The sequence below is a fragment of the Chelmon rostratus genome, chromosome 8 (assembly GCF_017976325.1).
Source record: "Chelmon rostratus isolate fCheRos1 chromosome 8, fCheRos1.pri, whole genome shotgun sequence".
In the NCBI taxonomy this organism is placed as follows: Eukaryota; Metazoa; Chordata; class Actinopteri; order Chaetodontiformes; family Chaetodontidae; genus Chelmon; species Chelmon rostratus.
Genome location: NC_055665.1, coordinates 2,922,835 through 2,994,923, shown reverse-complemented (window position 1 = coordinate 2,994,923; position 72,089 = coordinate 2,922,835). Strand labels below are relative to the sequence as shown.

Here is a 72,089-nt window from a genome sequence, read left to right as displayed (position 1 = left end):
AACTGTTTGTCCTGCGAGCAGTTCATGAGAGCACCAGACAACACAAAGCTTTTTAAATTATTCTATTCATCCAAACAGATTAGATCAAAGTCAAACCATTTGATTCCAAATGGAGACTGTGTCCCAAAAAGGTACTTTTTAATACTGTAGGACTTCATTTTTGTTCGTGAGCACAGTGCATCAAGAGAAAACTGGGACCTGAATTTGTAATAACATTCAGACAAAGTGAGGTCAGCGCTGCCAACAGGTGAATCAAGGTGCAACCAAAAAAGAAAGTGGAAAATGAAGAGGCCTCACTGTCGTTCACTGTAAACTGTATTTATATAATCTGGGTTAACTATCCAAAATGAGTTCAGTAGGTTCATTACAGGCACACAAACTAGCCTAGAGGAGATCCATGAGTCCTCCTGACTACTGTGGACCACGAAGTAGAACAAACAGAACCCAGACGGGAACAAGAACAAGGACATACAACAGAGAACGCACAAATACACACACACACACACATCTCTGAATCATGGAGGTTTGGTTTTAGGCACTTATTTGGATTGAGGTTAGGAGGTTAGACGAATTTATTCAAATGAACCGTCGGGAAAGTTACTGTGGTTGAGGTAAAAACCTTCATTTGCTTTGTCAGTAGCACTGAATTAAATTACTCAAAATGATAGAAAATTACCACCAAACTCTGCAGCTCCACGGAGCATTTTCACCTCTTTGAGCTCATTGTTTGGCACCTTTGCTGTCACTGTCCTGATTACCTGAACACATTTTCCAGCAGCAGCAGCTGCTTTCAGCAAACAGCTCTGAATAATCCACAGAAGTTAAAGGAAAGTGAATACAGGACTCAGAATCAGATGAATGCTGAATGAATGATGAAGGCATGTACACTACTGTCTGTGAACAGTTCAATGTGTTGCATTTCATACACGCAAAAATGACTGCTGTGCAATTTTAAATAATGATGCAAAATAATGTGATTGGTAAGTGTCAAAAATGTAAATGTACTGCTCACTATTGAAGATCCATTAATTTATGGAGCTTTAAGGTTAAAGCAAAGTTCAGACACGACACTCAAGTCAAGGCTCCAGTCATTCATTGCAGCGAAATGCTCTGCTCATGTGATCGGGAACAAACCTGAGCAAGCTCGACACAGACTGTCCCTGAGCTCACACCCCCGCCTGGCAGGCCCTGAGATGCACTTTTACATTCACTGTGCATGAACACAATAATAACATTCAAATACATGTGTGACTAAATGCTGATACAGGAGGAGACGGGGGAGGTGGAGGGAGCTCTGATTCTCTGTCAGGCAGCAGCGCAGGAGCAAAGATGCAGAGCTTGTTGTGGAAGGAGCTCCACAACAACAGGTCGAGGACATCCGTCGTCAGAGGATGCATTAAAGGACGAATAGAACATGTGACTAGAATCACTTATTCAGTCCATTTGGATGCTCCATTAGCTTTCCTCGAGAACTGCATGCTAACTCATTGTATCATATAATTAGCATGACGCTTGTGTCCTGCAGCGTTCCTGAGCCCATTATCCAATCATGTTTTCACAAAGTGTTGAACCTCGCTCCATCCTCGCTGTGAACCACTGAGCCTTTCCAGGATGATTCATACCCAATCATGATAATATCACCTGTTACCAACCTCTCATCTACCTGTTTAAACCCACACTAAAAACACACCTGTTTAGAATCGCTTATCCTACTTGAGGTCAACTGGTCAGTCTGATTTTACACTAATTTATTTGATCACTTCTTCATTTCATTGTGTTTATCGTACTGTTGTTTGATATTCTTTGTGTTGTAAAGTGTCCTTGAGTGTCCTGAAAGGCGCTTTTAACAAATAAAATGCATTATTATTATTATTATTTACCTGTGGAATGATCCAAACAGGTGTTTTTGGAGCGTTCCACATCTTTCCCAGGCTTTAGTTGCTCCTGTCCCAACTTGTTTGAAACGTGTTGCTGCATCAGATTCAGAATCAGCAGATATTTACAAAAATCAATGAAGCTGATGAGGTCAAACATTAAATATATTGACTTTGTGCTGTTTTCAGTTGATCATGTTATCACAGTCGGTTTTATTCATGTTTTAAACAGCGTGGCAACTCTTTTGGAATCAGGGTTGTATTTCTCCATGTCCAGGAACAGGACAAACGCTTGAGAAAAAGAAAAGATTGTTGATCACAGTGTTGGACTGATTGATTGACAGACCGGCTGATTTCTAGTGCAAGATGGTGCAGTGTGGCAGAAAAGGAAATAAAGCTCCAGAAAACATGAAAAAAACGATGCAGGTGTTTCAGGGTTTGCACATCCATCAGAATACTGTAGTCCTCTTTAGAATTCATGCTTCAGGGGGTCAGTGTATCCAAGCTGTACATCCAATATGTTTCCCTTCATCCACGCCATTAATCAGTGTCTCCTTCCTTTCTGTGTTCGCCTTGTGCCAAAATGAAAAACACTGGTGAGTGATTTATCTTCTTGAAAAGATTGGCGACTATCAGCGCGACGGTTGTGGCGTTATTTACAACTTTCACACCCGTAAAATAAACTGCACAAGCAGCCGATCGCTTCAACGACCGGGCAGTAATTCATAGCTCTCTGCGAGTCAATAACCCGGTCAGATCAAGCATGAAAAAGTGTTTCAGGCACAGAAACGGAAAACTGATATTTAGTTTATCGTTTCCAGATAAATGGGTGGAATCTTTTTTTTCCTCCCAATCCGTCAGCATGGGTGCTGTTTTAGTGTCAAGCCTGCTGGTGGATCTGTGCCGAATTATTTTTCGAGTAACGCCTCTGGACTCCTGTTCCATTAAAATGCATTTGTTATTGCACTAATATTCCTCAGTGTACCGCTGGTTTATAAGCAGTTTACATAAGCTAGCTTGTTGAAGATGTCATTTTATTTACTTCTTTATTTTAACATTAACATATTTTCTATTAATGCAGGAGGGTAAGTGAAATGCATGCATGGGGAAATCAGTTTGTATCTGAGGTCTGCGTATGTCCAGACCTTTTCCATCGAATAATATCATCCACAAATTACATTTCAAGATGTTCTTCACACCTCTTTAAAATGCGTCTCATTTCTGCGTTTTTCAAACCCTGTCAATGAAAAACAAACAAAAAAGATATATTTCTGCTGCAGGATTTTCCCACGTTTCTGCCTGTGCTGAACGCCCAGCGCCCCACAGGCACTTGTGCAGTTCTTGCCACTAATGAAGCAGAAACAGCTTTACTTCCACTCAACAGCAGCACATCCTGTTTATCTCGCCTGCACTCTTGTGGCTGAAGAAGTGCACAGCCAACACTCAAAAGTTTATACTAAGACGTTTAGAAGTTCGGAGCAGAAACTTATGATTTGTTCATTTTTGACAGGTGGATGGTCCATGGGAGCATCTCCCTGCCCCCCACACCATCAAACGACGCTCATAAACTAACCCAACTCACGATTCATAGAAATATTGTAGGAATACTGCAGGCAGCAACGTGCCTCTATGATCCTCTCAGTCTTCCATGACTACATGTTGCCACTTGTCATGTTAATCATGCATTTTGGTCATCTTGCTGACGAGGATGACCCCCCCCTCGAGTCCCCTTAAATCGCCTGCTGGGAATACTCAGGCAGGTGTGATACACATGTAGGCAACCAATCACTACAGATATTGTATTCAATGACAGGAAACAAACAAAACAAAAACATAATCATGTGCGCTCAGAAATGAAGTGTGACTGTGAGGACTGTCATCTGTACAGTGTGTGTGTGTGTGTGTGTGTGGTATCTTTGTCACGTGCCGATGTGAAAATTATCAACGAATGTGGTCAGGAACTGGCGGCAGAACAAAGTCATTCATGGTTCCTGGCATCTAATCTGCTTCTATGGCCGGCCGCTGTGCATCTGTGGCTTCCGTCGATGCACACATGTGCTGCGATGTTGAAGGGATTAGTGTTTATTCTAAGCGGAGAGAGAAAACCCCTCATATCACGCACACTCAAACCAAAGCCCGATTCACAAACACAAGCTGTCGGCACACATTCATAATTTTTCCGATGGCCGACCTGTCACGTGCTGATCCGTCTCCAAGTTCGCGCTTGAGGGATTAGCAGTCGGCAGCAGGTTCGTGCCGCACTGCCTCAGCGCAAATCTGAGCGCCTGTCCTTTAATTCATATTTTTAGATGAGAGTTACGCAGAAAACGCTGACACTCGAAAATGAAATGAGCTCAAGGCTCGTAGCTTAAGTGACACTCTCTTTATAGCGGTGCCAACATTTTAACCCTAAAGAATAGTTGAGCGCTCAGCATTAACTGGACTCTCATTAGAGGACGCAACAGCTGAGACCTCAACGTGGATTTAAAATCTGAAAGGTCTATTTGTGCTTGTATGCTTTGGCCTGTGGAATCGCATTAGTGTGACCTTTCAAACCAGTTGATAGTCCATTACGGCTTCCATTCACAAAGACAGAGATTTACATCAGCGGGTTTATGGAGGTTTAATTTGTCAGAAGCTTCGAGGCTTCAGAGACGAGCCACGCTGGAAAATGCTCGACAGAAAAACAATAAGAGGGGATTAAAATATTACTGCCGACCTTTACAATGAAACCTCCGAAAGAGCAACGTGGTCTCGCTCAGGACGTGTTCGTGGTTGTTGATTATTTGAGTATATGATAAGTTAGTGCTCAACAGCAAGTAGAATTCTGTATTTTGCCTAGTTTGATTTCCCAAAATAGCCCAGTTAGCAACAACAACGCCCCCATTATGCAATCTCTGCATCGTACATTTCTTCCTAATCATCAACTTGGTTTGAGGGAGGGGGCTGGCGGTTGTGTGTTTTTGCTCTCTCGTTACAAAAGACGTTACAGGATGAACCGGACCCGCTGAAGAAAAAAGCCCTACATGATATGCATGGTCAGAAGAAGAGGGCCAGCCTGCGGATGGCAGCAGGATGACCAGATGTCACTGGCAGCCATTACAAAAAGGACGAGCACTTGAGAAGCCTGCTTTCCTCCCCACCTCCCCCCTCGAAGCACTTCCTGTCGGCTCCCTGTGCTGAGGTGCATGCTGGGCAGAAGCCAGTGTTGCTTTGCTGATTCAGACATTAAAGCAAATATCATATCAGCCAGTCAGCACTGCAGTTTTCCTGCACTCTAATTGACACAGTGGGCTGAACTTCCTTCAGGAAGTTTCCTGACACGAGGAAGACCTGGAGCACTTGTACTTTTTTGACATTGCAATGCATCTAAACTTACACTGTGAAGCCACAATCCTTAATTCAAATGCAAATTAAAAAAAAAAATCCTCCCTCCACAACATTCTGTCACTCCCAACTTGTCAAAAACAGCAGCTTGGTCAGTGGCCTCATGCTTCAAACTATGACGCTCTAGTACCCCTCTCGCCGCAGTTCGCACATGCACATTTTTGCACACTCAGGTTAACAATGATATGTAACATCCGATTAGCAGTGTCCAGATAGGCTTTCAAAATAAAGCTTTCTGGGAACAATAATAAAGGTATTGTTAATGCTGTGAAACGGTGGCAATTTGTTTAGGTTTTTGCACCAAAACTGTTTGGTTAGGTTTAGGACAAATCTCCTAAATTAAATATGTTAGTTATGTATTTTAAGTTACGTAACTTTGCTCAGGTACTACGTAAGTTAAAAAGAAGTCAGCGTCCACTCTTGGTTTCAGATGGACTGTCTCACTCTTCATACTACATCACCTGATCTCAGCCTCCAGAAACGATGCACCGAGGTACCTACAGCATCACAGTTTGACGTGAAGGGCCACTGACTAAGCTGCTGGACTCGACTCACTGGAAGTGGAAACAAGCTCGGCTCCTCCCCCAGAATTCAAAACCAAGACTGGAGCCTGCTATTTTTCTAAAATAGATTGCATTCATTAATTTATGTCAATACACCTGTGGGTTCTTAAGAATATTTTAAGAACCCACAGGATTTTTTGGGCCACTTGGAACAGCAGAACAAAGCTGAAAAATGAAGCACAAGTTGAGGCAGAGGGCTTTAGTTGTCCTCAGACCACCTGATTATCATCCACTCTTCTCTGTATGCTTCACATTCATTGGTTCACTCATCCAATCATATTCACGCAGGTGTGCAGTGCAGAGATTGTAACCTGGCACTACCACCATTAGTCTTCAGCACTGTTTGCTGCCACTGCTGCGCCCGCCTGCACAGTCTCCTCTCTATGTGGTATTTTTCTTCTTTTTATTTTACAGCTCCTGCAAACAGCAGAACCCTTTCCACCAAATACAGCTGTGTAACCACAACCAGTATTAACTAATGCAGCTTTAAATACCAACAAATTACAGGCTAAAGATTGTATTGTCTGCAGGTTAAAAATACAGCATTGGTTTATTTTTAATATAACGCTATTGCAGAGTCATGGGTTTGAATCCCATCCCCCCTCATAAGTCTTTCTTTCGAACTGACTCATCATTCCCTGCTTTGTACCATCAGATCAAGCAGAAATGAAACTGAAACTCTTTGGCTTTCTGCACTCATACACACAAAAACTCACAAGCAGAGGGGAAAACAGAGGAGAGCACTCGGAGGTAGCCAACCCGCAAATTATTTTCCTCACATGCATATGGACGCGATGGATGTCAGCTGTTTATTTTTGGCTGGGTGCTGTTGAGAATCCGGTCACGTTTCCGCCTAATCGTGCAGAAACTGCTCTCATCAAATTACACAAGTTTAAAGCATCGAGGATTGAAGCAAATTAGGTACACAGGTACGCTTTAATGCCATGGAACTGACATACAATTTGAAGACTAATATTCATAATATGCTTCTCCTAATCATAGGGCTGCAGTGTGAATATATAAACACTTCTCTATTGGTCAATCACTTGTCTTTCTTTGTCAGTGCTGCTGTCAGTTTTAGGATTTCAGCAGGAGCTCCTCCTGGGGGCCAAAGGTCAGGCTTCGTGATTCCTCCTTCCTAATTGGCTCCAGTTTCTCATTGTTCATTTCAGGCGGTGCTGACCCCTCCTGAGGGACCCAATCTAATGAAACCCCTGCAGAGAGTATCAGTGTACTCCCAAAGTACTGACTGATGCAGCCTCATATGTAGATTGCAGTTGGTAGATTGCCAGTTTACCTCCAGGCTACGCGATCCTTTCCACGTACAGTTATTGATGAGCTGTCTGCACCTTTTTTCTGCAGGTCTTCCTGCATCTGAAAAACTTTTTAAATGCAGGGCGCAGATCTAAAACTACATCAGATTTATCAAATTGTGGAATCCTGCTTATGTTGTTTTATTGTTTAATTTCTCGGCAGTTGCTTGTATGTGGAGGCTACCTCAAATATATTCCAACAAGGTCTCATTTAACATCGCTGTGTGCTGATTCACGTAAAACTTAACAACCTTTTACACCTTCCCGTGCATCAACCGTGGCCTCCATCCTCTCGGCCGCTCTCTGCCTGGCAGATGCTCCACGTTCTGCTTCAGGGAAGAAAGGAAGCGCAAGGCTGCACCGCTCTAATAAGAGAACCACAGGCGAATGGATGAGGATTAATTAAAAACCGAATGTGAGGTTGAGCCCCAATCCAGTATCGCCTACTGGGAGCCCAAATGCAGAACTCAAAGCATCCTGCAAATCTGCTTACGGTCTGAGAAAACAATCTTAGCGTTGCGAGGAAAATCCTTAATTGCAAATACCTTTTCAACAACTACTGAGTGGATTTTTAATCAAAACCTTTGCTGCAGTTGTTGTTAAGGTAAGAATCTGTTGCAGTTTCAGTTCCCTGTGTGGGAGTTGCAGTGGTGACAAATCTACAGCAAACACCCAGGGAGGCTGCATCTGAGGTCGCTGAAAACAGGAAAAGCCACACAGGGCGTCTCTTTGTTTAAACTTTCACAATGGTTGCAGCTATATAGCACGTGTAGCCCGTTGGTGTTTTCTCCTTCTTTTCTTGTTCTTGGCGGTGTGTTTCAGACGGAGGCGGAAGAGGAAGTGATCGGAGCCACCAAGGAGCCAATCATCAATGAGGAGCCAGTCAGCATCTTTCAGGTCTGTAAGTTAGCCTCAGCTACGTACTTGTGGAGGTGTGCGAGTTTGGTGTAACAATATCATGTTAATTCCACCTTTACTGCTGAGAGAGGAGAGTCACTTTTCGCTTGTTCACAAGAGGAAACAGAAATGTACTGCAGGTCGTTTTCAGTGTTTGAGCAACTGACTGATGCTGAAATGTTTCCGATGAAGAGGAGATATGTGAAGATAAAGACAACTTTTTGGAGCATCAAGAGTTTTGAACACAACCTGTCTTTCATGAAATTAATTTAGTTTAAATTCCATCAAGCTGCACAGACGGCCTCGGTTTTTGGATGTCTGCTCTCACCTCGGTCTCTCTTTGGCTTTTTTAGGTGCACTCGTCTGTTCCTGCTGCTCACGACTGAAGCTCTGACAGGCACACATGCTTTAATCCAGAGGGAAGGTCTCTTTGGATGGGTGACTTTGCATTTTATGCTGGGATGCATTCACTGTGAAAATGTTCCTGCACCCGTTTGCAACAGTTGAATGCTTGCATAGCTCAGCATAGTTTGGCGAAGGCCTCGGAGGTGTGTTTGCTCCCATTAGGTTGGTGTACTGGGGCTAAAAAAATGGTCCACTGATGTTTAAAAACACCACAATGTACCAAGAGGCCTTTTAATGAAAATGAAGCATTTTAAATGCTTTTTAAAACCCTTCAGTTTGTTCCCTGAGATTTATTTGGAGAGCATTCATTCAGCCTGTTAGTGGAGACCAGTCCGACAGTTTATGCTTAAAAAATGATTGTTGATAATTTATAGTGTGTCTGCTCTTGCTTCTGTTCTTATATACCTTGAGTGTAGAGACATTTTTGAACAATGAGGCCATTGAGGACAGTTTGAGGTATCAGACTTGGCTTTAGGATGAAGGTTGGAGTTTTAGCACTAAAAGCAGACAAAGTTCTTGTTGGATCATCAAACAGTATCTGAAATCCCTCCCAGCCGATGGGCAGGTGCGTGGAGGTGACAAAGTGCAGCACTCTTTACTCCTGACTGTAACTGAATCCAGAGTCAACTCAGAGTCAGCACTTCAGGCGTCGCTGCCTTTCTTCATCATCTGTGGTGTGAAAACTTTCACTCTTCCACGCAGCCGCCAAGGAAATAAAAAAAATGTGTGTCCTGGTCAGACTCCAGGTGTAAAATCCCGGCGCACCACGGTCGCCTCTCCTGCAGCCTGACAGTCGAAGAGTTAATCACACTAAACAGAAGTCGAGGTTGCAGGAGTTCAGTTGACTTCGCTAACGCTCGGCGCCGGAGCTGAGAGCATCGACGCAGCGAACCGAAGCGAGCAGCTCTCTGCTGCGAAGCCCTCTCTTTCCATCACACCTGTCTCTTTCCATCGCAGGTAGTTCTGTCGACTGTTGATTCGAAACGTCAACATTTAAGTGGCAGGCTTGCTCCACACAACTGCTTCTGTCACATCTCGTATGTGCAATCAAGTGCAACACAATGGACACCTTTAAAGGGAGGCTGAAAGCGTTTTACCTTGTTCCTATTTGTACAAACTGTGGTGTCTAACCTGTCTCTACGGAGGCAGGCTTCCAGTGTAGCCATTCAGAGCAGCTATAAACAACTTTCCTGTTGGGCTTGCTCAGAGAACACTGTGTAAGCACTAGTCCTCACAAGTCCAGTATGTACAAATACATGTTTGTGTGCATGAAACGTGAGGTCCATGTTAAGCAGGTGAGTTTTCAGCCTGCAGCAGCAGTTGTTCTGAGGAAAAGTCAGAGAATCATCCTCTGGGGATGAAGAACATCTGTACAAAATGTCAAAGCAGTCCCTCCAACGACTGTTGAGATATTTCAGTGTGGACCGAGGTGGCGGACCAACCGACAGAGAGACCAGCGCTGCATCCAGAGCCACATCGCTAAAGATACCAGGCAGAGAGCTTTAGTGTTCACCGCTTTACAGCAAAGGATTGTCGGCTACTGATGTTATACAATCTAGGAACCACTAAACTGGACTGCAACATCTCTGAAAGTTGCCAGAAGAACTTAACATTTCCTCTCTTGTGGAGTCTAACCCACCTCTTCAATAGCAGCTGAACATGTTTGCCTTTAGACCTGGTCAGAGAACACTGTGTACCAACTGGTCCTCACAAGTGTACAAATGTGTGTGTGTGTGCATGAAACATGAGGTCCATGTTAAGCAGGTGAGTTTTCAGCCTGCGGTCGGGGGCGTCTGTGTTGTTCTGACAGGAGAGAAAAGGTCAGTCCACGTGGGGGGAGCTCAACCACACAGCGAGTCACTTTGTTCTGATTGTTTTACTGCATTCAGACCTGCACTGATAAACGACAGCTGCACGCTGTCAGTCCGGTCTCTCTTCAGTCTGAGGAACTGAGAGCTGTCCGTGTGACCGCAATGATCCGGGTTTCAAAGGATAATTCCCTCACAAGATGACTGACCTGAACTGAGGTGAACTGAACTGAGACGTATGATGGATTGTCACCCGGTCCATGAAGGTTTTAAAACCAACAATCTGAGCTCTTTCAAGCCTGGTTGATCAGCACAGGGTGTGTGTATGTGTGAGTGTGCATGAGTGTGTTTGTACGTGAGTGTATGTGTGTGCATCTGCATGTATGTGTGAGGGGAGGAGGAGGGGGGGGGGGGGTATTCCTCACTACTACTACAGAGCTGGAGCCTACTCATCTTTGTCGTATCCAGCTGTTGTTCAATCCGGAGATTTGGCTGACCCATGCATATCTGCCCATCTCTCCCTCCAAGCTGTGATAGTAATGTACTGTCCTGGAAACATGCCAGCACTCACTCAGTGTGGCGGATAAAAAAAAAAAAAAATCACAAATCCCCTCAGAGCTGACAGCTTGGGGATTTTGCCACCCATATTATTATTATTTGCACATCTCCGGCACCCTGGATGTGTTCTAGCAGTTACTTTGTTGACAAAAAGCTGCTTTTATGTGCATCAGCCTGTTGGGTTGCAAGTAGGTTCATAATAAAGCATTTATCTATTATTTCCTGTACTAACTAACAGCAGTGAAAGACGAGCTCTATCTTCCAGCTTATCTGCTGTGCATTTTAGGCAAGTAAAAGCCTAAAAGTGGAAGAAAAAGAGTCTTATTTTCATAGCTTTTGTGCATCATTCCTGTTGACCTTGATAACTTTGTGCTCGGTAAATTAATTCCTGAGATCTGGAGAGGCTGAAGCTGTATTAAAAAGAATGACGGGGTGTCAAAAAGGCTACAAATGCTGCTAGATTTTAGCAGCTGAGCTGGTGAGTCATTGGGGAAACACTGTATTAGCATTTCACGCTGCTGACCTAAACTCAAGACAGATAAACTAACGTACTGCACAAACTGAAAATGTGGTGATGCTGATGAAGTTCATCATCCTCTGGGGATCATGAATATCTGTGTAAAATGTCAAGGCAGTCCCTCCAGCAGCTGGTGGCGGACCAACCTACAGACAGACCAGCCATTCAGAGCCTCATCGCAAGCATCCACACTGCTAATGACACCACGCAGGGAGCTTTTGGGAATTGCAGTCTACCGATGTTGAAGTGAACTGCAACATCTCTGAAAGTTGCCAGAAGATTACAAACATGTCTATGCATTCAGTTTTATGAAGCCACAATTTATATGCAAGCCCTCATTTTTGCAAAGTGAAGTAACTCATCAGTGGATGGTGCAGTTTGTAACCTGAAAGGAAACATGCAAACTAAAGAAGTGCAGCATTTGATTGAATCTAGCTTCTCGTGCAGCTCATGGTTGTCTGAACTTCAGGCCAGATCTCATTCTTTGCCTCGTGTTAGAAGAAGCACCGACGTCCTCTTACTGCCAAGCGATTTGAAGACAAAAGTGTGGGGACATTTAAAGCGAACAGGAGGCTGCGAGCGGATTCGTGCGCTTTAATCTTCTTTATGAACACATGTAGTGAAAAGGGAGCCCTGGTAACGAAAGTAACGACGGGATCCGTGCTGCACTACTCGTTACATGGGGATTTAGGGCATTACGGGCCGACACATGGTCCGCATCCAGCTTTAAATCTGTGTGACTTTTGTTCCAGCTGAGCGGAGGGATGGAGATGCGGAGGGCGCAGCATCAGCAGATCAGAGCGCAGCTTCTCCACAGCAAGACACACGCACGCACGCACACACACACACTTACACACACACACACGCTGCCGACCTAAATTATTTTAGTAGCGCAATTATCCTAAAACTCCCCGAGGTGTTCGGCAGTCGGAAAGGGAAATTAATGAAGAAGGAGGGCGAGGTGAATTACGCGACTCTGGTGTGACAGATGTTGGAGAAGTCTGGTTGAATTGAGACAGAAGAGGAAGAAGAGGAAGAGGGGAACGTGTCCTGGACGGAGATGAGCACGTTTTTCCGCTGGAGACGGACGTTAAATGAGTGGAAGCTTTGATTGTCGCGATGTTTCCTTCACCGAAAGCTTCAGCTGGTGAGTTCAAGTTTCTCTGCAGATGCATTCACGATACTTTTTCAAAGGGTTGTGATCAGTTTTGTTAAACCTGACAACAGCTGTAGTATTCCTGCATCACCTCTATAACACTCTGTGGTTATTAATAGCACGGACTCTTATGTGGTGTTTATAGGTGCCATGTTGATTTCTATAATATTCCACAATGGTTTGTAGTGTGTCTATGATAGCAAACCTATTAAGGAGCCTACACTGACTTTATGCCATTCATTAGACCTCATTTAGTCCCTAACACCAGCCTATAATAATCCTCAAACGTCCCTGTTGGTTTAAGAGTGCCAGTGCGCAGCTCTTCAACTCATGCCTTTTTATTTAATTATTATTATTATTATTATTAGGTATTTTATCTATTTCTTTTTTCAATCACCCAACATGGATCAGCGGATAACTCAAGAATTTCCCTCAATGTGTCATCTCTGAAGCACAGATATTGGTTGTTGGCTGATTTTTGCTGTTTTTTGGTGTTTTTTCTTCTTCCAGCTAAGGTCGACAGTTAAGATTACGACCTATTTTGGTGTTCTTGTTTCGGTGTTTTCTGTCAGTGCCAGCTAAGTCCCTGCAGTGATGAATCAAATGATAAAAATTCCCAGGACAGCAGCGTAAAATTAGAAACTTGTGTTGAGTCTGGTACAGTGGTGAGTTTAATACTGACCTATATTCATATTTGTATTCTCTGGGTGTTTTGTTAAATCTCCAGAAACAATCTTCTCCTAGAACGAAGGCTCGCTGTTGTGCTGTTTGTGTGAATGTGTCTCTGTTGATGTTGGAGTTACACTCTGTCCATGTGAACATTAATCCTCAGAAGAGTTTGTTCCATAAACCTAAAAAGGGCCACAGCAGACTGTGTTTTAACTGCGTTTCAGCAGGATTACAGCCATCAGTAACTGCAGCCTCATTTCCCCTCTGGGACAGTCTGAGGCCGGGTTTCAGTTTTTCTTTTAAATCAAGACGCTTCGCCCTCACAGCGACTCCGATCAGACCGGTTTGTTCAGGTTAGATGTGTTTGTCACCTCACCTGCAGACGAGCCAGGATCAGCATCTGAGTGAGGGCGCAGAGGTGAACTCAGACCGGCAGCAGCCTCTCTGTCCTCTCCTCATGTCGTAATGGGGACACACATCACATCGGTTGCGATGTGGCTCCGGAGGAGCAGATCACCATCAAGGGAGAACCAAGGATTTGACGCTTGGGATTCTGCCAAATGGGCAATTTAATCAGAGGGCATTTTATGCACAGGAAGTATGTCAGTCTCCTTGTTAGGGAATGATTTATCTGGACTGTTATATTGGGCAGCTGCTCCAGACCTCAATTGATTGCCTCAGGCAAAGAAGTACATGACAAGTCTTTAACTAGTTTCTTTGCTTTGCCTCCATGGACTCTCTGGTGGAAATATGCAGTCAGGCTTTGACATTCTTTGTGTCTCATGCAGTGAATTTAATCTTACACTGACGCAGCAGTTTGCTGGCAGAATGATCTGCATTGTTCTGTTCTCGTTTTTATGGTTTCACGTTGTAACATTCACTTAAAAGACTTCTGGTTGAGTCCAGAGGATCTACATGTTTTGTGACTGTCCCACAGCTGGAGAACAGTTTCTCAGTTTATAGTTGCAGTTTTAGTTTATTCATTTTGTCTCATCTTTGTCTTTGTGATGACTTTGTGATAACCTTCTTCAGTGGATGGTTTAGTTGTCAGGAGTCCTCAGTTCTAGAGGAGTGCCACTAAAAATGTGAACGAAAGTATTTTTCAAGCCTGAGCCCTCAAGCTTAATATTTACTTCCTACAACTGCCAATTAATGTGTCACTCAAACAGCTAACTGCTGTCTCACCATGAGGCAGTATCATGAACACATTTACTCTCTTAATTAGACAAATCTTTAAAAACAAACAGCCTTAACAACTAGTAACAATTATTAATCTTCATCCAAAGTACTAAAGATTTCAAGCAAGACTCTCATTAAATAGTCCAGCCTGCCTCGAAGAGCAAACTTCCTGAACAATTCTTCATTTATTCCAGATTTGCCACCGATGACTGCAGCTTGATAATGTTTTATAAATATCTGCCTCCAAAAATCTGTATGCTGCTCGTACACCGTGCCACTGCAGCTTTGATTTCTTTCCAACTGCAGCACCTTAATACCAAGCTTAGCCAAAGATGTTGGCAAGCTGTCTGAGAGGAAGAAGCATCCGAGCCTGGAACAATGCGTCCGCACATCTACCCACCACATTTCAGTCCTAACGGCCGTAAGATTACAGCCATGTTCAATACCTCTCGCTTTTCTAAAGGATAAATGTCTTAGTTGTCACATCGAGTCTTTCTTGAGTTGTCTTTTCATTTGAGGCTCAACCAGACCTGCATGTGGAGGGTCTGCACATGAGGCATCCATCCAGGCCAGAATCTGTGGTGCACAGCACTTTTGAAGCCATCTTGCACACAAGCTATTCAGGCCACACACTCATTCAGAGTCTTTTTGTAGATGAATGGAAAGATCAGATGTTTACTGCTGCTGGAGAGATGTGGTCAGGGCATGAATGAAGGGTTGAATGGCACTGGCTCGGGGCATGTGTCAGCAGCAGCTTTGTGCTGTCTTTACATTAGAGGCTTTTTCTGATGCTGCATGTTTTCTTTCATGCCACATTTCCCATTCAGAGATGCTTGTGTCCTTTCCAGTTCGATTATATTCATCAGCTTTCATCGAGTGAGCTTCCTGTCTCACATGTATTTTACAGACTGTTCATTTTTTTCAGTTGCTTCAATTATCAAATGTGTTTAAAGCTGCTGAACTATGCACCCGGAGAGAAGTCAAAGAACAATATGTTTGAACACAAAAAATCTGATCAACAAATTAAGTTGAAATTTGTTACAGCTGTTTTTAATATTCATGTCACGTTAAGTGTCGTCGTTTTAGTCCAGAGGCAACAAGGAAGGGGAACCAAATGCAGACACATTAAGACAGAGCAGAGCAGGTTGAGTTCAAAGAACTTAACTAGAATCAAAGTAATGAAGAAGCTTACAGGCTGGCAACTTTACGACAGGAAATATGTCATGGTCAGACCACAGTCAGAGGACGCAACAGGCAAGTTTACAGAACAGGGACACAAAACTGAGGCGATTACAGGGGGAGGTGGTCACTATGTAAACTTAATGAGGGAACAAGGAACAGGTGTTGCAGGAAGGAACTGGAGACTGTGACTGGTAGGGAGCAGGAAACTCTGGGAGCATCTGGTGGACAGGTTGGGAATGACAACCTCTGGAAAGATGGAGGGCTGGAGGAACTGTGGCCCGATTTGGGACCAGTGTGGTGTCACCCTGCGAGATCATGAGCTCACACAAGATCACACATGCCGAGAATCCATCTTTCCAGACTTCAAGCGATGCGTTTGTGGCCAAACCACATCGGTGCAGACCAATCATCATCCGATGAGGAAATGCTGGTGTTTCCGTTTGAAAAGGTTGGCATAGATGCTGCAAAAGCGTCCGTTCACGTCATTGAAAGAAGATAAAAGTACGGCACCGAAGGCGGTTTGTTGATCTGATTGGTTGAAGTGAGCCCGGGGTAGATAGACAGATGCTTCATCCAATCACCTGGCCAGTATTTCTGAACGCTCTGCCCTTTTCCAAACAGTTTCCAAGGATGACTTCCCAGATGGCTGTGTGTTACAAACCATCTGCCGCCTCAGGTTAAGTCCTGTATGCCTCCCATAGAAAAGCTTAGGGAAGCTTAAGGATGTTTTCGTCTACTTCTCCCATAGATTGCCTGTCTTATTTCTGCAAGTGATGTTGTTTTCCTTTATCCTTGGCTTTAGAGCCGATGAGGATTGATTTCCTTTAGTTGGCGCTCTTCTTGGGGCCCACATGTCAAACCATGGTCCATTGAGTCATGGAGGCACAAGTCACAAGTCTATTTTTACCTTTTAAACACAGATGTAATTACTTCACAAAGCGCTTCACACTAGGTGTAGAAATGCATTAAAACACAGACTTGTGTGAAAGATTAATTTCGTCATGGCTACATTGATAAACGCTGAAGATGCAGCATCTTTGAAGGGGGGGTGATGCATCCAGGAGAGGCTATGACAACAGGCTTTTTGCCTCTTTGCCTTTAGATCTGGTTGGACCACATAAAGCATGAACTAGTTCTTCTCAAGCACACTGATCTCCATAACAACCAACCCATTTCTACCTCTATTCACTCGAGACAAACTGCTCTTGTTGCTATTAGAAGCATCACTTCCTGTTCAGCAGAGAAAAACATCACATGTACAGTAAACTTCCTGTGTGTTCAATAATATTTCCATATCCATGCGCCCATTTTCTGTACCCATTTAGCCAAGGTTGCAGGGCTGCTGGCCAAATTATGCATTGTAAATTATGTATTTATTAACATAATGAGAAAATGTTGTTAATTAACGTACTTGGAAAGTGGCAAAAATGTTGAAACTGAATCTTTACTGACAACAAACAGGCAATCATGCAATAAACTATCCACCTGCAGAGACGACGGCATTATTCAACTGTTTTATGGTCATGTTTAGTCACTGACAGCATTTTTTCAATGTTGGGGAAAATTCCTTGCTTGTGAACAACTGAGCCTTTCAAATGCAACTAGCTGGAGTGTTGGAGGACATCAAAATGGGTTAAAAATACCCGAGACTCCTGCCTTTGAAGTCGTCCTTTTAGATACTTGTTAAGTTACTTTGTAGTCACATAAATCTCATTATTACCAGCCTTTACATAAAAATGTAACTGTTGCTGTTAGAATAGATCTATACCTCTATTCAAAGTGTTTTCTATGGGACCTTATGGGACCATAATTTTCCTAAAAGCAGAAATGGGTCCGTGTTCTTATGGGTTAAACAGCGACATATAAAAAAGCCTCTGAAAGCAGCGGTTGTTCAAAAACACTTGAAGAGCAGCGGACATGCCTCGCCTCCAGTCCCCTCCCACACATGTACGGCACTGGCACCCTCTTCTCCCTTCGCACCCCTCCGGCTGGCTCAGGCTCAGCTGGAAACCAGGTTTGATTGTGGCTCGGCCCCGTCAGATTAGCATGCGGGCCGGTAAGTGTGCCAGAGAGGAAAAGCTCCACCTGCACAGTAGTGAGGGCAGATTATGGAGTTGATCGCTTTTCTTTGAAATATTACAATAGTGATTTCTTTCGGCGTTTGATGTCAAGCTTGCCCCATTTCCTCTCCACCTGCAGAAGTGAAACCTCGCAGAGCTATGAACGCTCCTGCAGCTTCCGCCTTTTGGGACACAACATGTCATTAACTCTAGTATTGTACTTGATTACAGGTTTACTTGAGTAGCTGTTTGCTCCCTTTACTCCTTCTTGCTTTTAACCTTTGCCCCTCATTCTATTTCTTATTATGCTTTTCTTTCCCCTCTCTTTCCACCTTCTTGCCATTGTTGCTACTTTTTCCCTCGTCTGTCTTTCCCCCCTTTTTCACCTTCTCGCTCTCCACTAATGCCTCTCCCGTTGTCTCATAATTGTGCTTCTACCTCCTCCTTCGACTCCATCTTCATCTCACTGCTTTCTCTTCTGTTTCTGTCAGCGATCTGAAAAATGAACACTGTATTTTCTCTTTTGACACTTTTACCACTATTATTGTGAAATTGTGAAACTGGGGTTAGCCTGCTGCTTTTAAAACGAGGATGTGAGCACTTCTTTTCCCACCGTGCTGCAGGACTTTCACTTTTCTTTTACGACGGAAACACAAGGCCACATGTTTGATATCTCTCAACAGCCAGTGAAACACTAACACTCCCCTGTCCCACATTTTGTGAGGAGTTGATTGCAGTTGAAGCCTACAGTCAGTGTGAATGCTGCTCTGATGTAGTTTGATCAGCGTTTGACCCGCTCCAGGTTCGTAGCCCTCTGTCTCCCATCAGTCAGCTCCTCTTTAATGCGTGACCTCCCCTTATCCCTCTGATGTACGTCGATGGATCCGACGCATCATCGCTGTTAGCTGAGACGACCTAATTTGTCACATCGCATAGGCGCTGCACTGAGACTAATTCCCTTCCCTCATTTATTTGTGCTATTATTAATATTGCAGACGGCGCACTTTGCGTGACGTCGCACAGAGTCTTAACTCTCTCCTCGTCAGAATGAGGAATTACAGCAGAGTGCTTTACCCGACACGCAGTCTGGAACAAGACCGGCGCGAGTGAGCCTGTCACTGTGACCCACTTCCACCACACATTGCACGGGTGTAAATACTCAAACACATCCATACTTGTGTCTGTCCAGCTCTCTCTCTTTCTGTTGCTTAGTTTTCACATGCAAACAATCACTTTTCTCATTATAACCGGGCGTTACATTGTCCTTTCATGTAAATACTTCTGGGTTTCTACATTGCATGGACAGACAGTTAAATAAAACAGGAAGAGAAACAATGATCAACAGCAAGGCAAGACTTTCATTTCATTAGAGGTAAAATCAATGCAAAAACATAAAAATGCACACAGCAACAGGTAATATCAGCAAAAGAAAAGAGAAAAAACACCCACACGCCAGGGAAAACTGACAAACTTCACATCAGCCTCCCACAAACTCACACTTGTGTTGTGACAGACCTCATGTCATCAGGCAGTTTGTTCAAAACAGGCTTCATAAGAACCAGCACGATCCATAACATTCAGATGAAACAAATCTGTTTCAATGTGTAGGCACGCAGGCAAACAATTAATATAATCCCATTTGTCACAGACACAAGCTCGCACACACTTTTCTTTATCTCTTCCCCCACATGTCAATTTCAGCTGTGCAGCCAGGCACACACACCCTTCCTCTGTGATATTAGTATTCATGCATTTCTGTATTTCTCTCACCGCCTTTTGAAAAAACAAATAAAAATGCAAAACGCCTGCTTGACCTCCGCACAGTCTGTGGAATATTCTGCAATGAGCACAAATATTACGTAACAACAGCAGCTCAGTTTTTACCTGTTCACCAAATTTAATAATCAAACAAAAAGTGAAACAATTTCAAAATGCAACTATATGATCATCTTGATCTATATGATCTTAGAATAACTTATAGTACCATTAATAAGAAATATATGAAAATGTTTGTTTCAACTTTCTAATTGAAGTTTGGTTCAAAAACTTGTGTTCATTGTTGATGTATGTTGATTGTGTACGTTGTAATTTTCAGATTTTCCCATCAACACGTTCAGTGGATCATCATTTGATCTGTAGCTGAAATATTTAAGACAAGTGAAAAGAATTATGATTCAGCATATCTTAAATATTTTTCATTTTGTACATATTTTGCAGACGTTGTCTGTTTCCACCGGCAGAGGTTGACTGACAGCTGAGCCGCTGTCATATTCGGTGGTGTGCTGCTAACTGATGAATGTCACACAGTATTTCCTACAATCATACCTTTCAGCGTGGGATTTGAAAATAAGGGCAATTTTTGGGCGCTCCACCCTGGGCTGTCCCACCGTCCACATACCCCTTACATTTAGACAAGGGTGCACACAGTGAACCCTGGAACCACCACGAGGCAACAACTGGCTTTAAAACACCAGAGCAACAAGGACTGGGTTAACTAGTTCCTACATGAAGTGACGACAGTCAGGTGGTCAGAATCAGACACCTGGCTGAAGGTGAAATGCGGTGAACATCCCTGCGTTATAGAAATGAAAAAACACAGAGAGCCATATGAACTCAGGTCTTAGTTTATTAATTTATTACTTGAAGGATATGTGCACATCACTTACACATTATAGACAGTTTTTAGAAGCGGGTGAGTGGGAAAATGGACAGCAGAGACTTGGCAGATACACTATAATCCATGTTGCACATGTTATAAAATTCGTCATTAAATCCGGGTAAACCTCCTCCCCTCCGCTGAGATACTTGCACAAACTTTTAGCTTTTTAGCGAGTTACACTCACCTGCTAACATTAGCTCTGATTCCCACCAGACGGTGACGTTGATTCTGTTCATGATATTTCAGCAGCTGCTGGCTCACTGGCAGCTCTGCACACTCACTTCTATGTTCGTCCTGCGTTGCAGAAAAGAGTCTAGTGTTCGCTGTCTCTCTTGTGTGGATCTAGATGTGGTGATATCGTGATTTTTGAGCCTGGACTGTTACTGTTCACCGTGTTTTAATACCGAAGTTCTTGTGTATCTGTAGCAGACTCATCCTGTGCAGAGGGACGGGTTTGCTATGTCCTCTCCCTTGCATTCTAAACATTTCGCTGAACATAGATGCAGCTCCTTGTTTACAAGCCCTTTCCCCAACAAACCCAAAGGGGGAAGACCGGGGGACTTTTGTTTCCAGCTATGCACCCGACAGCTGCTCTGCCAGCAAACCTTTTAATATTTGCTGCTCGCATGCAGGAGGTCTCAGGGGCCGTCACACTGCAGCAGGTGCCAGAAGCTCATAAAAAAAAAAGAGAGACACACACACCAGCTCCACCACACATTAAAACTCACTCAGACACACACACACTCACGCAGAAAACACACAAAAGTGCAAAGACACAAGCTCACGGTCCGTGATCCTGTTGTTCTGTTCCCGTCGCTTTAATTGGGGATTTGAGCCAGGCTCTTGCCTTTCTCACTGTGACGAGATAAAAATAGCTCTTTGACAAGTGTTAGAAAACCCAGCCGGGATCAGAGTGTGCATTCTCTGTCAGATGGGCTGGTTGGCACGGGGATTCATGCTCGGGACCTCCAGGAAACAAAGACTGTCACCCTGAGGCTCATGTTAGGTCATGTTCCCGTTTCATGCACCTGTTGCAAAGGAAGTTTTCGCTTAAAATATTCTCCTCCATAATTGCGCTCTGTCTGTCACAGTTCTTCACATTTTGCTGCAGGTCCCCAAGTAACAGGCAGAGATTGAGTGTCGAGGAACGGCAGATAAGGTAACACTTAAAAGAGCCGAGTTCAGAGAGAGCGTTTTCAAAGCTAATGAAGCCATAATGCAGGCGAGAAGAAGAGTTCAAGTCAACAGAGAATCGTTGCCTCTTCTTTGCTTCTGGCCTTGTTACAGCACGATAATGATATGTGTCTCTGTTCACTGTCGCACTGTGTTGAGCATGATCCTGAGCAGAAATGTTAGCAGTTTGGCGAATGAGATGAACACTTAAAATCAGAGCTGCTTGTATTGTTTCCCGTGGGGGGGGGGTTTTCTTGGGCATCGAGAGAACAAAAGTGACATAGCACACATTTACAGTCAGACTACAGTATCTCACCCAGATCTACACACTGCGCACACCCAGAATACTGCAGATGTCCGACACCAAAGTCCTCCGTCAGAGCTGAGCTGCTGAACTGAGCACTAAATCAGAAAACATGTTGCTAAAAACACTTTAGTGACCATCCGCCAGAACAAAAAGATCGCTTTTTTTTAATTCCACAAGTAGTTTGAACAACGTAATCATCATAATCAGACCCATCAGGGGAACATACAGCAAGTGTGGGGAGCTAAGTAATGACAAAATCCGCAGCTGTGTGCAGTCCGTGAAGAAGTCCTAATTTTAACACTGGTGGCAACTGTCCCCAGATTGATGTAAGGCGATAAGAGCTGAGAGACTCGATGAGTTTTGCACGATGACAGAGGGGAGAGGGAAAGCACAGCGAGGAAGCTGAGAATTAAGCGATAGCGGGAGTTCACCCAAAAGACTCTGGACTCTGCCAAAGGATTGTCTGGAGAGAGGCTGCAGACGATTGGCTTTGATATTGTTTGCACTTTGGCATCGTGCTGGTTTATTCGGTAAGAGTCGGCTCCTGCGTGGCTTGCTAAAGGAGTCATGCTAAAAAGGTTTTTTCAGGAACGTCAAATGGCGGCTTTGTGGTGGTCGGTCAGGCTTTTATCCGGCCAGGCTGTGTTTGCAAATCCAAGAGACAACCAGATGACTCCCCACAGTCACCAAACATTATTATTAAACAGAAATCATTAATGAACTTCTCCCAAATGACTGCAAGGAAGCTGAGCTTGTTAAGCAAAAGCTAAGACGTGACAGCGATTGTGTCGTTTTGTAATTCTTAACTGAAAATCACAAAAATGAATCACAGCGTCAAAACCGGATGTGCAGATTAACACACGGCTATCATTTAATGAATCACGTAAAGTACAAACATGTTGTTTAAAAGTCCACAAAGAACATTTTACAATTATCAGGCATCATGAAACCATTCAGTACATCTATCAGCTGATTGCTACTCGTTCATTCTGAGGCATTCTGGTCTTATTTCTCTCTAATTCAACCATAATTTCCAGGGTTATTCAGAATTTATGAGCGTGACTCACATTTGGGAACTACAGATGGCGGGGTCTCATTCCTAAAAATATTAAGGCCATAAAAAGAGATGAAGGTATCACAGTTTTGAGGTGGCTTGAGTTTGCGAGCGCTGCAGCGGCTCTTCAAGTCGCCGCCCTCTGCTCTAATTCGAAGCTGCATCGTGAATAGAAACAGCCAGTGGCCGCGTGTAATAGAAAATATTTAGCGTAATTAACACTGTAACGTGACACTCATGTGACTACGCTCCACGCAGGGTGAGAAATACGTGTCCAAATTACAAATGCATTTATTCTCTGACTTTCTAATTTGACGGACGGGGTCAGCCCCGGCCGTGACTCCGGGGTCGCGACCTTTGGCTGGACTGTAGCTTTTTGATGTGTGCAGAGACACACAGGGGGAGCTATCCTGATTCCTGATTGGCTGGAAGGGCTCAGCAACTGGCAGCCCACCCCCCTGAGATATCACACACCTGCCAGTCTATGTCTCTCACAAGGTGGCTCCACAGGGGGGGGCGGGTTAGCGCATTTAAATTGTGAGCCCCATGTATTACACAGTGGGTATGGGTTCTTGATGACTAAAAGCCAATATTTATTGCTGATAATCAGTTTGTTTATATTAAGGAAGAGAGAGGCTGGAAAACTGTCTGACAGAGCAGTGAGACCATCCTGGGACAGCGACACTCATCCACGATCCCAAATGAATAATTCATCGAAATAAATCGTACAGTTCTTTTCAGCACTGCCATCATGTTAGGAAAAACTTACAGGCCAGATGTACTACATCAGGAAATACAGCTAAACCAATAAAAATGAGCAGATGAAGTTAGAATTTAATGCAGAGTTTTCACAGATTGTTTTACGAGAGATGTAATCAAGAAAACCTCCCCCCGATCGATGGTAGCTGGCTGAAGTCCAATATTTAATAAAACACCAGTATTGGTGTCTGCGCTCTGATTTATCGGTCTAACGGGAGTCCTGGGAGTCTAAGAGCACGAGCGCTGGGTTGGGAGTCAGCGTCCCAGCCAGCCAGTATAAGAGCTGTTTGCATGAAGAGCAGGGATGAGACAGAGACTGTGCAGCTCCGGGACTGTCGACACCTCTGCCACTCAGAGGAGATAGAGGCTGCGGAGAGGGCGAGTCCACGCTGTCTGATGAAGACAGCGAGAAGCTGCTGCAGGTTAGACTCAGCCTAGCATTTGGATTGTCTTTGCTCTGTTTTTCAAGTGTTATATATAATATATCCGCCTTTTATGAGACTTTGCCCTGTTTGACTTTGGCTTTGAGTTTTCTGTGCAGTTGTGCAGTTAAGAATTGGACTTGATTTTTAAGGTTCGTTACCTTTGTTGCACGTACTGTAGCTGGTCTCAGCAGTGGCTGTTGGAGGGGGAAATACATAATTTACATCACATAGTGCCAGACAGTGGCAGAATAATTTAATTATGTAATATTTGGCCATGCAGCATGTCACATCACTGGGCCTCTTTTTGGACCACTTTCCTCAGAAGTGTGCAGGATGCCTCCACTCTTTACTCAGTATTATCATCAGTGACATTGTTGTTTTCATTTTAAAATGTCTGCTTTGATCTGTTTCTTGATGTTTGTGAGTTTGCATTTAATCTGGTTTCGAGCACATTTTTGTAACTCTGTGCTCTGTGTAACTCGTTTCATGTTTTTTCCTGCATTATTCAAACCTATTGTTTAAGCTGTTTCAATATTCAATATATTAACACTGTACAGTATATCTGGAAAATCTCTAATGTAGATGAAATTCATTTAGTTCTTTAAGAGTGACTTCATAACTCGAGCTGATTCACGTTAGTACTTAGACCAGGTTAGCCAATGATTTTGGGACATTTTTGACATTCATTTCTCAGAAAGCTATTCAGGAAAGGCATTAATGTCATTAAATAAAATCTATGGATTCTTAGAATTGTCTGACACTATCCCGTGAAAACAAAATCTTATGTAGGTTTAATTCAACTTAAGTAATTGTTTCTGTATCCAACATTGTAATTCTAAAACATGTGCACTAAAAAACTGAAAAGTGAAGTCAGGTAATCACGATGATTTAAATAGCAGGACACTTAGCAAGCAACAGGACAAACATGCTATAGGGCTTGTACATAAAAAGTAGAGTGAGTCACCTACCGGCTTTATGCTGATTTGTCTACCTTTTGAGGTGCTCGTTTTTATTTTTAATGTTCTACTTCATTATTGCGGATATAAACCTAAATCTACATCGCCCTCAGCCTGTTGCTGGCTCTGGCTACAGTTGGCGTGTCTGGATCCAGATGCCTGGCCCAGGGGGCAAAGCTTTCATCCCACTGAAGCCTCATCTGCTCCGTGAGAGATGTTGCGCATCAGCAGGGCACACTAATACTTTAAAAACAAAAAATAAAAATCAGGGCAGATCATATGTGGACACTTCCACAGGCGTTAAGCACTGTTAATGGTACTTTTCCCAGTCTTAGAGGATAAAATGTCCTGAGTAAAAAGTGAGATGTATTCTTTGATAATCAGTTAAGTAGGGATTTTGTTGTCTGTAGTTCAGAGATGTAGGCCAGTCTTATCAGCTGGGACATCTGCTTCACACTGGGCACACTCTGCTATCCACTATGTGTACTTTTTGTTGTTGTCGCCAGCATATCAAATGACAAGTGCAAAGACAAATACCACGGGATCACCAGAAATTCACTGTAGGACGTTGTCAGCAGTGGAAGTCGTGTCACCATGTTTTTGTCCTGGTCTTCTGAGGTGGACTTTGATATGCTAGAAACCGCACTGAACTCAAACAGCAAGCTCAAAACTCAAGAAACAATCAGAAACTTCACATCGGTACCCTGGTCACTCTTCTCCGTGAGACCATCTGGTCTAAAATGAATAAGTTAAAACCAGGGCAAGGCCGCCTGCTCGCAAAGCTGTAGTTGTAGCTGGTTTTTAATTCACCTGATTTGTCCTGGTTTTCCATTAGCAGGAACAAGTTGGAGCACCGAGCTGATGACTCATTGTTTCCTACATTTTGAAAGACTTGTTTTTCATTCTCTCTTGTCTATCCAGGATACTCCAAAGGGCAAGTTAATGACAGGACCACATCTCTACAGAGGACTTAACTCAAGTCGGATTCCAACTTGACTGCCACTGGTTATGAAAATCTGCACTCCAAGGCTGAAACGGTAGGTCTTGGAGGAAAATGAATCCAACTCAAACATAATCTATCTTGCTTGGAATCTAAGACTTTATTTCATTTTAAACACACGTTTTTAAACTGTTGTATACACATGAACATTTCTGCATTAATTGTCAAAGCCATCGGCGATAATGTCCTCTTTTCTGCGTCTCTTCTTAGGCTGGGGGTAAGATGTTTGTGGAGTCAGTCGTCCGATGGGGGGCGTGGAGCATCCTGCTTCAGTTTGGACTGTGTGTATCAGCAGGAAGCTGTCCTCCACGCTGTGTGTGTCGACCTGAGGCCAAAGAAGTGATCTGCTCTGGCAAACATTTGAACTCAGTACCAGAGGGCTTTTCCAGCGATGCCAGGCGTTTGGATTTATCCCACAATAAGATTAAGACTGTGGGGCGCCGCCAGTTCTCCGGCCTCCTGCAACTTCAAGAATTGGATCTCAGTGATAATATAATCTCCATGATTGAGGTGGAGGCTTTCCAGGGCCTACAGAATCTCAGGACGCTTCGGATTAAGAATAACCGTCTCAAGATCATCCCAGTCGGTGTGTTTTCTGGTTTGTCAAGTCTGCGCTTTCTGGATTTGAGCCAGAATGAGATTCTGGTCTTTCTGGACTATACCTTCAAAGAAATGGTGAACCTGCAAACGCTGGAAGCCGAGGAGAACGACTTGGTCTTCATCTCGCAGCGGGCTTTCTTTGGTCTGCAGAATCTGCAGGAGCTCAACATAGACCGCAGCAACCTGACTTCCGTTCCCTCCGAGGCATTGTCCCAGCTCCAGAGCCTAACGCGTCTTCGCATGCTCCGCCTCAGCATTTCTACACTGCCCAATAACGCTTTCCGACGACTCCACCGTCTGCGTAGCCTCCTGATTGCAAATTGGCCAGCACTGGACACTTTGGCTAGCAACAGCCTGATCGGTCTTAATTTGACCTCGCTTGTCATCAGCAGCTGCAACCTAAGTGCTATTCCTTACTCAGCACTTCGTCATCTGGTGTATTTGCGCTTCCTGGACCTGTCCTATAACCCCATCACTGTTATCCAAGGTAATATGCTGGGGGACCTCCTGAGACTCCAGGAGTTACACCTAGCAGGGGGGAGCCTGCTACGAATAGAGCCGGGGGCCTTCAGGGGGCTGGCCTACTTTCGCATGCTGAATGTGACATCCAATCAGCTCACTACTTTGGAGGAGAGCGTCTTCCACTCTGTGGGGAACCTTCAGGTGTTGCGGTTGGATGGGAATCCCCTAGCATGTGACTGCCGGCTCATCTGGGTGGTCCGTCGCCGATTGCGCCTGAACTTTGATGGACACCAGCCTGCTTGCTCATCTCCTGACGCTGTGAGACAGCGCGAATTCAGAGACTTCTCAGAGAAGGAGCTCCCGAGGCTGTTTACCTGCCGCCCTGCGCGCATCATGGACCGCAGGCCGCAGGAGGCGAGAGTAGAGGAAGGCACAACAGTTCTCTTCTCCTGCAAGGCCGATGGGGATCCATTCCCATCTATCACCTGGATCTCATCCCATAAGAATGTGGTTTCTCCAACAGGACGAATCAGAGTTTTGCTCAATGGTACGCTAGAAGTGCGTTTTGCCCAAGTCCAGGACAGTGGCACTTATCAGTGCCTGGCAGGCAATGCAGCTGGCAATGACAGCCTGACTGTCGGTCTGTACGTGAAGGGGCTCCCTCGTAACCGAACCATCCCCTTATTCTCAGAGGAGGGCTGGGCTGAACCTTCAAGTCCCCAAGCTGCAAACTCCTCAGCTCAAATGGCCAAGCCGTACCCGTTTGATGCAAAGACCCTGATCATCGCCACCACCATGGGCTTCCTGTCTTTCCTCAGCTCGGTGGCCATCTGCTTTGTCTTCATGTTCTTCTGGAGCCAGAGCAAAGGCCAGATCAAGCACACGGCAACTATCGACTTTGTTCCTCGGTCTTCCATGGGTGGTGGAGGCGGTGACGGAGGTGACGGTGGCAGGTTCACCATGAAACTTATATAAAAAGCCAAGGAAAAGGTGAAAGGGGTCTTCTTACTGACTGTGAGTTCCTTTGCACTGTGGACCCCCACACCCAAGGACAGAGACTTCTTGTCAAAGACCCCTTTAGAAGACAAATCAGAGCCAGTTCGCGGGGTTTTTGCTAGCCCTCTTCTAATTTTAGAGTGGAAAGTTACATCTCGGCACCCACTTTGCTGTGTTATCTAACTGATGAATATATAATGACCCTGAAATAGAAAGATGCTAACAGATTGTAGGCAGAGCTGTCTCATGACTGATGTGCATTTTTTTTAACAGCTTTTAGCTTTGAATAAGCAAACGACCACTTACCTAGCACAGGACTCATTTTTTATGTAGCATGTAATTATGAAATTGTTGTGATTTTCACAGATTTTGGGATTAACACATGAAGACAGATTGAGTTTCACACATTTATCAAAGCTTTCTGCATTGTCAAAACATATCAGGTGCTTGTTTAATCATCCACATTGTACAAGTGTGCTCAGCTTTATGTCTTCACTTGCCAATACAAGTCAAGTAAACATTTGCCCTGTTGACCCTCCAGTCGCTATTTCTGCTTTCCCACAGAGGATCGTGTCAAAGACTGCCAATTCAGCACTGGCTGTAAGACTTTAACATGTGAATATGTGACGACAGAGCTTTTGATACTTGCAATAAATATATGGAATAGACTAGCCAAATAATTTTGATTCTCAACTTTATGGTTACATTTTGGATCTTTGCGGTATGGTGCATGCTGCACTGGAGACGTGCTCTGTCATGAACACTGCTTCCTTTAAGTGATCATGCAGCAGTGCACAGAGACTGGTGGCAGACCATAATGTACATAGGAATGTATGCTTTCCCATTTCATACTCAAAAAATGTTTTCAGATCCAAATTGGATCAGTCTTTCTTTTGTAGCATATAATTTTATCATGTTATGACATTAGATGAGTCTTCGTTCCATCACAGGATGGTATGATTTCTCCTTTTTATATTCGAGAAACCGCTTTTTTTTTATTTTCTACCCACACAAAACCCTGAAAAACATGTGCCTCAGTAACATTCTCACCATCGACACAGAGAATGCACACCATTGTTATCTTGTAAATATTAAGGTCAAGGGCGTTTGTGAGTGCTGGGTTTATTCTATCATTTTATCTAGTTCTGGGGATTAATGTCAATCAAATATGCCACTCTTGTAGTGTATAAACATTAACTGTGTAGATGCACTACGCACAAAGCAATGCTTTACAATGCCAGGGAAAGAGGATGTACACGTACAGCACTGACAGGTTTGTTTATCTGCTATCTTGTTCATAAATGATTTTCTTTTTCATTTCACTTTATTAAATGCCTGTATTTAAACCTGCCTTCTGTGTATGGATTGCCTTGCATTGTGTGATGGATAAATATTTTTGGAATGGCATCAAGTGGGAAAAAAAAACTGATCCAATCATCTTAAAACCAATCTCTCAGCGGATCTTCATCTGAAATGAGTCCATTGTTGGGAAATTGGCAAGCGAAGGACACATTTTCTTGCATAACCAAAGCACTTAATCTCTGTGCAGCGAGTCCATTGTGAGGACTCTGTGTTCAATTTGAGACAAAAAGTGGCCTTGTTGCCCCTTTGTAAGACAACAAAGCTACAGCTGGCAGTCAGCCACACAAATCAACGTTTGTCTTCCTTTTTTACCCAGAGAAGACGGAGGATTATTTGTGCAGAGGAATGCCGCTGTGGCTGATGAAATGAATCTCTTCAGACATTTACAGTCATTTCCTGTCTCCTCTGCTGTTTACTCTTACTGCTGACTCCCCGTTAAAAACAGAACGCTGCACTTGAGAGTGATAAGCCAAACATTGACCAATAAACTACCCTCCCTTCACCTTCGTGCAGTTTCAGTGAGACTTTCAGTGCTCGGAGGAGATTCAATGAGCAGAAAATCATTTTGTCCGTCTAATGCAGTTGCCCAGTATAACCCAAAAAAAAGAAGAAGAAAAAAAAACTGATAATCACGTGTATGAGCAGAGATTTAAACCCTTTTGGATTACCTCTGCATGTCTCAATCTGTTATATAGGTCTGTCTGGCGGGTGCTATCCTCCGGCCCAGCTTGGCCTGTCATATTATCTATTTTAATACAACTATGTGCTCCCATTGGACAGAAAGCCAAAGGGGCAGATTAAAGTGGTGTTTATAAGCCACTCCTCCCATGACTGGCATGCACGCACCACCGGAACGTTATGGTTTCTTCGCATCTGTTGTCAGGTTCAGGCTCCTCCTCTGCTTCGGTGGCAAAGGCGGGAACGCTTCTTTACAGCAGCAGACAAATTTTATGTTTACGTTGCAGGCATTTGACGCTGTTGTCCAGAGTGACGGGGGAGTAGGCTTAAATGATTAGATCAGCTAAATTACAAGCAGCCAACAGCGAGGCTGGCAAAGCGTAATATTCACGTGGCTGCAGTTTAGAAGAGCTAAGTGCTGGAAAATTGTTTTATCATATTGCATTATTCAAGAATTTTGTCTGTCAACTTTTTATTCTAAACTGTGAATTTCAATACGCTGATTTGTTGGAATAGGAGCGAAATCAGTGCAAAACCTTTACTGGATCTGGATCTCTATTCATTCTTAAAACGTCGATCATTATTGTTTTTTACTGGGGGTAAAAATCTCTATTCTGGTCTTGAAAATGTCTCAATTACCTCTGCAGCAGCCCTCATTGTCCCAACCACCATTTCATCTGGTTCTGACTCAGCTGGAATTGACCCGTACCGGACGAAGACGGTCTCTGCAGCCCTTCAGCGAGGAGATGAGCGGTGACAAGAGGTCCTTGAAAAGAGGCGAGAGAAGAGAAAAAACCTTTGTTGCTGAATTATAGCGACCAAAGTGGGCATGACTGTCCTAACTCATGTTCCCTGTCGAGGCCTCTAGGAGGCTTTCGGCAGACAAACATTCTTGTTTGCACATTACAAACAGAACATTTTTGTCTGTTTGGTTGACGCAGGTGAGTTATTGCATTTTTGGTGACATTTGGATCATTTCTGGTTAGAAAATGGTAAATGGCTGCATTTAGACATCAATTTATCTGAGTCACTGAGTCACACACAAACCGGTGGCAGACAGCTACCATGCAAGGTGCTGGCCTGACCATCAGGTGTGATTTGAGGTTGGGTGTCTTGCCCGCGGACACTTCAACATGAGGACAGGAGGACCTGGGGCTCAAACCACCAATCACATGCTGGGTGACCCATTTTACTGCTCCTTGTTAGCGTTTCAGCCATACCTGCACGGAAGTTCATGTCCTCATGTACAGGCTGAGAAAACAAAGCAGCTGGTTGTTCATTCACTACGCCTCTGCACAGACAAAAATACAGTTTACAAAAATACATTCATCCTTGTGCCATGTCCTGGTTCCCCCTGAGGCGGGTGCAAGGCAAGAGGAAAGTTTGACCTTTGATGGAACTAGAACAAAAAGTCAGGGAATCACCCAAAAGCAACTCGGTTTAATCCTCTTTGGAGTATCATGGTCTGTACCAAATTTCATGACAAGCCATCTGATGGCTTTCATGATATTTCACTTCGGACCAAAGTGACTCTACTGCTGACAGAAATTTAGGCTATTTACATGTTGACTTAAAGGTGACATGTTTGTAAAGTCATGTGGGAATTCTGTCTCACCTGTTGAATGAACTAATCAGTGACTTTATGTCTTATCACAGTAAAAAACTACTCAACTAAAAGCAAGTTAGCAAAACATAGAATTCATAATCTTGCATCTGTGTTGAACACTAAATGTACATTTCCAATGTTATCCTGCAGTCCACTGGTTTATGTTGATTTACACCAACAAGTGGTGCCACAACCACCAATTAAAGGATTCATTACATTTAATGAACACGTGCTAAATTGCATCAATTATCTCAGAGTGTTTTTTAAGTGAATCAAAGTCAGTAAAGATCATCCTGTGATGCTTTTGGCCTGATTGGGTTTGGACAAAAGAGGAAAAACTTAAGAGCATTAATAAGAAGACAGCACCCACCTTTAGCTTTACACACACACTCACACACACATGCACACGCACACACACCATACAACAAACTCTTATTTCAGATTTGATTGTGTGACTGCCCTGTTTCAACACATTGAATTATGTTTTCATTTAAGGTTTGCAATCCAATTAAGTTGTACCTGTAATTTCCATTTGTGTTGTTGCCCTTTGTAGTCGTGATTAACTTATTTTGTTAATTAGCTAAAAAAAAAATGCTTTTTTAATCTAGGCTGCACAAACAGGTAATTCCATGTTTACTGACGACTGTCATTTATCACCATTCTATCCCTTATTCGACTGTATCACTGATGTAATCAAACATTTAAAAGTGTGATTGATTAAGTTTATTCCTTATGAACAAATGAATGAAAAAGAGTAAATCTGGTTTGATAATGCTCATGTGACGAGGCTAGGGAGCAGGGGCCAAAATGCAGACAATCAGATGTGGGAAAGGTGACTAGGCGAAAGTTTATTTCGGCAGAGTTTAGGGGGAAGAGTAGGTTGAGGTGGTGTCTCCAGACACAGGGAAGGCAAGGGAGGCAAGCAAGCAGGCAGCAAGGAAGGTTAGCCGTGTGGCACAGCGGAGGCTCGAGCTGACTGACAGGTGCTGGGTGGCTTGAGAGTTGCGAGCTGGATCCAGAAAGCGGTGACAATCTGGCAGTAAGAACACTGGAGGCGCGCCTTAAGTAAGCTCCTGATGAAGATCAGGCACAGGTGTGTGCAGCCAGCTCCTCCTCCAAGCCACACCAATACTGTCAGAGAGAGCACACACAAAACCCAACCCCCAGCCTCACATACACACACACCACAGCTAATGTGTCAACAATGCAATGTGATTGAATGATGATGATTCCTGCACTGGATGCAGACCAGTTAATTCATCTTCCTCTTTCGCCTGAAACTGGAGAACAACTTCCACCACAGATCTTCTCTGAGAGGAAGCTGATCGGTGCTGTGGGCTGCTGAAGGAGGCAGGAGACCCCTGCTGATGATTTAGGAGGCAGACTCATAAGCTTGGAGGAATGAGACAAAGATTGAAAATCCTACTTTTGCTGCCATCTAGTGGTTGAACATTTCCCCAGCGTTGCACTGACTGCATAATAGAAAATGACATCACCGCTGAGTGAGGTCACTCGTGCAACAGACTTGAAAATTGAAACATATTGAGGTTTCCTCACCATTTAGCATGACTGATGTTTCCCCAGTGAGCAAGAAGAGAGGAGGAAGCTCAGTGACTGATAAATAAGACAAATCCTCTGACTCAAAACACCAACTACTGCTCATTAACTGTCGTCTAACTGACTTCCACTGTTAAACTAGCCATAGACACGTGTTTCTGTGTCTTATTAAAACACTTAGCCGGCTGCTAACCACTAATTTAAACTGCTGATATTTAAAATTCACCCAATTAACAAGAGATCATGATCTCGTTTTAAAACGTTTAGGCTTTGCATGATTCATGTTAAATGATAATGAGTAAAACGACTGAATTTTAATAGAGCTTGCATTTGTAAGTAGAGGGTGATGTCCTTGATCGAACTTGACACTGAGACATGATTAAGGCATTTGAAAGATGCTGAAAAAGGGGAGATTTCCATCCCAGTGTGTGTCTTTTTACAGGTTTGTTTCTACCGAGGCCCGCCGTGTGTGTGACACATCGTGCTTTCTGAAGTGAAGAAACACAGGAATGTCTCTCCTCAGTTTTTCAAAATAGCCTCATGCTGATTTTTCCCTGCAAGAAGCTCACTGCTCCCAGATTTCTCACCGAAACCCAAATGGCGCTTCAGATGGCGCCTAACACGGACAGCCAGCTCGTGAAAATGGAAGCATCTGTTTGGTTGCTTCCACTAAGAGGCATTCACCATTTAGAGTGCCTCAATTTTTCAAATTTGACTCAATTAACTTCACAAATGCAAGCGCAGCAGAGCCAAACTGCTGATTCACTCCCATTCAGGCACTCCGGCACTATTGACACATATTGATTACACATTACAGTAGGAGCAGTTGCTGAGGCAATATCATTATTGGCAGTTGGTGTGAGGGCTTGTGTGTAAACAGCAAATGGCCCTGGCCTGTAGGCTCATATATCATCTGGACATTTAACGTGAAATTATGAAATGCAGTCATTCTGCATATATAAGCAGGATAGTTGTTTACAATGTCCTATTTTTGCCTTCATTTCAACAGCATTGGAAGATATGAAATGTAGAAAACACCTTCTTGTTGAACCTGGACTAGAACATTATTATGGAGTTCTCATTGGATAAAGGGGTGAAAATTAAAAACAATATGAGAAACATGATTTTAAAGGTGCAAGCAGATGCAAAAAAATTATCTTCAAGCATCAGCAACAGGTATGACGCGTAATCCCACACGCCAGAAGCAAAAAGAGATGTGTTTGTAGGTAATTTTTACAATCCCACTGTTCATCACTGCGTCCCTGTTGATCGACGCTCCCCCCTTTGCCTTTTGTTTCCGAGGTGGAGCCTGACACCCCGACTTCTCCAAACTGAACTGCCGGCGGAGCAGACGGACAAGATAGGACTGGGACCTGCAGTCGGTGGCACAGATCTGGGACGCAGCAGATCGGGGAGGGACCATAAAGGCGGCTGAAAGGAAGAAGGGGGATTTTGTGGAGCGCTTCGTGCGGTTTAATCATTTTACAAACCGGCTACACACTGCAGAGCTTCAGGAAAGATGAATTCTTTCATCCTGCTGTCGCTTTTGGCCACGGTTATCGCCGGAAAGTCACCTCGGCTGAAATTTGTTGTGCACGGTAGGCAGAGCTGTATTTTCTGGATGTTGTCTGGTTTTAGGTCATTCAGCTAATTACCCATGTTGCCACGTATGTTTTATTAATTGTGTGTGTGGAAGGTATGTATTGCTGAATGGGTGAAAGGACGGAGGGATGGACGGATGAGTGAATGAACGGATGAATGGACTGAGAGTTTAGTGACGAGGTGATGCGGGCAGATATTTTCCAGTTTTCCTCATTAACTCATGTTGTCTTGTCCTTTGTGGAAGCTGCACAAACAGTAGGCTACCAATAAAGCCATATTGACGCGGCCACCTCTGGATGAAGCTCTTCAAACACCGCCCTCCCCCCACTGACCGAGTAGTAAATTACGCGCTCCGCCATTCAGGCCCCGCACACATGTTCACTGACTATAACAGGGTGAGCATCTGGAAGAAAAAACAATTCTGTCGTATTATCTCAATATTAAGAGGAGATCACGAGCAGAATGTGAGTGTTTTCTGAGCCAGTCCGGTCATTTGTTTCCAGCACATTTCCAGGTCACACTGTGCACACTCGCACAAAGGCGCATTTCAATCATCCGGATCTAATTTGTGCAACTTGTGGCTTTTCTGTGGGTTTATTTGACTACTTGTGTGTTCGTTTTATCTCACTTCACGACAAGTACACTGTGTTCTCGTCTTTAAAATGCACCCCCGCTGGTTGTTTATCAGTCAGGGGCACCCAGGCTCTAATTAAAGCGTCCTCACCTCCAGGCGCACCGAGCAGAACAAAACCAGGAGCGCTCAAAAACAGCCTCTCTCCTGCCTTCTGGAGGAACATGGCGCCAGTTCGCCCTGAACACACCGCGAAGCTGCACCCTTTAAACACCCGCCGAAAAGCATTACTGTGAAATATGACTCTGTGGAGGTTGACACGGTGATTGTGGCTCCCGCGTCCTTGCGGAGCTGCAATGCGGGACACGGCAGCTGCTTCACACTGCAGCAGAGGAGTCCGGCTCCCGGACTGCTTTGGGGTTGCAGCCGCCATAAATGCATAGGTTCCATGTAGAGATATACAGACATGAGAGGGAGGAAGGGAGGGGACATCAATGAATGGAAAATTCCAAGCCGGCTCCTAGTTATCTATTCCACTCACGCCTTTTTACACCTCACACTGTCCTCTAATGTATTCAGCGATCAGTAGAGATGGGGGCTGTGTGTCAAGTTATCTGTATCTGTAGCCCTCCCCTCCCCGCAGATGAGCACAGTACAAAACGCGCAAGATGACGGCCCCGGACGTGCATGTCATATCAATCACATTCGTTGTTATGCAATTTCAGGGTGAGCTATAAATGCCTCTCTTTGGGACTCGCGCACGCGCGCGCACGCACACACACACACACACAAACAGTGTACAGGTAGAAAACTGTCAGAGAAAATCCACCAAAGGCGCACTCTCAGCCTGAAGTGCAAAAATTGAGCTGGCCCTGTTTCAGCACCACGGACAGCGCAGAGGTCCTCGGACGGTCAAGTGTCCCCACTTTGCATGTTTTTGCCAAATGGGAACATTTGGCAGGTTCACATGACTTCAAGGAACTGTTTGACAGCCACAACCCGATTGTAGGATTTAGATGAACATTTTGTTCAGTTTAGGGGTTTAAGGTAGGACGTACTGTTCGGGCTGCAGTTGTTGGAGGGATTAGGGAATGCATTACATGGCATTCAATGGGCAGACAATTTAGTGCGTTAAACCTCAGTGGGAACAAGATGTCATCACAGAAGAACTAAAGCAGCAGTACTGTTCTGTCTGTGTGCTGTTTGGTGCAGGACAGAGAGCATTAAATTAGTTTATCTGGGCTATTTCTCTGAAAACTGCTGCCTGCTTCTGATGGAAACAAAGTGACAGTGAGACAGAAGCAGACGCTAAAGTTGTAGGTAAGAAAACAACAAAGCAAATGAAGCTGAGCTGAAAGATGTGAGCGAACGCAGTAGAGCTGAGGGGAAAAGCAGTGTGACTCCTTTCACACAACACATGAAAGTACGTATATATATAAAGGTTTGTCTAAGTGGGAATGTTTTATGCTTCTCCTCACTGCAGGATTAGGATTTGGATTAGGTAGTGAGTCAGGTGAGAGAAAATGAAAGCCTGTCCTACTTTACTTTACACTATGTGCAGGAGTGCACGTAACAGTTTAAGTCAGGTACTTAGATGAGTACCAGGAGATGGTGTGTGGTACTCATCCTATACATTGCCCGGTCTTCACAGACAAAATTTTCCTCACCACAGTCTGCTTCAGTTTCCTGCTGGGTAGATGATGAAGATGAACCTAACAGCCCTGACAAAGATATGCAGCATTTGAATGGCCGGCGATAGTCTTCTTTATTTGCACCTGATATTGTAAAACAATCCATTCTCTTCACCCAGCGTCTTCAGCACCACACTATATTTTGCTCCACCTTTCTGTAAATAAAACGGCAGTAGCTTGACAACTGAGGGACTGAATGTCTCACAGTAAGGAGCTTTGCGATCAGATGATTTCTCACAGTTCTCAAGGGTGTGTGCAGCACACAGAACGTGCACAAGGGGATCCACTCCTGCAACCAGTTGCCTTAGCTTTGATGTTCACATAAAGGTCGACAGCAGCCCCGCCTGCATCAAGAAAGAGCTTCATGAGTCCTTCTGTTACAACCTGTGCAGATCTGTAGGAACCCTGTTCAATCAGTCTGAGGTAACGTCTCTGTGGTTGGACACATTCTCCTGCTCAGTTTTGACAATGTCCTCCAACCATTCTTTGCTCTTAGCTCCTCACTGATAGTTGCAATGCTTTACATTATTCATGTTCCCCCTTCCCATGAATAATTGGCACCTCCGACATTCGCTGCTGGCCGCTTCAATAAAGCAAAATTCAAAGGCGAGGACATATGTGTTTAGCCGTTTGAAATGTTAGGAGAAAAACATTAGTTTGCCGCTGTTCTTCATTCATCTTGATTCACCAAGTGGGCAACTGGACTCCTCAGCTTGACATGCTTGTCTGTTAGCAATAGCTTGTGCCACATTCATGTGCTCCTTTCTCTTTTCATGTTTATCAAATGCTGGATGATAGAAGATCTTCTGTCTGTGTCAAACACACCTGTTTTGTCTGCTTGATGTGGATGCAAACAACATATCTTGCAGCATATGTCTTGGCGTTCATCGTTAGCCTCAAGCCATGGCACATCATGGAGGTCTTTTCTTCTTCTTTGGTTTGGTTTGATGTTTCTTTGTCGGTGGCGGAACATCAAAGTGGCTGCTCTGAACATCTCTCTGCAGCAGGTTGCTTCATTGGGTCAAGTGTGTTAACAAAAAATGCTTGTCGATGAGAAGTGCATACACATTATGTGCACTCTTGATTTTGCGTCTTCTTTTGAATATGTCTGTAAAAAGGCAAAGAGAGGCAAAGCAGGACAAACACAAAGACAGAATCCAAATCAGAGACATAAAGAGTGAGTGAAGTAGTCAAAGAGAGACAGCGGAGCATCTGGGGGCTAATTTGACGTCTACGGCCGCATCCTAAATATCAGAGCATTTTGCCAAAGTTCAGCCATCGTTTGCGTTGACCTTTTCTCTCGGTTGAAGGCCTGAACACCTCAGAATGGCAGACCTTGAGGCTCATCCGCAAAACGACTTCGCACTGAAAGATTCACTGCAAATGAAAAAGCAGCTGTTGTAGGCTCTGCTGGTGCTAAACAGAAAAGCTTCAGTAGCTTCCTGTTCAAAACCCATTTGCCTCCGCTGCTGCTTTTAATCCAGAATGTACTTCATTCAAGTACAAGAGGAAACTATCTCAAAAATAACTTCTGTGATTTGCTCTTCTTTAATTAACACATTTCTCCCTGCATTTGTGAATCTGGCTCTTTAAGAGTGATTCAGTAATTTGCAAATGTTTTAAGTTAATTCAAGCATTACGAGCTCCTCCGAGGGGAAGGGAACTCTACATCCCTTAATGAAGCCTTGTTCTTTTTTTTTTTTTTCTTTTTGGAAAACGAGCTAAAAACAAGGCTGTTTTTCTTGGTTAATGAAACGCTGACCTTTTCCTCCCAGCAGCAACGATTAAACGTCCAAGGGAAAAAGAAACACTCTCACAGATTGGAACGGAAGAGAGAAGCTAGGTGTTCAGATTCCAGCCAGCATGTGACATTTCACTCGTGTATGTGTGGCGCTTCTGAAATTGTGTTAAAAAAGACACGGAATGAGGCTCTTAAAATGACTGTACCCTCTGTTTCTCCTGTGTGCTTTCGAGGTAGGATATCATCCGTCACGGTCAAAACCTTCTGTCCAACCAGGCTGGGAAGGAGCTTAGCTTAGGTGGTGCTTTAAAAGTGCCTTGTGTGCTACATTGTGTGTTACATTCACAACACATTGTGTATCGTGTTTCTTCAATGCATTTCCTTCATTCATTTGCAAAGACGACTTCTTATATTCTAAAATCTTCACATGGGCGATTAGATGCAGGTTGGGCAGCTTGCAGGTTAACACCAGGCACTGTTTTCTGTTCAGCTTTTGATGCTGACTTGTTTGAGTTTGATGTACGTCGGTCTGTCTAACGGAGGATGAAAGTTTTATCTGTTGTTGAAGCCATACTGAGTTAACAGAGGCTTTCTAGGGAGGCGATGAAGTTCGGCTTGTAACTTCTAAAAGAAATATTTATGCCAATCTGTTGGTGTGTTTTGCCGGTGACAGGGTGTTCCTCTCAACATCGGCAAACAGTGAAATTAATGTATATGTTCCTACCTCAGCCATCAGCCACATTCAGCCTGCCTTGTGCTCCCCTCACTTGCTTGTGAAGTACAAGCTTCATCAATTAGATTCCCGCCAATCAGAAAGGCCACTGTTTCCATAGAAACTTAGTTGGTTGGCTAGCAACCTGTATCAGTGATCACCATCACTTCATCCTGGCTGTGCTGTCAGACTGGATGTCTTTTTTATTTCAGGGATGAGAGGAAAATCATTACGAACAGACTGTGACCATGAGCGTATAATCACCCCTGGTCTTAATAGTGTGTCTGTTTAAAGTGAAACAGATCAGAATTCATCATCAGTTAAGAATAAGATTTTATTTTCTACTCATGATGCATCTTTGTTGAAAAAAAAGGGAAAATGAAACCAATAAGCAGTTCATTTCTTCTTTTCTTCCCGCCGTTTTAAATTTCCTGGTCATGGCCTTTGTAAGATTTTCTGCTGCTCACATTTTTATACACCATTTCTTTTCAAGTCTCAACAGGTTGGTTGGTTTGCTACAAAGCTTTTAAACTCTCCAGACTGGAATTTTCCTGGCAGGCCTGTTGAAACTGTGAGGTTTTATAAACCCCTTCTATCATTTTATGGCCTTTGTTTGTGCAATCTGTTTTCTAGTGATTTTAATCTGTTTTCTGAGGCAACATTGCAGTGTAGTTAAGTGTGAGTCTGATTGGACGGGTGAATCAGAAATGCCAGAATGAACTTTTGAGCCTTCTGGAGGTGTCCTGGGTGTAATTCAGCCAAGCATCTGTGATGGTATTTGCCCACATGATGATTTCAGTGATATTTGTGCTCCCACCGAATGCCCTTTTCCTCTAACGCCCAAGCCAGGTTTCTGGAAAGGCTGCCTGTTTAATCTAAAAGCACAAAGGGCAGTAACGTCAGACGCAATGTTTTGGTAAATCAAACCGGTTAGTGGCCAGGAGTCCTCGAGCCGGCTCTCGCATTGGCGGTAGATTAAATGTAGATCAAAAGCCAGACGTTTGGCTCTGTGCCATCAGGGCTTCTAGACTTTGATTCGACCTGCCTGAGGAGCTTAGGCCGGCTAAATCTGGATCATCTTTTTTAAATAACTTCCTGAAACTCAATTTTGCTTTCATGCGTCAACCTCGTGTTATTGTGTTTGACCTCTACTTTATGAATCTTTTTTTTTTATTATTACAGTACCTTGTTTTTTGCTTTAGCTGTTGATTTGATTGATTCCCTATCACCTGGAAATTGCTTTTGAACTGTAATTGGAAAAATATTGCACTATATATATTCTTATTCCGACTTCTCATGAGTATTTACTTAGCAGTGATAATTAGCCACAGTAGTGTTGTGCTTTTTAAAATGTGAAATGGTTGCCGTTGTTGTTTTTTTTTTTGACTTTTTTAGAATAAACTGAATTCAGTTAATTCACATTCATTAAACTTTATTACCACGAGACATATTTTCATTGCACAAACAAAAACATACATTTTACAACAATATACACTAACAAGGCTCTTCTGTAATATGTTTTGCTGCGATCCACAGAGCCATCCAGGTTCCACTTCAACAAACCCGAGAACTACATCAGCATGTTCCACCAGGAAGGCAGCGACACGCTGTACGTGGGCGGCCAGGCGATGGTCTACGTGTTGACGTTCACTAACCGAGGGGTCCGCGACCTACAGGTACACTTCACTTTTAGCTGATTTTTGCTGACGTGTGCTCAGATGCTTGAGAGGGATGCTTTAGGGGATTTAATCTCTCAGCTACAGACAGTCTGTTGTAATGTGGAGTCACTCTGCTGCCATGTAGAGAGCAGTTATAAAAGACCAGTTGCCAGCGACCATTTGAAACACTATACACTGCCAAGCCTGAAAGCCAGTCCACTTGAAAAGCCACTTTGATGTTTGGAAGTGCTGTTTGTACATAAGATTTAAACATGAAAGCAGAGACCTAAAGCTTGAAGAGGCGCGCCGAAGGTTCACCTACGCATGTTTATTCAGTTAGCTGATTAAACCTCCTCTCGGGACTGTTTGGGCGTGCACAGCGTGTGCTTGACTGACATCTCCTTTACTCCCAGTTCAGCCCTTCTTCAGCCTGAGCGGAGGTCTAATCAGGCAGGCTTTCTCAAAACACCTGTGTGGGTGTTCGGGGCCTTTAAGTCAAGCACATTTTATTCACGAAGGCTAAAAGAAGATGGTTCGATTCTCAGACGGGCTCTGTGGAGCTGGTTCAGGAAGTACCCCTTTGCTCCTCACTGACACAAACAGGAGGAGCACAACAAAGCGCCGCGATAGGTCAACTCTCAAGCGAGCAGTAGCCTGGCTGTTCACACCTGAAGCCATTTCTCAATAAGCGATTATGCTCCTCTGCTCTTTTGGAGTCATACGTTGAGCCGATCTTCATAAAAACCTCATGAATTTGTAATGTGAAGCTTTTTACCGGGATAAGTGAGGCGGCTTGTGTTATTATCTGCAGGGATGGGCTTCTCCGCTGCCTGTGTGAGAGTCACACTGACAAGTACAGTGCCTTAAAATAAGTCTGTAACTTAAAAACACACATTAGCAAACAGCGCTGACACTATTTCTAGCAATGGATAGACAATACCAATGAATAGAGTGATAGAAAATTACATCAGGCTGGAGTGTGAAGATGGATATCACTCTCATGTGCGCGTCAAGCACAAACACAAAATGAAGAAATACAGCACATAATTGGCTCTAACGATGCAATTAAACAAACAGATACGTGATAATTAGTGAGGTGTTAGTAGCTGTTTGAACTCTGGACAGGAGCCAACCTAGTTATTTCCCTCAGTCATCATGCTAAGCTAAAGTAACCTGTCTCTGATTTCAGCTCATTTAACGCAGACGTTAGATCATCTAACTGTCAGCGATAAAGTGAAGAAGCATATTTCCCAAAATGTCAAACCATTTATTTAAACGATGTAGTGAAAGTGTCCAGGCTGCAAAGAAAAAAAAAACCTTTTCCTGATGTAAATGAGTTTAGTTAGTCGTAACAAGCTGCAACAAGCGGTAAGTAAAACTGAACTTTAAAAATATATATTCCCCCGACACTTCCTGCCAGACTTTGCGGGATGACAACAGATATAGTTGCCCTCTTGCTGTGAGGCCGGCACAGTGAGCCAAAGAAGGCAGAGAGAGATGAGACGGCTGGCCTCCCGCTGACCCAGTTCAGCAGCCGAGGGCCGAGGAAGTTGGGTCATGCATGCATTAATGAAGTTACACCTATCTCTCCCTGTGAGGAAAGAAAACATAATTGACTGAGCTAATAATGTCAACATGGGCTCAGGACTACAGAGCGTGTGGGCTGCAGTGTCAGCACTGACTAGCCCGACAAATTGAAGAGACTGTAAGCTCTGTGTTTGATCCAAATATGACGATGCCCTTTGTGCATTTGTGCAGTGCTGGGTTTTCCTCACTGGAGACAAAAAGACAGGTGGAAAAACAGCGACTGGTGACGCGTTTGGCATTGAGGGACTATTTTGATGTTTGATGGTGTGTTTTCCTGACTCACGCAGTTAAATGACATCTTGTCAGGCTGAGTCATTTCCAGTGCAGGTTAGTTTAGTGGAGGATAACAGTGGAAAAATAACAATTTTCAGCTCTTAAAAACAGCAACAGTGAACATCAGCCCATGGTGTCAGCTGCACATGCTGAAAGAGTGAGTCTTTTCTGGGATTCAACAACTGGAGTGGGGCACATTTATTATTAAAGGGTCAGTAAACTCAGTTATCTGCTTTGCAATGCAGAGACAATGTTTGTTTGACTGGAGGGCACAACACTCTTTCTATATGCACCTATATGCACTGAGTTCATTATCAGGGGCATGGATTTGTTGAAAGGAATTCTGGGAAATGTGAAGTACAGCGGGCAGGTTCGGGTTGAGGTAACATGGCTAGAACACGAATGCAAATGACACATTTAACGATGTGAATGCAGTGAAAATCGCAGCGGTTTTAGCTAACGAGGTGGACGTTTGTGTTTCGGCAGCTGCAGCAGGTTCGCTGTTTTCATGCTGAAACTGGGGAGTGTGAAGGAACTTGGCACAAACTAAACATTCCTTCCTCCTACAGATCCCAGCGGCGTCCGATCAGACTGCGATTGATACCTGCAAGGCCAAGGCTGCACCACTCGAGGTAGAAGCTCACCCTGACTGTCAGCACCTCCATCCCCTCTGCAAAGCTCTCTCCTCCTCCATCAGTGTGTTATCATTGATATCATCCTGTTTCTCAACATAACCACCACTGACAGTTTTCATTCTCTGCTTTAGTTTAGGTTAATGCTCATGGTTTCTTAAGACTGAAGACGCCATAAAGACAAAATAAATGCCCAAAAATGCTAATTTATACAGATGAGATAAAATTACGCAGGAGGCAGCTTTGCCTCAAAACAAACAAAGCAAACAATGCACAGATGAGTGAGCTGTTGATAACGGTAGTGAGCAATCCCAGGAGGAAATACCAGGAATTTAATACAATATTGAAATAAGTCTGAGAATGTGGGAAAGCTTCAAGTTAATATTATAATGAATAATCGTAAGAGGCACAGGACACAGTGCTGCTTAGTAGCTGCTTGTCATCGAAATAAAGCAGTCCTAATGATAATCAAACAGAATCAAGTGTCTTTGTATTTAAAGCTTGTGCTTTAAATACCAACACCATTTTTACCATTTTACATTAATGAATAATTCCCACATTCATTTTGACAGAGTTTTATAATTACAGGAAATTAACAAGATCATCAAGACCAATTTTCCATTTTTAGTCAAGGTCAAATTCTGAATTCTGTAAATTTCTTTCTACAGTGAATTGAATACTTCAAATATGAAAATAAGGCAATGTTAAAACTTGAGGGCAAACTGTACTTTCAGCCTGTTTACAGCCACGAGGGTCCACATGCTACATGTCCGCGGAGGTTGTCTGAATTATATGTACGAAACCAAATGTGGAGAATATGAGGGGCAAATCCACAGGAGCGGCGGGTTTTAACCGGGAGGAGATTTTAGCCACCATTGTTCTGAACATCACAATCAATGCCAAGATGATTGTTTGCGAATTTGAGCCGCTCAGTAAAAATCAGTCACGTTTGTCACATTTTGCCGTGTTTGCCATGAAAAGAACATGTTCTCATTCCATGAGCATCTCATTCCAGTCAGGTTAGCACTAATCCAGGTAAACCTTCAAAGTAAAGCCTGCAGAGAACTTTTCAGGTGACAGTTGCAGTTTATACACACACCAAAACTACCTTAAAACAATCAACACTGACTGTTGGCTTCACACAGGAATCAAACCCTGGTCTCCTGTGATGTCCTTTATACCACGCCTGTCCTTTGCTCCCGTCATTATCGCCCCCTGCTGGCACTGCGCCTTCATGCATGTCCAGGCGAAGCGAAAAGTGACACCGACACACTTTCTTCCAGTGGACGGGCAGGTCTATGGAGTGAGACTGGCCTGTTTGTCCTGCAAAAACCCGACAGAGTCTGGATGTGGCAGATGGTGGAAAATGAGAACATGCTGAGTGACGCAGTAGATCTTCCCCAATAAAGCCGCTGGTGCTGGGATGTATCGCAGGAGGAAACATCCTTCAGTGACAGACAGCCACATGGTTGGTGGAAAACTTTACTCCTGGAGTTAGAGGGAGACAGAAGGTGAACAGTTTATGTATCAATTTGAAAGACAGACTGTATTTCCAACTATTTCCAAGTCCACAATGTTTTAGGACTCAGGATATACAGTCTCACAAAGCTAAGCGCAAAGAGCAGATACACCAACGGCAAATACAGACCAAGCTGAGCATAACAGGAACAAAGTCTTAACCTGAATTAAAGCTCATCCTTAAGCCTAAACTCTCACCAGGGGTGTTCAGGTCGATCACAGTTCTGGAGCAGTTTGTTAAAAGGGGCACTCTTCCTCTCATTTTACACTTGCAGGTCAGTTACGAGTACCAAGGAGTGTCACTGAGCTTTTGAAAGCAGCTGTGTGACGTCCTGACGTTACTCCACTGGCCTCACTCGACTCCAAAAACACTTGACTCTTTACATTTGGCTCTCACGAGTCACTCAGCTTCGCAGAAGTGCGATGTTTAAGTGATCTACAACGTAGATCCTACGGTGCGGCTGCAGTTACGGTTTATGCATTAAAGACATGCATGCTGACATGCTTCATGCCTGCACCACCTGAGCCTCCATACCCTTACCACCTCGCCACGAAGGTCACACCACTTGGCTTTGGACATAAATCATGAGGTGCAGAACCATTGACTGTGGATGTGGTTCCTTGGGACTCTGTGCTGTTATTCCAGAGAACATTGTTTCTTAGCAGCGTTGAGTTTCTTGCCAAGCAGTGCAGCAAAACAACTGAACACGATGCACCACAAGAATTTGAGAGCAGAAAAAGTGAAGCGACTGAAGTGAAGAAGACACTGGTTTGAGGTTGACATGAGCTATTGGCCCCTGCGAGACACGTCCACAGCAACATGACCTCGTCTCTTATTCTGCCAGATCGCGTGTTGGTCTCACGCTGACCTCATTTAAACCTCATTCGGCTGTTATAACCCCAGTCCCAGATTTTTTTGTGTGGGCCACAGACACCAAAGAGCTCGAAGTGTTTCCCAAAAGAACACAAGTACACAAAGTAAAGCCATAAAATCTCGCACACATTCACCCACAAATTACCCAGCCCACCCACCAGCCCACCCACCAGCCTACACATCCACCTACACATCCACCTACACACACTTACACAAGCTCTCGCCCTGCTTTTTGGATTTACTGATGCACTTTCGATGTCTCCAGTTCTTACTAACCGTCTCTCCATCAGAATTTCTGATTTGTTTTCTAAAACACACTTTTTTGTTAAAGACAAACTACGACTCAACGTGAGCGCAGCCACAACCTAAAACCGTAATTTATCCCTTCAGGGAGTATTCCGTATTAATTTCCATCCTCCATCCAGTCATGTCTCAGAGATAGCAGTCCATTTTCTGTACTTAATGAATAAGTGATGCATATGGAGTATTGCGGTGCTGTACTGCAGGGCTAAGCCTCCTGTGTGCCGTCTGCCAAAAATGTTCAGAGCGTGGACTGCCTCCAGTTTTTCTTAAATCGCTGTCTCTGAGCAATCCGCTTTTTCTCTCGTAATCTGTTTTGTGTTGTACTCTTGCTTTGTTCCTCTATCCCTCTATTTCACCGTCCTCTCTTCCCCTGTTTGTTTCTCTCAATCCTGTGGTCTGTCTCTTGTTCTCTGTCTCCCTTTGTGCTGTCTCCTTCCCTCTAATCACTTTTTCACATGCTCTCCACATTTTTTCCCTCTTTTGCCTCTCTGCACCTTTAATCCCTCTCCCACAATCTCTGTATTTCCCTGCGTCTGCCTCATTTTCTGCCTTTGTTCCTCTCTGTTACTGCCTCTCTCTCTCTCTCTCTCTCTCACAGCTGGAGTGTGATAATTTCATCACCGTCATTCAGAAAGTAAACGACACAATCATAGTATGTGGGACAAATGCTGGAAGCCCCAGGTGCTGGATGCTGGTAAGAGTTTCTTCAGACGCTTATAAAGCCTTTATGCAGCTGCTCCTCAAGTCTAAACAGTCTCAAGATCGATTGTAATTAGCATTCATTCATTTGCTCACTCCTTCTCAGTGAGGGCCAGAAGTTATTTATTGTCATGGAGGATGTCTTCACTCAGTAATGAATATATTCCCAAAAGGATCGGCTGAAATTTCCTAAACCGTGTGTGGTGATAAATGGATAACTCTGACTGCTGGGTCTTGATGTATAATGCATGATGATGCATGCCTGGAATGAACAGGGTTTAAAATGCAGGATGTCTCCTCCCTCTCCGGCAGGTAAATGACACCGTGCTGACTGAGGTCCAGGGCAGCGGGCAGATCGCGGCGGCCTCTGACATCTCACCCCCATACCCTTCCCAGAGGTCCATCAGCTTGCCTGCAGGTACCCAATGCAAAAGGAAGTTACAGGTCATGATTCAGGTCAGGAGCTCATGATTCAATGTGAAGAAAAAGAATAAAACCTCAGAAAAAGACTATGCTGTGAAACATTCTTGGCAAAGCAGAGGTTTGTGGTTGGTAGTGAACCTGATGAACCTAAATAATCTGCACCTGGAGGCAGATAACAGGTGCACTTAGTGAAGATAATCAGCTCCTGTGTGGACAGAAGTGAAGGATTGGTGTTTTAAAGCATATTTGACTGGATGATTTGCACCAGATGGACGTTCCCTCTTGAAATTAGAACTGATGGGATTATGGTCACATCAGCAAGTGAATGTGCAACTATCTAAGTTGCAACCACAGTGCTAGAAGCTAGCTATTATGCTAGCCACAGCAGCTAGCCAGAGAGGAGATTTGTTACCTCAACAACCAAAAACAAAGCACAATGAAGAGCACACACCACGTATCACAACGAGGCAGAGAAAAGTGACAGGGGTTTGAGAAAATGCATAAAAATGAGTCGTGACTTTGTGGTCGGGTGAATTACGACGTCACGAGCAGAACTGAAAGATGCTGTTAAAGAGCCTTGAGGGTCACTAAACTTAACAAAGTGCTGATATTAAACCAGATGTAATAATTTTACATTTTAACCCCGACCTCGTTATGTGTTTAAACCTAATCAAACCTCAACGTCTTCAGCATCATTTGAGAAAACAGACGTGAATCATTTAGGTCACATCGATTTTTGGATGATGTTTGAAGTCATCAAACAAAGATGTCCTAGAGAGAGAAGCGTCAGATCAGGTAACACCTATATGGGCTTTTTCTGGAAGTTTAGAAACAACATATTTTGAGGTTTAGTTTGGTGGATTTGCTGATCACAACTGGCTGCCACACAGTACAATGTTGTTACTGCAGAAGCAGGTGTAGTGGAATTAGCTGAAAGTTTCATGCAAAGAAAAGATCAGCAAAGTTGAGCTCACGAGGAGGGCCTGTGATTGTTATTCTTCCACTCACTTCAATCATGTTTCCTGATTGAAGTCTCATCAGGTTCCATTCTGTCAGAGCGAGTGTCACGATTTCATAAGCCTCACCCTTTTCTCAGAGGTGTCACTTTTTCAAATATCTAATTATGGAACGAAGCCACCCTCGACTCTTTATAGTAACTTTGCTCATTTGAGTCGGGAGCAGCAGAGCGACACCTGTGAGTCCCAGGCTCCCAGGAGCAATCTGTCTCTTATTATGCCTCTCTATTCATAACATGCAAACGAGTACAGTAGATGCTTTTACCTAAAGTACCTTACATTATTTCAAAGAGCCTCTACAAGATAGATGTCTTAGTGGAGTCTAATTGATCATGTAGTACTGGGCTGAAACATATGCACTCTACCTTAAACAAGATCTAACATGTTGCCTATTATTACTGAAAATAACGCTCCATGCTAATTGGCCAATATTTGCAATGTGAAATATCCTTCAACTGGGGTTAATTAAGCTCAAAAAAATCATCACTGAGTTACAACAAACACAATTAAAAAGCTTGAGTAGCTTTTGAAGTTTCCCAATAAAAAGGAGTTTCACCTAAATGAAGGTTACTGATGCAATTCTCTACACATCTGAATCAAAGTCCTTATAATCTTTGTTACAGGCCTTGTTTTAGCTACAATATTTAACTACATGGGGATTGATGTGGGAAAACGCCCTTCTTCTTGTTACCCTTGACCCCCATCCACCCAAAAAAAAACCTTAGGAAGAGCGACAACACAGGGCCAGCATGACGATGAGGATGGTCAGGCAGTTGCAGTGATTTCGTTCCTGTGCCTTAGCAGATCACATATGTGAACTGTAACATCACCGGGGGATCACACCACCCTTAGCACCAAGTGGACAAGAGCCATCTGATGTTGTGCATGAAGGAAATCATGGAAAACACTCCTGAACTGGAAATGGACTGCTCAAACAGATCCAGGCACAAGTTTTTACAGACTGTTGGATGCTAAAGGGAAAAGAAGGGACAGTAGTGGTAGCTAACCAGGCAAATTGTTTTCATAAGGAAAAGTAATAAACTCCAACCACTTTTTCATACTTGTCCACAGATAACCAGAATGTCCTTTGAACTCCCACTAGTTTTGATCAGGCTGACATGTTCTTTGAAACGGGGCCTTGCATGTGAACGTATATGCCCTGCAGGCTCTGTTTACTTACTTCCAAAGAGTCGAGGAACATGCAGTTACATCTCCAAGAAATTCAATATCTGGCCACATTTCAGCATCCACAGACCACTGACTGTCTGGAACACTGGACCAATCATAGCCGTTGCCAGTGGCAATCTTATCAAGGCTTTCATTGTCTTCCTCCCAGCATCACAGCTCTCCTTATTCAAAGCAGCCACACTTGTTTTTCCGCTCAGCAGCAACGATGACAAACGTTGTATCGCAACGGAAGTGCAAACCTTCAATACAGGCTAATATGACCCCCCAGTGTTTTGCAAATCCAGCTCCACTGGAGTGAATAACAGGGAATCATAAGGGGGTGTAATTAATCAATTTCACAAGTTCACCACATAGGACTATAGTGCTTTGTACCTCACCACGGGGAACTGAACTCCAAATTGTGTGATTGTTGAGAAGTGCAGGGTCACATTAACTAAACAGAGGTGTTTTGAATTAAACCAGCCTCTCGCTGCACCTGATGAAGGGCAGACAAGTCGTCTAACGCAGGTGGACTGTTTGCAGAGACGCTCAGAAGGTAACGACAGGTTAGTTTGCGCAGCAGGATGTTCCTCGAGACGGGGATCGATTGTTAGAGCAGCGAGCTCTTTGCTTGAGTTGAGCAGCGTTCTAAAAACGATCCGTCCTAATTAAGATGTTACCAGCACGATTCCAAATGCTTCCCCTCTGCATTGCTATGGAGACAGAGCTCTAAGCGGGGTTACGAGAATATGGTGATTGGCGGCTGCTCATTGGTGCAGTCAGCTCCTCTGCTGTGATGTCTTCTTCGGTCTTGCTCTCCTCTTTCTCCTCTCCTGTTTGTTATTCTGTGGCCTCCTGGGCCTCCTTTCTTCTGTCTTCACTCTCCCTCTCTGTGTTTAATGTTCTCTGTCTGTATCTCCCTCTCCTTCAGCTTCACTCGATCCCCTTCTGCGTCTCCCTCCCTCCCTCCCTCTCTGAATCATGTGCCTTCCCTTTTTTCACCCACTGTCTCTTCTCTCCATCTTTTTTATTTCAGATGGAAGTCTGTATTCTGCCATGTCGTCGGTGGCGGGTCACGCCGGCTCGATCCGGCGTACGTTTGGCTCCCAGAAGCTCCTGAAGACGGAGAACATTTGGCTGCTGAGTGAGTAGGAGGAGGGGAGTCGTGCAGAAACCGTAAAGGTTTAGACTAATGAATATGGAGATGGTGGGTGGTAGTCTCTCTAAAGCACCCACTTTCATTCCCATGGGAAAGATAACACGTAGGTGTATTCACAGCCGTTATGTTTATGGTTTGGGTCACGTTGTTTACTGCAGGAAAATGCAAGTCAGAAACAAATCCACTGAGAGCAGCCGCTTACTCTCCTGTTGGTGTCCTCTTTTTACATGCCAGTCCTTGACGTAATCATGAAATAAGAGGAGAAGATTTTGCTTGAGACGTGTTGAAAGTGGCGATGTCTCAGTGGACATTTTTTAACTGTCCTCACCAGATCCGCAGTTTGCTGGCGCAGCCATAATCCCGTCTTCACTGAAGTATAAGGAGGAGATCTACTTCTTCTTCAGCGAGATCAACAAGACAGCCCGAGTGGACGAGGAGCCGTACAGGGCGCGCATCGGCCGAATCTGCACAGTAAAAATCCCTCTTTTATACCTGCGTATGGGGGAATGTGGATAAATCAAAGTTTCGGTGGTTCCAAACCTTTTTCTCCTCTTCCAGCCTCCCGTCACGTTGCACATATCTGAGTTGTGAGCAGTTGTGAGCAGTTACTGAACAGCAAATCCATACAGAATATAAAATTGTAGGGTTTAGAGCAGTTCTGTGTGATTTTGAACCACTGCTGCGCCGCTCTGAGTAGGAGCTCGTTGTATTTCTTAACATTTTCCAATCAAGTGTTTCCCAGCCGACAAAGGCAAAACACCTGCCGCCCTGCGAGACTCCTTCTGCATTAATTCTGAAAATACATCTCCGATCTCTGATAGCGATGATGATAATTACAGCTGGAAAAGTGAGGTTTCATATTCAGTGATTAACTATCTCAATTATTTGCTAATTAAAGGAACATTCCAGGAATTTGTTACGAACTTCTGAACATACACGTCTTTGCTCTTTTATGAGGAGTTAAATGAGAACATTAATTTGCATCTCTATGCATTGACGTGTTACTAGTGAGCTATAGAGGTGCTGGCAGATGGATTTTATTACCTTGGATGTAGCTTCATACATGTTAGATTAGGACAGATTAAGATTAAGACAGGTTTTTTAATCAGACTTGATCTTCTCATCTAAGTCATCTCACAGAACTTTACTCCTCAAGCAGAGGTCCTGCCTGTGTTAGCCTCTCACAAACTGTTAGCTTTTGTCAAAAAGAGAAAAGAATACACGTGGTTGTGTGCAAATTCAGCCCATCACAATGAGGATTTGAGGGTAACACATCCTGGACCGGTCTCTCTGGACCCAGCTAACGTTATGTCAGAGTTTTACTGTAGGGAGGGAAAGCGAGTCCTGGTGTCTGTGTTAGGGGTCAGTATCACATCCTGGCAAAATCAATCAGAGCAACCTGGCTGCTCTATTATGACTCTGTTGTCCTTTTATGTTATTACCAGGTGGATGAAGGGGGCATCAAAGCCCTGCTGGCAGACTCCTGGACCACCTTCATGAAGGCCCGGGTGATGTGCGGTGCAGGAAACACTCAGCAGCAGTACAACAACATGAAGCAGGCGGTGGTGCTGACAGCGCAGGACAAGAGAGGGGTCATGTACGGCCTCTTTTCCAACGCATGGTGAGCTGGACCACTGAATAACTGCATGATGGGCAATTACACGCTAAATTTGATCTTTTTATGCTATTTGGGGACATAAAACAAAGACAGAACAAAAAGCTTTGTTGTGTTGCATGTCTTTGTGAGTCCGGGTGTCATGGGTACTCATAGTTTGCAGAGGCTAGCACAGGAGTCACCATGCTGCTTGCTTGATTAAACTCCTGTATGTGCATTTACTGCATACAAGTTCAGAAGAAACAGCCATGTGAACGTATCCAAGTGACCCCCCTGCATGTTTGGCTAGGTGCAAGATACACAACACACTTCTGTCATCATTCTTTTTTATCATTCTTTTACTTTTTTGTGCAGATTTTTTGTAATTTTATGTCAGGGACAAGAAAGCATCATGCACAATAGACACAATAGAAGCTGAGTGTTTATAACTGTAGTATTGAGGAATTTAAAGGTGTAAGTTTCTCACGTTCTAAAGCATTAAACGGTATAACCACAGAGGAGATTGAACATAACCCCGGGTTCAATATTGACTTATAATAACAAACAGTGAATGCAAATAAAACAATGAAACAAGCTGAACACAATAAATAATACGAAACTAAAGAATACCACAGTAACTGACACTCATCCACCCACGCAGCAGTACACATCACATACCAGCAGCACCTCCTGACACACACAGACACATAATACACACACCCACGCACAAAAGTTTAGCATTAGATCAGATTTTGAAAAAAAATAGAAGAGTTGTTTGTGTCAGTTTCGATTTCATTTAACAGTAGCAGCAGTTTTCTGTTGGAATACGAATCTGCCAAATCACTGCTCACAAAATTTGCAAGTCATGTTCCGGCGATATCAGCTGTCATACAGCTGATCATGAAAGTCGGCTACAGAACAGATTGTGGTGTCATTTTCTGCTAGAAGTTGCCAAAGAATGATTTAGCAAAAGGAATACTGATTACAGTTTGTGCTGTCAAATGTATTTGTGAAATTTGGACATTTGTAATGAACAATTTGTAACTGCAAAATAATAAACACAAACCAGCTGGTTTATACACCTGTATTGCATGTTAACAGGTCATGGTGCCACCTCACATCTTTCGTACAGGTTTAACTCGCTTTGGTAGATTCTTATTTCTGTATTTTTCTCATACAGTTCTCTAAACGTAGGAAGGATTTGCATTAATTACCCTCTGCCCCGATGAAACAATCTTGAATCTGATCTATTCCTTTGCATTTCGATGTATTGCTAGAGTTATTTTCAATCCAATTTCATTTGCAGCCTCACACTATGTGTGTAGGTGTACAGCAGCGAGCTAAAGGCACTTCCAATGACGGTTGAATCTAAGGAGCTGGAAGCTATTGTGAAACTGTGAAAATGTTACCGGATAAAACACATGATGGTGATTCCAACTAAGATAAATGTGAGTGAGATACCATAAACGAGAGTCAGACCGAAGGATAGTGTGAGAATGAATTAGTGAAATAACAAGAACATTGGACTGAACGATGTATCACCAGTGACAGATTAACTTTAATCCCAACAGGAAGTATGATGCGGTAAACCATATTGAAGTAAAAACTGTAATATATATATATATATATATATATATATATATATTGCAGTTGGAATAACAGCTGTGGTCCACCAGGAGTATTTGGGAAGTAGATCGAAGATGCTTGTTGTTTGTTGGTCACAGAGATCTGACAAAAGGCAATTTCAGCTAAACTGAAAAAGTTGAAGCGAATGCACAATTTTAATGTTTCTATGCAATTAAAATACACACAACATTGTGCGAATAAGATAGCTTTGGGGTTCTTGAATGGGTCCGATAACAGAGCTAGGCTACGCCTATCTGCTAACAGGCAAAGTTACATTCAACACAAATGTTGTTCAGCAATTCAATAAGTCACTGTGTTGCTAGAAGGCACATTTATATATGACGCGCTAGCTGTTTGACCTTGCCTCCAATCGTTGCACTCAGCTCGGCTACAGGCATTTTGGACCCTGCAGCGCTGGGTCAAATCTTACAAAACAAAGTATTCCAACAAGGGAGGGAAAGGGAGTCCTGGCGTCTGGGTTAGGGGTCAGTGTCTCATCTTCAGTGGTTGATACTCTTTAAGTAAATCTCTTTAATTTAACTGGTCACAAACGATCTGTCTGGTGACAAGGGACGGAAGGTGGACGGTGATTCGCTCTAAGGGGCTGGCGGCCCCAGAACAAACCAGGGATGATAGATGCCTGACTCGGCTGAGGATTTCTAGCTGCGGTCCCGCATGTTCCACATAACCACTTGCCCTGCTTTTATTGTCGATGTAATTACCCTCCACTCTGCCTTTGTTCAGGGGCAGAACAGTGATCTGTGCTTACTCCATCGAAGATATTGACCAGGCCTTCTCCACATCCAAACTGAAGGGCTACAGCAGTCCATTAATTGGCAATCGCCCAGGGATGGTAAGAAAAAACAACACGGCTTCTTTCTCTTTTTATTGTCATTTCAATCTGGAAAAACAGCACTGAGAAAAAAAAATGTGTTATTGCATGAGTCAGCCTTTATTTCAGAGGTGAAAAGATTGGTGCTGTTTTTGAAAGTCATGAGTTAATAAAAGAGAAGCAATTCTGAGCTCTTTGTCCAAGGGCGTTTTGTTTATTCAAGAGCCCAGCCGAGTCTGAATCGATTACATCACTTCTCCCCTCAGTGTGTCCGCAAAAACTCGACGGCAGGAGGTCTCAACGACATCAAGAACCTCGGGGTGATCAGATACCACCCCGAAATCGAGGACGTGATCCGGCCTGTCGGCGTGGCTCCGCTCGACCTGCCCACAGATGACCAGATCACGCACACTGTGGCGGACATCGTCCTGGCGGTCAACGACGAGCACTACAGCGTCCTGTACCTCGGAACAGGTGTGTGTGTGTGTGTGTGTTAAAGCTGCAGCTGTTTGTCATGGAGACGTACACCTACGCCTACAGCAGAGGATTTGATTTACAGTTCAGGGTTGAATTTCATCTTTCACTAGAATGTGTATCGTGCTTTACGTCCGCACTTTGTGATATAGAGCGACAGCGGGAAGGTCTGCCATGTTTCATTATTGAATCTGGTGCTATTTCATGCTTTTGTCATATTTACGTTCTTTTGTTCACTGTGATAGAGAGCGGTGGTCATGGCGATCAGAGCGGTGGTCATGGTGATCAGAGCGCGGTGGTCATGGCGATCAGGTTTCCACTGGAGACGTGTTTGCTCGATGTGCATTACAGAAAAGCAGCGTTTTCCAGCAGTTTTCTTCATTTTCATTCATCTCTACTGGTCTTAGAGGCTTGTAGGGGAAATAATAAAAGCAGCCCAAGCTGACCAATCACGGTTCTTGTGATCTACAGGTAGCATTTCTGTAGCCACCGCAGCTGTGTGTGGCTACATTTTCTAGGTTTGCTGCAGTGCAGCATGGTGTTTATGTGCATAGTCTCAGTAGCTACGGTACACTGTAACCCTTTAACACAGCACATTAAATCAACAACTCACATTAACACTAACGTTAATGTGAGTATTGTTTTAAGTACTATGTTGGTCAACACTAAAGCTGCATCAATCACTTCACAGCCGCTGACACAGATATAGCCATGACATATTATTGCCTTTAAGATGTTCCAGATGGAGTTTTAACAAACAGAGCAACGTGATCACAGACAGTCCCTGAGCTCTGGGATCTGTTTGGTGCTGGGCGGGCAGTGCAGGGCCTTCAGCAGGTTCATCAGAGCTTTGGTTTTGTTTAAAACAGCCGCCTGCTGCTGCTGGAAATGGGGCTGATGAGAGGAAAACTGAAATTATGCTCAAGAGAGGCTAAAAAAGCTGTAGAGCTGCAGAAATGGTGATAATGCTCTGTGGATTTGTCCCTAGGCTGTACGCTTTCACGTACACAGTTATGTGATTCATTGTTCATATAAAAAACAAACATACCGATTGATGCCACTTTAAATGACATTATTTTTATTATTATTATTTTCAACCTGTCTGATGTTACATGCCCCGGTGGACTCACGATCACGATCAAAACTGCAAAAATAAGACTAAGCTTGTTAAAAATCTATGTTTTTTCCATCTATTCTTTTATTCACATCGCTACACCTGCTTTGAAAACGCCATTCTCTGCAACTGATAAAGACGCAGCATGTGCACTTATATATCAGGACGAGTGAGTCATACAACCCGAGGTTCAACCCATTCAGCAGGAGCGAGCAGAATAAAGAAAATCACAGGCATTTAATTAGCGCTCTTACACTGCGCACAAAAATAAAGCCTACAGCTTAAAGATATGCTTAAGTTCTTGATTCAAGCACTGGATGGCGGAAAGTGTGGAAAAGGGACACAAGGCCAAAACCTATTCTGTTAAAAATCTATTCAAATGACTCCTGGCCTTCGCACGACTGTTTCTATTTGATCGGAACAGCAGCACCTGAGCATTGCTGTCGCCCGTAGCAGTTACTCCAAAAATTGCCTTGTGCCTCAGGGAGATCACTATGGCAACCATCACAAGTCATATGCTCGTGTGCGTACGAGCGTCTCATCGCGCCGAAGTTCGCCCAGAGATGAGAGTGTCATCACATCCACTGCAGCGCCATGTCTCGCTCCTGCCACGGATAAGTCCTTGTCATTCATCAGCTTTCTGGGTTGATTCTAATAATAGCACGCAGAAAACAATGTGGCGTTAAAGAAGACGGGACGACGGCCTCTCGCTGTGGGCTTTACTAACTGTGTCAGAAACAGGAGGGAAAGGACGGAGAGCTATGAACAGCCACGGGTCTCTGCGGTGGCCTAAAAAACAAAGTAGAGCAGTTTGAGCTGGTATCAGAGGCCAGAGGAACAGGCTGGAGATCAGCTGCTCCACACTGAATGAACGACAGACGACGGCGTGTGAAGGAACATGTGCTGGTTGTGACTTCTCATTATTTCTGCTCGCGATCTGCGAAAAGAAACGTTCGAGGCTTCTCATCCTTCCTGAATTCCGGCTTGATCGCCTTCCCTTTTTTCTCTAATTCAATATTGCATCACCTTCACTTGAGGGCACCGACAATAAATATTCACAGGCTTGTAACAAGTCAAGCTCATCAATCTGCATAATTAATTTCAAACGTGCTCACATGCTGTTCCACCACTCCGGGATGGAGAGGCGCTCTCTTCCTGAAATAATCCAATCTTTAGAGAGCGAGGCAGACGGACAGACCGCTCTTCCTGATGGATAGCTGCGTTACAGCGACTTAAACCAATCTGAAGAGTAGATGTGGTGAGTCAGGGTCCACCTCTGGACCAGTGACAGGGAAATCGAAGCAGATGCATTTTGGGTAGCCCTGAGACATTACTCTTCCTTGGTGATGGAAAGTCCAATAAATATCCTTCACAGACACACAAACCGCAGCGTTGATGCAACGGCTGATATTAGCGTGCTAGCCTGCAGAGCAAATATCACTCTGAGTGTTCACACCATATCGTCCAAAGGGATGAGATCACCCTCACCGAGGCTCCCTCTGCTGAAGACCAGCTACTGCATGAAGTCAGACCTAATCTATTTAGCGCACTTTAAATGAACTGCGGTGCATTTTTCCTGTTTGGTCCAGTTCATCTAGTCTGGTGAGAACAGTGGCTATGTCTACATGCACAAAATATTCCACTTTTTGCACTTTCTCCCAAAAAACAAAGCTACTCCCAAGCTGTTTACATGGCTAATGAAAATGAATATTCCACTAATACCCCTGTTCACATGCAGCTGTGCACACTCTTTCATTCGTCCTTCTTGAAAACATCGACACCTGTTGATATCCAAGTCTTTCATGTTGAAAAGCATGTTTCTCCCTCCAACCAGAAATGTGGGCTTTTCTTTTGCATTTCTACCGCAGCCTTGCAAACTGGTTGCCAGCTGGTTTGTTTACTGAATGCAAACAGGCAAACTGCAGTAAAAACCCAGACTAAGGGGCATAATCCCAATGCACTGTATTCAAATAATGCTCCCAACACCTGAATATTATTGGCTTATCCCACATGACTGAATGGGAGAAAATTCAGAATTAGGCCAAATTCAGAAAATCCAACCAGAATTTTGCCACATTCAGAATAATATGGTAATGTGAGTGTGCATGTAAACGTAGTCACTGCCATTCGAACTCTGGAAGCACAAATGCGCCAAACTTCCACGTTGGACTCCATGCGGCTGTTTGCTCTTTGTCAAACAAACACATCTGGTGTGTTTGTTTGTGTCGAGAATCTAAAGCGGACCAGCCAGAGAACTCCGTGATGATCAATATGTGACTCATGCATTAACCAAATATGTTTACTCACTTGTGTGCTGATTACGGCAGCCATTTTCCTCATCACGTCTCCTTCCTCCTGATTCTGTTTGCCGGAGCTCCTGCTGCTGCTCTGCGGCCCGGACCCGCTGATCTGGCTTCAGTTCAGTTCAAATAAATGTTAAAGCAGAAGAGAATCTACATAATCCTTTGTTTCCGCAGATAGTCTCACTGAGATCAGTTTCTCTTCAGGAGGGACCTGTGGGTACACATGCAGAGTATAAGAGTCCTGACAACACACAACAACAACACCTTATAACAGACAGTACTTCTATTTTATTCTGTTTGAGTATAATGTTTTAACATAAGAGACAGACATGAAAAGGAACTGAACTGAATTTTAGATTTCATCTGTAAATTCCATTTGTGAAGTAACTGAAATTCCAAAAAGTCAAAATTAAAAGCCTCTTCAACGTGACTTTGACTCCATTTGGAGATTTTAATTGCGCTAACCGCTAACCTGTGGAGCTTTTTCACCTCTTGCAGCACTCTGGAACGGTTCATCTATGAGTGGGCCACCTTTTTGTGCGTCTCAGTCTCATTGGCCGCTCAACACTTAAACTCAAGTACAGTGACTAGACCGTGGGTGCCGTGCACAAGGGCACCTTGATGTTGGCTGTTATGAAAGTAGAGGATGTTACTCATCTGATTTCCTCTCGTCTGATGTCCCCACCCGCGGACACACACATCTTGTCTATTCTAGTCGCAGTCGCCTGGCACACAGATGTATTTGGAGGCTTCACTTTATAACGTTGACCTAGAGGGAACTGACAGGTCGGTGCCGCGCAGTTAATAAACAGCTTACTGTACAGTCTGAGTTTTAAACCTGTCTAACTAGTCTTGGTTGGACTTCGTCTGTACGATGCAGGCTGACAGAACAGCCTGCAGGATTGACAAAGTGAATTTCTCTGTCTTTTGATCATCAACCAGCAAATAATTCAGAAGAATTTATGCATATAATAATCAGCTACTTCAATGTCTGTCATCTAGAAAACATGGCAGACAGGATATTAGTTGCAAAACTACTTTCACACTCTTATAATAGACTCAGCACCCAGCGGCCGTGTTTCCTCATGTTTCCAAAAAAAGAAAAGATTTAGTTCATTTTAAATCAAACTGAAATGAAGTCTTTGATTATTTAACTCTGATTGTGACCTGATTTCTGAAGGCAACACTCAAGAGGAACTCAATAAATGCCCTCCTCTAAACATGCTGGGGTCTGATGTCCCAGTTAGTGGTTGGTATTTTAAGTCTGTTCTTGTGGGTTTTCTCAGTCCCCTTTTGGTCTGAAGTGTGTATTAGAGCAGCTGATTTTGCAGCTGGAAAAACATGTTTAGAGACGGCGCTGTGTTTAAAATCCGACCACGATTTGGGGCAGTTTAAGACCTGGTTCAAAGGCGGCTTGGACTAATCCAAGGCCGAGACAAATCGATTACTTTTTGAAGTCGCTGAGGTTTTGGTCACTAGCAGAGATACTGATTAACCCCATGTCACAATCTGTTTCAGGGAACATGACGTGGGGAGATTTACTTTAAACAATTTAATTATTAAAGCTAAAGTAAAGAATAATTAACAGTAGGGTGTGTAGATCAGCAGTGACCGTGCGTGGATGTGCGTCGTGTGCTGTGGAGGTGTTTAAGATGCTAAATCAGAAGAGCGTAATGAACACACGAGCCAGCTTTTATAGCCTCAGAGCCCAGGTGCTCTGCATCAGCTGAAAAAGGCCAAAGGACCGCTTAGGTGTGCAGCACAGCCTCACGGACAGACCTGAGCACCAGAACGTTAATAAGAAGGTTCGGCAACTAAAACACTGAGTTAATTCTAGGGAAAGCTCTCGGTTACAGCAAGCTAAAACCCTCAACTCCTCATCCTTGCATTCCTCTCTGCTTCAGTAAGGACACACGAGTTCCTGCATCCACATAAGCTTTTATAAAATGCTCAGAATATGTCCATTACGTCTGATATCTCAGCCTGCGGCGTTCAGCTTGTTGAAGGAGACAAGGAAAGTCAGAGGTGGCAACTCGGGGGAAACGTAAATCACTGATTCGTAAAGCTGAACTGCAAGTCAGATAGCTCTGCTGACGAATGCCAGCTGGAACCCACAGAGCAGGACACACAATCTACAGTCGGTTCCTGAAGACGAACAACCCAGAGACGTCTGTTTGTTGTGTGTCAGGGCCCTAAAGAGGTGTGAAAGGCTGCAGACCTTTGAGAACCAGAGGAAAACTGGAGCAGTTAGTCTCTGAGGCTGGCGACGGTTGGAAACAGCAGTAGTGAAAGATTTCCTTCAGTTACTCACTGACAGATTGACCACCAGAAGAAGTAAAAGCTTCAGTCAGGGAGGCGACACGGCAGAGAGCTCCCCTCGGGGACGGCACAAATGTCAGAGCCTTACACTTGTTTCAAGTTGACTTTATGTTTGAGATCAGGAGCTATTTTCTTTTCACACAGTGTGACACTGGAGGTGGCAGTAGCTTAAAGGGAAGAGAGGCGGGCCAAGGTGGTGCCCGAGTGGGAAAAAATACGAGCTGGGGGAGTAAATGAATGTATCTCAGTGTTAATGTGTGGAGGTTGTACCTCAGAGAGAAGGGAAGCAGATCTTGTTAGCAAAAGAGGGTGAGCTCGCTTAGCCCAGCTGGAAAAATGTGTGTGTTGACCTTCTGTCCAACGGTCAAAGCTTGGCGATAACAAGTGTGTATAAGTGTGTATATATATATATTAAAAGGCAGTGTGGAGGGTGTTTACAGGTAAAGAATATGTGCTCAGCAAACTCTCCCTGGATAAATAAAACTGAAAAAACAGATTCTCTCAGCAGATGCTGCATGAGTTCAGCACAGTCACCCTTTTCCCCCTCAGAATGGCTATTTTTGTGCTGATACGCTGTTTTAATAAAAGAGCTGAAAATAGCTGTACACGGGATTAAAGAAGAGAATAAAATGGGGAATGTTATCTTTGACTAAACAGGAAAAATAAAGAGACAAGACAGTTTCAGGATAAAAGAATTCCAGGTGACAACAAGAAGCTGCCTGTCTGATTGCAAATGAGAACGTGCCTCATGGAGGGAGCATCCAGGAAATGAAGATGTGAGATGAAAAGGTGTAACTCTGATGACATTTTCACAGCGGGGAAGCTAAAATAATCTTAGATGTGACAAAAGACGAAACAAGTTAGAGTATCTTTCTGCAGGGAGCCTTTAAGTCTGTCAAGTCATTATTTGGGGGAGGAGGGAGCGGTTGATTGGAGGCAGTGAGCTGGAGAATGCAAATAGTCAGAGAAGAGGAAGGTTTTCGTTGGCGTTCAGTCCAGTGAAATATCTCCACACTCAGCACCACAAAAGGTACAAAGTAATAAAGAACTATCGAGCAGCGCATGAGACGGTAAACAGTCAGACTGTGAGAGCGATGCTGCACTTAGCTGTCTGGTGGTGGAACACAGGACAGAGTAATGGTTTACAGCTGGAATAATGCCTCCTTCATTTTCAGATTCAAGCTGCGTGCAAGACGGCGTTATTGACCGAACAAAAGCAAACCGAGTTCCAGCAGGCCTGTGAGTCTGCTGGAGCGCTTTGTTGGGAAACCCAGTTCATTAGACAGACTTCATCTGGACCGAATGATAGCAGGAGGAAATATTCACACAGACTGAGCCTCGTGTTCGTCTGTGCAGCTCCGAAAATCAGTTCTCCGTGTTGAAAACAAACACGCGAGCTCCGAAAGCAGAATAATAAGCTAACCTGGCTAACAGAGGCCGTGCTGTTGTTTCAGCTTGCAGTAGACTTGATTTTTTTCCCCCCTTTGCTCAGGAGTAGAAACAGAAGTGCAAGAGGACGCCAACTGTGACTGCTGCTAATTAAGCTGTTAGCTCGCGGCTAGCCAAGAGTCACTGAGTATTCCAATTCTGAGGCTGAAAGGGCGCCGCAGTTTGGCAACTTAGCCTGTTTTGTAGGTTTTGTTAATTGAATAGTGAAGTTGTCTTCCTGTTCATTTTTCTTCACACCATGAATTCAGATTTGAAAGAGGACATGTCTGCATGTGAGTCACAGAATATATATTACACATGATCAAATTCTCCACAGGGAATTGACAAGCCCGGAGGCACAAGGTTTCAGGACTCAAAGAATGCAGACTCTAACACCACAGCGAGGTTTCAAAAAAGGAAATGATTTATTTAACAAAAAGCGCTCAGGATATCTAACAACAGCACATACAACGTATGGCGACAAAGTACAAACAAAAGACCCTAAGGATAATTTGGCAGGCAAGGAAAAAAACTCAAAATGGCTCAAACGGCTAGAAAACAAAGTAACAAATGAAACAATGCTTGGACTAGAAAAATGCTACAAATTACTCTGACTACTGATGACTAATTACAAGGCATGAACAGGGAGACAAGGGTCAAGAATAGCTAGATGAATCAAGGCTTGGTACATGACATGGCACGAGACAATCTAGCACAGGACAAAGGGAGATGCGGACTATATATACCCGAGGTAACAAGGAACAGGTGGAGACAATTAGGGCGGGGTAGACAATCAAACAGGCGGGAAACAAACCGGGAAGTCAAGGGGCCTGAAACGAGAGGAGAGTTAGGTTTCACAATAAAACAGGAAGTGCAAGACAAGACATGACGCTCGTAAACAAAACACTTAACAGATCTGACGAGACATGACAGGAATCTGTTCATCTCCTGTGACTTTGAGCTCTGAGTTTTGACTTGTCTTGAGTAACTGATGTGTGCATTTCTGCCCCGGTTGGTGCATCTGAATTTACATTCTGTCCTTAGTGTGTGCAACGTGACTGATCTAGACATTTTCAGGGTCGTTCTATGTGTAATGGCTCATGACCTGCTTTCACTTTGTACTGCTTTGTGTGGCTAGTTGTCGTTATTGAGCATCCATCCTCTGTCAATCAGCAGTGAAGACCTAACTGCTCTTCCTGATCACACACACACACTGTGAAGCAAACTTCTTCTTTATCCTTTAAAATTTCTGAATTGATGTTGGAAACACGCTCCCACAGCAAATTACAAATTAGTTAGAGTAAACAGGAGGAAAACTCGTGTTCAGTCCACTCTGTGCTCGTACAGTTATTCTATGCTGGAAAGTTACCTGGCCTGAGCTTTGCTCTGTGGTAATTTGACTAAAATAAAACTTAAAGTGCGAAACTGCAAAAAGAAGGTTTTGAGACTAGATTTTGACAAAAGGTTCCAATAAGGCAGCTGATATTGTGTTCTGGAGGTGCAAATCCCCAAACATATGTTTAAACCAGTTAGCATGCAGTAGCCCGATGACCTTTCTGGGGCTAAGGGTTAGGGTTAGGGTTAGAGAGACGACATAAAGCTATTACATTGTGGCCAGTGGTTGCAAATGCTTCAACTTTGTGAATGAGAAAACACATTTTCCACCAGTTTGGTATGTCAGTGCACTCTGCTATGGAAAAGATCTCAGGTGGAGGCAAGAATAAAAGATCGACGCTGAATGCTCCATGATCCAAAAGTTACCCAGAATCCAAAAGTGATGCTACTTGAGTTCCACTGCTAAATGCATTTAAGGTGAACTTCATCCTACCATCTTCAGCCTGAGTAAAACACTTCCTCTCTGGCATTGTTGTAGCCAGAACTGTGATTTTTGGTCCATCCTTTGAGGTGAAAACAAGTACAGTCCTCTTTGCAGAGCAGCTTCACAAACGCCTGTTCAGAAAATCTCTAAAACTACAGTCTGCCATTTTGCCTTTGGCCCTCCAGACTCCTTTAAGAGTGGAAGCTGGCCAAGTCACATCTGTGTATTTATAAAACCCTTTGGACAGCAGAACAAGGGCCACATATTAGGCAAAAACCAGAATGCATACATTTTAACATATAACACTGTGGATGTTCAAGCTTTTTTTCTATATGTTTGCACTGGCTGCAGACCTGTGATCCAACCCCCCACCTCATTTACCATGTGTTGTCCTTCTTTATTTCTGCAGAACAAGGCAAAGTTCTCAAAGTTCTTCACACCAGCGAGGGGGTCTTCATCGTATCTCAGTACTCTCTGTTTCACAACGAGGGCCCCGTTCTCAACATGGCCATTGACTCCCAAAAGGTATGAGGAATAATGGTCGAGGGTGATTTCTGCTGCAGTCCTTCTTTCACCATAAATAATACATCATGGCTGAGAAGGGCTGCATCCGCCCCTTCTTACATAAAAGGAAGATTAGTTGTACTGTAGCTGCATGTTGTAGCCATAAAGTAACCAGAGTTTCAATCAGAAGTGAAAAGAGGAAAGGAAGAAATGCGAGTTATGATTTTTAGCCTTTGTTCAGAATTCATTGTTATAGTTCAGTCTGAAGCTGTTCATCCTTCCATTAAAGGTTAAAATGGATAAATCAGTCAGTCAATCAGTTTCAGTCAAGGCAATTTGTCTTTTAAAAGAAATGGACAAAAAAAAAAAAAGATTATTGGAGAAATCTGAAAGATATTTCATTTGATTTCTTGCTGAGTTAAAAGTTTCAAAGTTTCCAATATCTGAAAACATAAATGAATATTCTTATAATAACGGCTGTTTAATCTTCCATTTGGAAATATGGAAGCCCTCGCAAAATCTTAAATATCTTTTTCTGTATAGAAATTCATCATCTGGGGTTTTACTTGAGGGTTTTATTGTCCCATGTTGGTCTTAAAGCAGCTTCAGATGCTCTGCTATTATAAAGTCTGCAGTTTTGAATAATGATGCAACACTGGCTGATGTATTCCAGCAGTACTGGCGCAGTTATTGAATCAATAAATACATAGTGAATTGCATCTTTTCCTCCGCAGGGACACCTCTACGTTGGTACAGCAATGGAGGTCCAGCGGCTGCCGCTGGCTGACTGTGGTCGCTATGGTGACACTTGCAGGGAGTGCATCCTTTCCCGGGATCCATACTGCGGCTGGGACAGGGCCAGGAGGAAGTGCATCGCCATTCCGCCTGGATACAACGTCACGACCGGGTATGATTGGATGTGACATCGATGCTGCAGTGGCATCATCTGTTTTTACGCGACCCGATAAGAGAAGACGTCTCAATGCAGTTCCAAAAACATTGTACCAGCACTGCCAGATAAAACGTAAATCTGCAATTAAAGAAAGAACTCCTTGTGTCCTGACTGACAATCACTCGCCCTGAGGTGATGAAACTTGCTTTAACTATGGTGAAAGTGCAGTTCAAAGAAAAACATGACATCACCAAAACTGCATGTTGAGCTCATCGTGCGTCGGTTAGCAAATTGCTTTGGCTTCAGTGGATCTTGTGCATTTCCAGTTTTTAGAGAGAGAGTGTAAATCAGTCATGAGCTCTGGCTCCTTTGTTGAGTGATTTGTCTCTGCATGGTTTAATTTGTGAGTAACAGTGGGTTGATGTGGAGGCTCATAAGCCATTTGTGAAACTATTCAATGCTGCTAATTTGTCGTCTCTATTATTTTCCAACAGGGCACTCATTCAGAATCTGGACCATTCGAACTCGTCGGTTTGTGGGGAAGCTGCTGGTGAGCCCTTATCTGCTCTCTCCCACTCTCTCTGTATCTTAATTAAACCAAAATAGGAACCTCTCTGAGCAGCTACAGTAAAAAGATGATTATCATATAATTGAACAGTCCAAAACCCGCAGGGAGAGATTTTTTTCGAGCATCATGGCTTACCCTGTTTCAAAGCTCAAAACCCAGTTATAACCCCGAATGATCACGACAATTACTCCCCTCTGAAGGGACGGCTATCTCCTGGAGTGATCAGATTTTAACATGGTATTTATTTCCAGTCGTGTCAGTGGTGCCACATGTCCTGCCCGTGGTTACAAGAACAAGCTTCCATCTATTTCCCGACAAAGTCACGCTAAAGACGATCTTTAACTGATATCTTAGAACAAAAAAACTGCACACTGCAAAGTTTCATACAATATGTTTTATCGTCCTTACTCTATATGACTCTATTTTTTAGTTTAAAAAGCAATACAAATGGATGGAAAATATTTTTTCAAGTTTTCAAGGTCATGGTTGGATAAACCTGCAAAGGGGCCCCAAGCCAACTAGGCCCTACATGAGAGGTGACACAGGCCTCAGGCCTTTCTGTTGTCAGTACGGTTTATGGTGCACAGTCCCAAATGGAATAACCCCAAACCAACTGACACATAATGAGTATGGGGGTTTCGGAGCCCTGAGGCTCTGGGGCCGAAGGCAGTTGTCTGCTTTTCCAGGTTGGTGATCCAAATATGGCAAAAATGCACAAAACATCTAGCGTTTAGAGGAGCAATTATTTAAAAAAACAGCCAGATATGAGCTGAGTCACTGCTGAGTTCAATCAGGTTTTGATATAAAGCTCTTCATCTCTTTGTCCCTACAGCTCTGAAGCAGCGTCGAACTTCTCCCAGAGAAGTTTTGGTGCAGTCCAACACCTCCATCTTTCTCCCCTGCCCTGTACGCTCCTTTCACGCCACCTACCGCTGGGAGAAGGACAATTGCGTCAAGAACTATCCGTGCCTCTTCTCCGGGGACTTCTGTGTCCTGGGGCCGGCTGTTGACACACCCCTGAAGGAAGGCGTCTTCCGCTGCATGGCCACCGAGGACGGATTCAAGGTGGAGGTTATCTCCTTCAGGCTGGTCAACAACGGCAGGCTCCTGGCTGCTTCCCTCGCCTCCACCTTGGGGCCGTCGCTCCTGCTCGCCGTGGCTACCCTGTTGCTCCATTAACTGCAGCTAATACTAATGCTAACCCCTCATCCTTACTGGCTCCCGATGACAGGAAAGACATGGAGCCGCTGTTAGGAGGTTAGGTTCGCAGACCATTGAAGTGTATGGTTGGGTTCAGCGGTGAACATTCACCTTTTTTCATATCAATTATTACAGGAAGAGTGCAGAAAATCTTAAATAGGGGATTAAATTGTGGATTTGGTTGCATTAAGTACCATATGTGCAGCTGCAGCAGTCTTAATAAGATCAGAACTGGAAAACACATTAACATTGAGACTAAAGGAGTCACTGTCCATAAATTGACATGTCTTGCGAGTTCTATCTCTATTCAACCATAATTAGGTGCTTTGCGAACCTTTCCTCTCTGACACATAAAGATAAACATATCGAATGAGTGGGGCAAAAAAACACCAATACCAGGCCAATTCTTTTTACCATGTCTCTTCTTATTTTGAAATTGACTTGATTGTGCTTATTTGTGAGTATATAAACCTTTAATACCGCTCTTACATCTAATCATTCATCTTGTCATTGGTATAGCTCATTAGTACTTAGAAAAATGTCTGGTATTGAGATTTAAAAAGCCTTAACACTTCTGGGACACAAACTCCTAAGCACAATTTCGCAGTCGAGGCAGAATACTGCAGACTCGGTTGGACTTGGCGCTATAATTAGTGCAGCTGAGTCTAACAACATCGCTGGGAGGAAGTGTCAGCTTTTTGACAGGAAGTAGGAGGATGGGCATGAGCTCATTCTCGAACATCACTGTGTCTCAGCACCTCCTCCTCAGACGAGGCAGTTTCTTGCATCTTTTTATCAGATGGTATCAGACATCGTTATTACGCCTTGTTCACAGCTTTGTCCGTTGTTTTTTTTTCTTTTTACATGCCATCGTCTTTCCTCCTCCCCAGAGCATCATAAACACAAACGCTCGCTCGTACAGGATGAGAAAAACACAACATCGCCTACTGCTCCTTTGGAAAAAAAGATGCTTAATGTTAGCAGCAGGGAGCAAACCGCCCTCAGAATCTTTCAACAGGAAAGTCTTAATCATAAAAGCATTAAATAATTAAATTCATGTCTATCAATCAACACTCAAGTTTAAATTCTGGTTCTTTTCTATTCGTTGTGGGGAGACGGTGGTTGCAAGCTATGTGAAACAGCAGTGACGTTTTTGCTAATTCTGGGTATGTTGGCGTCATGTCGTCAGTGCAAAATCCCGACCGTCCATTTAGGAAACAGTGGAGAGCGAAGAGAGGAGCTATTCTGCTGCTAACGACATCCAATTTCTGTCAACCTGACAATGCGTAAAGATGTGAACAAGGTGTTGCACTATAGCAATTTCAATAAACACATACTTACAGTGCGATATCATAAAGGCAGATGAAATTGAACAGCATACTAGGCTTGCATTTTATAGTTTGCTAGGAAAAAAAAAGGCTTGTACTTAGATCCGTGAAGTATGTTCTGTATTTTATTGCTCTGCAGATGCTGAGTTCTACCATTGCTGCCTACGTGTGTGGAACTTTGTCTTGATTGTTTGGGTTTTTATGCCATAGTTTGAACATGATATGTAACCATCGACTGCTTTGCCTCGTTCCCCAGGGACATCAGTGCAAATAGACAAGAAAACTGTTATTTTTTGTATCTCTATGCTGTGAAACAAAAGGCTCGACAGATTCCATCGAGACGCTTCGCTGATGTACAGCAGCAACCACAACCAGCAGCGAGGGCAGCGGCATCATGCTACATCTGCAGCATCATCCCTCAACCTCTCTTCTAATAACACAAAATTAATTAAGGCTAAGAAAGCAGATTAAAGCTGGACGTAAAAAGAAATGAATGTAGCTGCAGTTCAGCAGCACTGAAACGCCAAAAACCAAGGCCAAACCTTATGAATACTGATCAGCTGACTGAAGGAGGCTTGTGCGGTGATGAATTATGCAGTGGATTAGCATGTTCTCCAGAGCTTTGCAAATTATCATTCAGTAATGTTACATAAATCTGGCCGTGCCGAGCCTTCCACTGTGGCAGAGATGTCATTAATAGCTAATTAGACAATGGAGCCGGCTCGTCACGCGCCGTATTAAAGAATTTATTTTACACCGTCAGGGATACGAGCAGCGTGTTCTCACCCGTGAAGCAGTGTCGTGTTTCTCATTCAGCTCGGTTGTGTGTTGCTGCTCTGGGATCTGCTCGCTTTCTGCATTGCACTGATGTGGGCCGTGCCAAAAAAAAAAGAAAGAAAGAAAAAGCAAAGCTACATTTAGTGTTCGTTTACACAATCCCTCGCTCGTTACCTCGCATATTTTATCCCAGACAAACCCTGAGCGCATGTACAACATCGGCCTTCGCCACAACTAAACTCACAAACACAAACCCACTGCAGGTCTAATGCATATTAATCATCTTTGTGTCTCTGCGTCGCCACCAGGGCGGGAAATTAACACCAGCCACCAGCCAACATGTCGTGAAGGCTGTTATCGTTCAGGCCGTTCTGTCGGAGACTTCTGGCAGGAAACTGACTCAGACGTGCTCGTGGCATTTTCCTGTATAACCTCCTTCATGCTGCAGCCATGGCCGCCGTGTGTGTGTGGTTTGACTCACAAACCTGTTATCACAAGGCACCACAACCGGAAAGGCCAATGCTAATTAGGCAAACAGACCTGAAATCAAAGGCTTCTTCGCTGTGTCCCAAGTCCATACTATACACCTAACTGTAGGGAGGCACCATTGGTTATTTGTTCAAATGCCTAAAAAAAAACAACTGTATGTTTAAGTTTTCCTAATAGGTGACCTCTTACAGTCATGTGGATGATGTCTGTCCTCTCTCTCTATAAGACATCAGGTCGCAGTAGACTTTGTGAGTGTTGGCTTATTTAAACCATGGCTGCCATCGTTTCCTCCACCTAAACCAAGCACCTTTAGTTTCCTCGTTAGCATAAAGTATAGAGCAGCACTCATATTGCAAGAAGAACTAAAAGAACACTAAAATAGTTATTTAAAATGTATTTAATTATACAAAAATGTTGGAATAAAAGAGTTTTATCCAAATCATAATCAACAAAGTTAGTAACTACAGCTGTCAGGTGAAAAGTATAATATTTCTCTGAAACTGGAGGAAACGTAGATGGCCTCTCAGAGTTGAAAATGATAAATAAGTGCAGTATGTCATTAACTTTAGAACTTCTCTCTGACCGGTCCAGCAAATTTAGAAAGTTAAGTACACAAGAAAGTGACCATTTGTGCAAATAACACAATGTGCCCATGGATGTGGAAACATCCCATTTATTCATTTGGCAGAAGCTTTTACCCAAGCTGTTAATGCTCCTCAGTCTCAGCTGTTTGTTGTTGGACATTAATGTCTGTATGCTGGCATTTTGAGTTTAGGTGAATTTGTCTGTGTTATAGGCTGGATTTGGGACATGGGGTTTGACGACCTTGTCTAACCGATTGTTAAACATGGAGCTGATTGTATCTCTCCTCCTCATGAGGAGCGGTACTGGCCCTCCGACATGTGGAATCAGGCCTCCATCGATCATTCAGTACTACCGGATCATCACCCTCAGGTCGCCGAGGCGTTGCTGTAATATCCACACTTTTCCAGTTGCTGCGTCGGATTCAGATTTCTAGCATTTAGCAGCACTTTGTGTCCACATCCCGTCTGCGTTCAGGTCCTCGCTCTGACATGGACATTCACACGGCTGCTTTAGTTATCGCTCACTCACATCAGTCATCGTCAGCCAGCGAGATAAAGGCCAATCTCCTTCAAAGCAACCTCTTTATTTGCCTTCAGGAAGCCGTTTTTGTGGATCGCGCTATCTGCTGTAAGCGAATCGATGTCGAGTAAAGCGGGTCGCTGTTTTGTTTGCTCTGGGGTTTTGAGTGTCAAGTACTGTACATGATGTGTGCCCACGATTATGTGTCTTGATATATCTAATTTTAAAAGTAACATGCCAAACTCTATTATTAAAAAAAAGAGATTTATATTGGTGCCATGCCAGTCTAATGCCATCCCATAACATGTATTTTTAAAAGACAGATATCTATAGTGCAATAGATATTCATGTAACAAATCCATATTGACATGTGTTTCCCTGAACATGTGCGGTGAAAATTAATAAAATATAAGTATAAAGAACAGATTTTGTGTTTATTTGAAAGCACTGTGTGAATTTGATTCATTTATCAGCAGTGATGTAACCAAGGCGATCTTAATGGGATTTTAAGAGGATATTTAATGGATGGTAGTAATGGAGTTATAGCCTTTTTACAGGATGAATAAGACATTAAAGTCACATCTCAACATGTGCTTTACATCAAGTAAGGGGTACCTCTAATGTTGTGATGTTAATTTTATGGGGTCCTCCCCTTTTAAAGATCTCTTATTATCAGATCCATGCAGAAAACCAGTAAAAAAACCAATAATACATCGCAGTCAACAATTTTATCCATTCCTTTATTCTGTACCTTGGGCAAACCTTTTATTTTTTTATTTGTGCCTGACAATATTTTGGATTTTAAATCCCAACCCTGATGATGCCTCAAACTGATAATGGATAGATATTGAAATGAGTGTGTGAATAAAGGGAAAAGCACCCTTACATGTGTATTTAACCTGTTGATTAAGGGCTTTTTATTCAAAGAAA

The 72,089-nt window shown here is 43.6% G+C and overlaps 2 protein-coding genes across 2 annotated transcripts; both read left to right on the top strand.

The window, feature by feature from the left end:
- The first annotated feature begins 25,841 nt into the window (after positions 1-25,841).
- Positions 25,842-27,938, top strand: lingo4b (leucine rich repeat and Ig domain containing 4b). The gene is made up of 2 exons (XM_041942252.1): positions 25,842-25,938; positions 26,112-27,938. Exon 2 carries the CDS (start codon positions 26,124-26,126, stop codon positions 27,936-27,938), a length of 1,815 nt encoding a protein of 604 aa, XP_041798186.1. The 5' UTR covers positions 25,842-25,938; positions 26,112-26,123.
- Positions 27,939-34,681: 6,743 nt separating this feature from the next.
- On the top strand, positions 34,682-67,440 carry si:ch211-113g11.6 (uncharacterized protein LOC559008 homolog). The gene is made up of 14 exons (XM_041942253.1): positions 34,682-34,760; positions 41,016-41,155; positions 43,567-43,629; positions 46,923-47,018; positions 47,336-47,441; positions 50,666-50,773; positions 51,120-51,259; positions 52,234-52,409; positions 54,753-54,861; positions 55,107-55,314; positions 64,707-64,822; positions 65,536-65,708; positions 66,188-66,243; positions 67,094-67,440. The coding sequence occupies exons 1-14, from the start codon at positions 34,682-34,684 to the stop codon at positions 67,438-67,440; spliced, it is 1,917 nt and encodes a 638-aa protein (XP_041798187.1).
- The last annotated feature ends 4,649 nt before the right edge of the window (positions 67,441-72,089 follow it).

Coding starts and splice junctions, on each gene's coding strand:
- si:ch211-113g11.6 (XM_041942253.1), top strand. CDS start 34,682: ATGAATTCTTTCATCCTGCTGTCGCTTTTGGCCACGGTTATCGCCGGA. Junction 52,410..54,752: donor GGCCTCTTTTCCAACGCATG/GTGAGCTGGACC, acceptor GCCTTTGTTCAG/GGGCAGAACAGTGATCTGTG. Junction 64,823..65,535: donor TGGCCATTGACTCCCAAAAG/GTATGAGGAATA, acceptor TTTCCTCCGCAG/GGACACCTCTACGTTGGTAC.
- lingo4b (XM_041942252.1), top strand. CDS start 26,124: ATGTTTGTGGAGTCAGTCGTCCGATGGGGGGCGTGGAGCATCCTGCTT.